Source organism: Diospyros lotus, chromosome 15 (genome assembly GCF_014633365.1).
Source record: "Diospyros lotus cultivar Yz01 chromosome 15, ASM1463336v1, whole genome shotgun sequence".
Lineage (NCBI taxonomy): Eukaryota > Viridiplantae > Streptophyta > Magnoliopsida > Ericales > Ebenaceae > Diospyros > Diospyros lotus.
Window position 1 is genome coordinate 18,767,830 of NC_068352.1, and position 72,089 is coordinate 18,839,918.

Sequence of the window (72,089 nt, forward strand, 5' to 3'; positions counted from 1 at the left end):
AGGCAGTTTTGTTAGTCCCCGTTATTCCTCGTCAACTCTAATGTTAGAGAGGGATTTACTCTAATATTTTTTACTGTGCTAGGTCATTCCTCGTATCTCATGTATGTCGGCACAGGAATCTATATGCATTTATTTATCATGTGTCCGCTGTATTAGCAGGGTACCCATAATGCATGCATGCGTATAGCTTAGCTTATGTTGTTTTAATTCTTGTTTATGCATGCCAAGGTAGTTCCTATTTTCATTCTTTCTCCTTCTGTAAGCGCTCCCATTCAGGTAGTCCGGGTGGTTGGGATATCCGAGCGGGGGTGCTTACACATAGGCTATATATCCATGAGCTCCCTAGCTCATCAACCTTACTACCTTCATGGCCAAAATCATTATTCTAACCTTGGGGTCACCTTGACCTCGAAATTTAACCCATTCTACTTCGAGTTTCTTTATGGTCATCATTTTTGGACAAAAAATCCATCCCCAAGATTATGTTAAAGTCATATGCTTCTAGCAAAATTAGATCAACCCGAAATCGAATGTTACTCAATCTAGTTTTGCATTCTTCTATTATTTTTGAGGACTTCATACTTTTTCCCATTGGTGTCACAATTATTATCGAGAGTTCCATAGGTTTGGTTTCTAGTTTCAAACTCCCAGCCAATGCATGTGACATAAACGAATGTGTTGACCCAGGTTTATCAATGTATGCATAGGGGTTTCTAATATAAAGAGTGTACCTTGAATGACCGCTAGATCTGACCCCACATCTTCCTTTGTTAGGTTGTAGACACATCCCTGACGAGTCCCATAAACCTCTCTCGCCTTTTCAGTTGGCCTGTCTGCTTGTCCAATCTTCATCTTCTTTGGGCAATCCTTCGCAAAGTGTCTCGACTGCTCGCACTAGAAGCACACACCCTTCACCGGGCCTTTCACCGGAGGCGTTTCTTTTCCCTTGGGATAGTTTCTCTATATGTGCCCTATCTCTTTACATGAGGAACAACTAGATGTCCCAGCCAAGCATTTTCTCCCTGGATGATTTTTCTTGCATTTGGGGCATCACTTGCTGCTCTGGGGATTTTTATTTCCAGACTTCTACTCTATGCTCCCTTTCATTTCTTTCGATCTTATCAATCTCACTCGCAGGAGATTTCTTTTTGTCGTTAGAGCTTTGTTCAGGGCTTCCTCATAAGAGTCAACAAACCAAGTACTTAAGGCCTGTTGCAATTCTACTCGTAATTCGAACAGGAATTTTTGTGTCTTTTGCCATTCGTCGGTGTTGTACATCAGTATGTATTTGATGAGCTGGGTAAATTTTATATCGTACTGGGTTACTTTTATCAACCCGGTCTGTTTCAAATTCATGAACTCCAAATTCTTTTCCTGCCTCCAACTTATAAGGAAATACTTAGCATCAAAGGCTTCCTTGAATGCCTCCCAGGTTATTACTATTATCAGAGCCTCACTAGATTCTGAACCTTGCTTTGAGCGGGGTCATTGCAGAGCTCACTCCGTCATCTGCCACCATCTCCCGGCTTCTTCTTCCAACATAAAGGTTGCACAGTTCACCTTATCTTAATCGTTATATTGCAAGTGTCGAAGCAACTTCTCTGTTTGTTCCAACCAGTACTCAACCACACTAGGGTCTTCACTAGATCTTCCTTTAAATGTAGGTGATTGCTGTCTCCGATACTGTTCCAGCACATTATCAGTGTGCTTAGTTGGTTCTCCTCTGGTCGCATAGGTCAGGAGATTCTTTATGACGCTCTCCATTAGGTCCAATCGTCCTTCGGGGACTATAGATTCCATTTCTTGGTCTCTACTCTGGATGCCACTACTATCAAAGTGGCTATAGTGGCGAATTCCACTATCTTCGACATCCTTATTTCTCTAATTAGGAGTGACGAGAGTCTGGTTCCTTTGTAGTCTTGTAGTCACCATCTGAAAGGAAGTAAAGGATAACATCTCATTCTATGATAAATTCTTTCCAAAATAAGGGACTTCATTTCATTACTAAGCCAAAGTACAACATATGACATTGCTTAGGGAAAACAAAACATCACACTGGCACACTATTAAGCGAAAAGAAAAAGTTTCCTAGACTTCTTCTAGGGACTGTTCAACATCCAAACCCAAGCATCATCGTCCATTGTCTCGTCCCCAAACTCCACTCCTGGTCCATTAGGATCATCGAGTATAGCTGCCCCATCTTCCTTATCATCTGAGCTAAAGAAGTCAGTGTTAATTACATTAGCCTTATCTACTTCGTTGACGTCCCAATCTTCATCTGAGTCTCCTCCTTCTATTAAGACTCCCTCGAACATATCAATAGCTTGATCACAAAATTGCTGACAGAAGAAATATAGGGTCACGTAATCTCCTTGATGGTGAATCCCTTCGGCTAGGGCTCTCATTTCTTCCTCCATGTGATTAATTAGGAAATCTACTTGAGCGTGCATCAGGCTAGGTCTCACAAAGCTGCTTGGTGGCACATTTCTCAAGATGCCTTCTAATATGTCTAAGCGGTCGAAGATGTCCCCCACTTTTGGTTCATTATCCATCCATCGATTGGTCTAGTGAGTCACCCAAAATTGTTCGAGATAATCTCCTTCCATTCTGACATTTCAACAATTGTTCAAATTTCTTAATCTAAGTTCTTCTAAACCTCAAGTTCATAGATTCCTAATGATCTCTCCTAAGTTTTCATATAAGTTCGCTCTGATACCAATTATAACGCCTTGCCTTTCTAGGGCGTTATATATTTCATATATGCTAGGATTTTTTTTTTCTTCATACACGAAACATGTTAAAATCCTCAACACATCCATATAAGAATAACACTTCCAAAATGGAACTACGGAAATGAAATACTTAAACATAAGCGGAAGCAAGATCAGAACCTTAAAAACCATAACATACATGGGTTCATACATATCCTTCGCCCATCATATCATTACGATAACTATTAAAACCATATAACATAATCGACTGAAATCACTAGTACTTAGCCCTGCATAGGGCCCACAAAAACTTCTATTACGATCATGCCTCAATCACTTCTTTACCCTTTCGGCCGCTCGTCTCACTTGGAACGTAGAATATTTTAGGGATAGATGTTCGACATTAGAAGATGTATCTTCTAAGAGAGGGTTAAAATGACAGTTACAAGAATGTATGATGCAAAAACATGAACAACCATATGCCCTAGTGTAACTTCCCTGGCCCTCTTGCTTGGTACGGAACCCTAGGCAGAATTCTGACCTGTTTTTAAGATAATCCTAACTTTGTTCCATCAATTGCCCTTGGGGAATTACGGCTACACTATCAAGGCGACATCTCATCCTGACACGAGTATCAATATGCCAATAATATCATACCAAGTGAAAATCACGACTATTGATGCAATAATATATGTACAGATATGACAAACTATGCATAAAATACATATAACTTGGGCACTTTCGTGACCATCATGCTTAACATAGGCAAAACATAACATGTATAAGTTTTTGGGAAAAAATCACTCACCTTAACTTTAAGGTTCAAGACACCTCGAAAAGTGTGTACTACCTCGATTTGCTTGTTAAGCCTTGAAAGCCGCAATCACTCAATTTTAAGCCACAAAACATCTTATTCATCATATTTATTCAAATAGATATTAAACCCTATTTTTTCTCAATTTATTTCTATTTTTCTCCATTTTATCTTCACTAATATTCCAAAATAAATACCTACTTAAACATTTTTTCAAATATTTTTTCACAATAATTCCTAAAATAAAATTAGAAAAATATTAAAAAAAATTACGGAATTACCTGATTGGCCACGCGCTAAGGCGAGTGGCTGTGCGTGAGGACTAGAGCGTGTAACCCACACGTCGGTTGTCTTTTATGGCGTTGGCGATCACCGGCGTTGAAACCAGCCACACAATCTTGAAGCTCCCTTTAATTCGATCCCAATGGCAATTTTGGATGCTCGAAAAGAGATCTGGAGGTGTCCCAACCGGCCGATTACAGGCTCGACCAAATCGCCCGCCTAGGTTTCTGATGAGCTTTCAATACTCACTCTACGGTACACGAAAGCTCTCCAAATTTTCCAGAAACCCTCTACCTCACTCAAGGATTAATAGCCCCCCATTCTTGTTACTCGATTTTCCCTCTAACATGCTCGATTTCAAGCTCTAACTTTGAAATTTTTTTTCCACTTCAAGCTCTTTTTATACCCCAAACCTGAGCCTCTAAATGACCCTCCCTATGGAATCCAAGGTCACTTACATCCTCTCTTACCAGGTAAGTCCAAACCCCCCACCCCCCCAAAAAAAAACAAAAAATAGCCCCCAAAACTCGATCACAGTGGCCAAACTTTCGGCCACTTTCGGCTGAGTTTCTGACCATTTCGCCTCCTTTTGTCAGCCATGGATCGGTCCAGGCCAAGCCCTGAGGTCCCTTAGCCCTTTTCCTCGAGTTTCCCATAGCTGAAAGCAGTGATGGAATGGGTGGCTGATAGCTTGGTCGGCTAGGCTGCCAATTTTTTAAATTTGCACTTTCACCCCCTCTTAACTTTTGAAATGCATTTTGGCTCTTTCCACAAGGCCCATGAGTTTTCCAAAATTTCTATTGAGACCCTCACGTTCTAAACTTCTCATTTGCCCCCCAAAGTTTTAGAAATAATGTTGTTTCAACCGCCTTGAGAATTTTCAAAAATTACACTTTGGCCCATAATTACGCTTTGATTGCGAAACCCCCTTGTTTCATCCCGAGACCACTTAAGGGTTGTTCCTTATGCAATATTTGACTTCTTTGAAGGTTCCATTGTCTTTTCGAAAGCCTCATACGATAATTTGGTTTTTCAGCCTGATCCGAAGCTGTACCGAAAACTATCTCTGGTCCGATTTCTTTTAATGTCATAAATCATATCTCAAGGTGTTCGTTGGGTTCATACCCATTTCCTTAGGTATATAAGCTCCTAAGTATTCCCTCAGGCTGATTCGGTCATTTTCTCGAGCTATTCTGATATCAATTTCTTTGAAACTTCGTATTTTTTTCCTTGTTCTTATTTTAAAAGTAACCCATAAATTTTGGGTATTACAGATTATCTCTCTCTATCTCCTTATCTTAGACTCCATACTCACGTGGTGTCACAAGCAATGGTTCCTAGGAAGTTATCTTAACACATCTAGAGGACACCCCTATGTGGAGAATCCAGCCAGCACTCCTCAACCGATCCTTTGAGGGGAGGTTAGGTAGGCTCACTAGAGCCCCATGGAAGGGGCGGTTCATTTGAGGTTGAAAATAAGCTCTTAGGTCTTTAATCTCAAAGAGGAAAGGTTTGGCAACTCTATTCTCACCTAAGCAACCTAATGACAAACCATTTGGACTCAAATTGCTCCACTTTCGACGAAGAATCCAAAAACAACCTCAAACCACCATGTACCTTAAATATCATAAAAAAACACATCCACATGCGAAATAAATAGCTAAATAGCCCAAAATTTAGGTCTATTCCTTTCTCCCAAGACAAAATGAAAAACCCTACCAGTTGGGCCTTTCCATTCGAATGGAGCTGAGCGAGAACCACATTATTCCAACTCAAAAACTCTATATCGAATGGGTAGAGGGGAAAATGTAACATGTTCTTCAAACTATCCTCATGCACAGCCAACCAGGCACTTTAAACCCTAGTCGTGCATGTCTCTTCCTGGTATGCATCCCTCGTTGTGTAAGAAGAAGAGATTTCATAATTGTTTTTTAACCTCTCTACGACCCCAGGGTGTAATGTTGTATGAAAACCCAAATATAGGGTGAGTTCCTCCCCATCTTCTTACCTAACAAAGAGATAAACCCGATCAGTTGCGTCTAGAAATTACCTTGAAGCTAGGTAGAATTTCAGGCTAAGAAAGGTCTTCTCCAGAGCAACTTTAAAATCTTCTAGGTAAAGAGTTAATTCCGCAGGGGAATGAGTTCAACTTTACAATTACCAAGTGAATGACATGACTTCAAAGTGAAAAGCCTCGCACACGTCATGTTTACCGGGTGAAATACTTCACACCTTGAAAATGTTGGGTTTTCTATGTAAAAGTTTCGTGCCAAACGTATTTTGGGTAAATGCCTCTCAATGAGAATTTTTTGGGTAAAGGCTTCATGTCACACATATTTCGAGTAAATGTCAAAATTTCTCTCAAAAAGCTCTCTCAAGCAGTAGGAATGAGACTTCACCAAGGGTGAAAACCCTTATTTATACTCACGGACTTGCAGGAGATGAATAGACTTGCAAAAGAAAAATTGGCATGAGTGAGGCAGATTGGTACATGTCAAAAGGCTAGCCAGTGCAATTAAAGCCAACCGATTCCTAACAGGTACCTCGAAAGACAAACTAACGTACACATGTATGAGAAGATAAAGTCGTGTGGTCTTCACATTTCCCCAAAATAAAACACTTTAGGAAAATTTATATTCTTTTGTTTCACTTTCAATCAAATAAGAGTGGGGAGCCATTGTTGTGGTGTGATCCTTGGGGAAAAATGGGCTGACCCGAAGAGATTCCCCGAAATAACAAATCCTCCAAAAGGGATGCTCACTTCTGTTATCAAAGGTTTTTTTTCAAGAAATAACTCTCAACATTTTTCAAGGAAACATCTCTTGGGTAAGGGATTTCCCCGCAAGGTTCATTCGAGTCTTAACTTGATGGATCCACCCAGAAAGGTAAGTTACCTAGTAAAGTCTTACTGGAGAAAGGCATACTGATGATACCTTGCGAAAATGAACCCCTCGGACATATCATATAAAAATCATTACCCTGCTCCAGCAGCACGCCATATAAGGCTCGAGAACCCCTTAGGTGATAAGACTTCTCAGGGGGATTCCTTCTAAGCCCTTCTGACTTAACACGGGACACCAATCATCACACTCAAATAACACATTTCCCCTTCTTATATTCACGGCGTAAACTCCTATAAATACCCTTTTCATCAACAAGAAAATGGGGCCTTACTTTTTGCATTCTCACCTTAGCTATTCTATATACATACTGCATTTATTGTGCATTATCAAAACTATCACCATTAATAGTTCTCTTGGAAAACTACTTTCTTCATATTTTGACTTAAGCATCGAAGGGCATACGTGGGTGAGCAATCCTTGCATGTCTTCTAACTTGCTCTTTAGATGCAACTTCACCTGGAGTATAGACAATTATTTAGCTTCACCCAGTGTTCAAACAACCACCTAGTTTACCCATAGTTCAGCCATTTGGTTCGCTTAGAGACTAGCCATTCAATTTACTTGGAGACCAGCTATTCAATTTACCTAGAGACTAGTCAAGCAACTCTCCAACTTCATCTAGAGTTCTTTTGTGCACCCAACTTCATCCAGACAACATAAATATCTTCATATTGTTTGCAGAAGTATACATTTGACAGTTGTTTATCCTACTCTGTCAAGACCAAAGCATTCTCGCTTTATAAATTTTAATTGTTATATTCTGGAAAAAACAAAAATATAAATAAATTATTTTGATTATTTGATTTAAAAATTACTTTTGAAACCATCCATTATGCACAACCCATCATCTACTTTCAATTAGGATGTGCAAAAGAATAACGTTATGGATAATCCTAGACTAAATTTGCGAGGAGAATGAGAAAAGGTTCATTCTACCCACCCATACATATCCATAAATATGTGTTAATAAAAAATATTATTTAAATATTAAATTGTGATATTTTTGTGTATTAATACAATGTAGTTTATGTTAAAATAAAATGATTTTTTAAACTTATTTTTGTGACCAATTCCGTTGAACAGGTAAAATCAAATAACAAGCTCAAAAATCAAAGCTGGAGTACTACAGTCCTTAGCAAAAATTTTATACTGAAACACAGACAGACAGACAGAGAGAGGGGGGGACAACAGTTGTAATTAATGTTGGGTCAGTATTCTTGGTTTTTTTTTTTGGAGAAAGAGAGAGAGGCTTTGAGATAACTGTTCAAAAATGAACTTCCTCGAAATTAATTTACTTCCATTCTTCCTTAGCTTGGACTGCAACTTGCCTAACTTAACACTTGCCCTTGCCTTTACATATAAGGATTGTCTTAAGGCATTTAGCAATAACATTTTTAGTCCATCCATGTGCAACCGGAACCAATATTTCATAATAAGAAAGATGTCATTAGTAAACATGCATTACAAGCAGGTAGGAAGGTAGGCCCCATTGCATTAAACCAAATCATTTTGCTAGATATTGGTACTATACCCAAGAATTTTCAAAGAGGTAACGAGAATGGTCCTCAATTGGATGTGAAAGTAAAGCAAGATCGCTATAGGGCAAGCAGCGTAGTTCAAAAATTTTGAACCTTACCCCGATCCCGGCGATTGGATCAATGTCAAAATCAAACAATCACATACATAATAAAGTAAATCTAACCTTTAGATTTTTAAGTCGTTTGCGGATTCAAGCCGTCCAAGTGTCCGGCCTCTAACTTGTGATACGCGACATGTGTCCATTGGCAATGAGAGCGGAATGGGAGTACTAGCTCCTTCTCCTAACAAGGCTTATGAATGGACGGGAAAAGAATCGATTTTCAACTCTTGAAAACCAACAAAAATAGGAATAATTTGGGCATCCCATAAAGGACTATTTATAGAGAAGCAACCTCCCAGGGTTTCCCAAACCCTAATGGACATAGATTGGGCTAACCCATTAATCTTAGTCCAACTAGAAATTAAAGTGGCCCAAATCTAATTCAAGTCCAAATATTTAATATTTAATATTTGGCCCAAATCTAATTTAGCCTAAATATAATATTTATTATTTAATATTTGACCCAAATCTAATTTAGCCTAAATATTTAATTTAATTTAATATTTGGCCCAAATACTTTATTTAGCCCAAGTATTAAATTAAGTCCAAATTATTAAATTAGAAACTTCTTTCTAATTTAATCAATTGTTATTTTAGAAAACTCTTTCTTTTATGATGACCCCTCATCACATCGACGTCATTACGTCTGTTTGTTCTTTTCCCGTGAGAACCTAGACGGCACAACTTCTTGTCGAAGTGTCCCACTTAACCATACGTCCACTTTCCTGGTTTAAGTTAGGGACCGTGCCTATTGCGTATGACTCATTAGGCTCCCGAATATGTCGGCAATGTGTCGGTACAAACACATAAGACAAGATTGACCTCTAGCAAGGCATCATGCCTACCCAATTATTCAGAAGGATTCATAATCCGCAAATAACCTTTCACGAGCATGGTTACCGTGTAATTCGATCCTCTCGTCAATGTATCCTATGTGATCTCAAGTTGGCAATGTGTTGCTTGATTATGATCACATACGTCTTTCTTCGGTTATCCGGATATCTTTACTTAATAGAAAGTGAATCAATAACTCCTTATTGATCTCTTTCACCATGGCTATGGATTTAAAGTGAATATCCACCGAAGGCGCCTTAGATACATCATCCTCTATCAAGGGATAGACGAGTCCCATATTGGTTATACACCCATCTCCATAAACCTCACAATATACCTAACGATCGCCCATGTGTAGCCTTTGTCTAGACCCATTGAAACGATGTCAAAGCATACCGGTCTTCTTATGAGATGACCGTGACAACCTCAGGTCCAAGGATTAGTTACACCCATCTCGTATGAGAATACCATCAACATATAACCAAAATGGATTCTCATGGCGAATCATGTCCAGTGACACGTTCTCCAACATTGGTCACCTATGTACTTGTTTAGGCATCCCCATGCGTATGGGTGTGAGACCCCCATTGCTATCACATAGCAAAAACACAGCACATACAAGTCTTACCGCAATTGTAAATGTCCATTCTTGACATTGCTACGACTTGGGACGTTTAATGATGTCTAGAAACTGTGATGCATCATCTCACATCTTTATAGATTATTCACAGTATACATCATATGGACTTCTATCTAGTTTCATTCGATTATTACAATAATAACAAGAAACTAATAGAATGACTTCTTGTAAATTTGAACAACTCCTTATTCAAATAATAAACATTATTACAATTGTTAGTGTACAACATGCCCAATCTGATTGGGTCTAGAGCACCTACACTAACAGGATACTTGTGCTTATGGTCCTCAATTGGATGCTTATGCTTATGTGGACTCCTTTAGTGACTGTAACAGAGCTTTCATGCCTGACTATGGTTCAACCCAGGGTTCTCATTATGGTAACCCTTCTAAACCTATTTTGTAGCCTTCTGACCAATTTGCTTCTTCATTTGCTCTTCCAGACCAGTCCTAGTTCATGGATTCAGGCGCCATGAATCACATTACCTCGAGTCTGTAGAAAAATCAAGGACAGGTTCTGAACAACCTGTCTGTTCACACTCCATATTATGGTGGCAATAAAGTCACTATAGGCAATGGTAAGAAATTACCTATATCTCATGTCGGCACAAGTTCTTTACAAACTTTACCTCACTCAAATTCTATTTTGTGTGATCCAAACATTCTTCATGTTCCAAGTATGAAGAAAAATCTGCTTAGTGTGTCTTAGCTTACTCATGAGCATAATGTGATAGCTGAATTTCACTTGAATGTTTGTTTTATTAAGGACAAATTTTTGGACGGGTGTTGCTCCAGAGACGCCTTAAGGATGGGCTATATTGGCTAGAACCAGCTTCTAAGTCTATTGTTGATAGTTAGTCGGTCTATCCTCTAGAGTGTCTTTCAATTCCTTCAGTGTCTTACCTTTCTTCTTATACTAGTGACAATAATTGTACTAGTTAACAGTGTAATAGACAATGCTCATTTGGTTATGAGGTGTCTAAGTCTGTAACTGTGGCTCAAACCACACCTAGAATAGTTGTGTGTAAACAGTGGCATGATCGCTTAGGTCATCCCTCTCTACATGTGTTACATTTGGTGTTGAATAAAACTAGTTTGCCATGTTCTATTACTAATTTATCTTTTTATGATGCTTGTAAAGTTGGAAAACTAAGTCAACTTCTGTTTTCTAGGCATGATATCACTGTTAAAGCACCCCTTGAACTGGTCTATTCTGATCTTTGGGGACCAGCCCCTATTTTGTCCACAGAGGGTTTTCGATATTATGTTATCTTTGTGGATGCCAATACTCGTTATACGTGGTTCTATCCCCTTAGACTAAAATCAGATGCTTTGGCAGCCTTCATGATATTCAATAAACTTGTTGAAGTTCAATATAAAACCAAGCAATGTGTAGTGCAAACCGATAATGAGGGGGAGTTTAAGTCTTTTGTTCCTTATCTTCAATCTCATGGGATTCAATCTAGGTTTACTTGTCCACACACTCATCAATATAATGGTAGGGTGGAAAAGGAAACATCGACATATTGCTGAAATGGGCCTTACTATGTTGTTTCATGCTCATCTACCCTTAAAATTATGGGTTGAGTCTTTTTAGACGGCTGTGTATCTTATCAAACGCTGTGTATCTTATAAATTTGCTTCCCTCTTCATCCATACAGTTTCAAGTTCCTTTTGAAAGGTTATATAACTACACACCTAACTACAACTTGTTACAGCCATTTGGCTGCACTTGCTTTCCTCTTTTACGACCCTATAACAAACATAAGTTTGATTTTCATTCTACTAAGTGTGTTTTTCTTGGTTACAGTCAAAACCAAGCTAGGTATAGGTGCCTTCATCCTTCAAGTAGAATTTATGTCTCTTATCATGTTGAGTTTAATCCCTCGGAATTCCTTTTTCTTCAGTTGTCTCATGCTTCCTCTTCTACATCCTCACGGTCAAGTTCACAGGGTTATTTCACTGCCTTTCTTCATTCTATTGTTTCTTCTTCTTCATCTTCTTCGTTCTGTCCTAAAGCAACTCAATCCCTATCCTCAGGATCCCTAGACCCTCAATCCGTGACATCTCATGGCATATCCTTATTAGACACGTCTCCTACCTCTGATGTGCCCTTGCCTCTTGTTCATCCTGTTCTTCTAAGCCCAAACCTATTAAGCCTATCCCAGCACCCTCTGTTCACCCTATGCTCACTAGACTTCAAGCCAAATCTCTTGCTATGTCTCCTTCACATTCCTCTATGAGTTCTCCTGAACCTAGTTTAATGAGTTAAGCTCTTTTAGATTCATGATGGGTTAAGGCTATGGAGGATGAGTATAGGGCTTTGGAGAAGAATCATACATGGGTGTTGGTACCCTTTTCCAGTGACATGAATCTATTTGGGAATAAGTGGATTTTTCGGATTAAGTATAATTCAGATGGGTCCATCCTTAAATATAAGACTCGGTTAGTGGCAAAGGGGTTTCTTCAAAACCCAAGTGTTGATTGTGATGAAACGTTCAGCCTTGTGGTCAAGGCTCCCATTATTCGTGTTTTGTTTTCATTGTCTGTATAGTTTGGTTGGGATATACAACAGGTATACGTGAATAATGCATTTCTCAATGGTGATTTGAGTGAGACAGTGTATATGGTCCAGCCTGAGTGTTTTGTGAGTTCTCAATTTCCTCAACATGTTTGTCAGCTCAGGAAATCACTTTATGGTCTAAAGTAGGCTCCTCAAGCCTGGTATACTGAGTTGAAAACAACACTTTAGTGTTGGGGCTTTGTTAGGTCAGTGTCTGATGCTTGTTGTTCATCAAATGAACTGCTGACTATGTGTTGTTTGTATTAGTATATGTTGATGACATCTTGATTACCGGCTCCAGTTCAGCCGCTTTACATGCTTGTATACTAGATCTTGATCGTGCCTTTACACTAAAGACTCTAGGAGCTGTGAATTATTTATTGGGTTTTGAAGCATATAGAGATCACACTGGTCTCTATCTTAATCAATCCAAATACATTCGTGATTTGTTGGGTAAGGCATCTATGCAGGACTGTAAGCCCTGTAGTTCTCCTATGGCTACTAGAACTTCTTTAATAGATGACAAAGAATTGTTTTATCAGCCTAGTTTGTACAGTACACTAATTGGCTTACTATAACCTACAATTGCCTTGATATTCCTTACACAGTGAATAAGTTAAGCTAGTTTATGACAACCCTTAAGATGCAACATTGGATGGCGTGTAAGAGGTTGTTGAGGTATATTAAAGGCACGGTTGGTCTAGGATTAGTGTTTACTTCCTCACCGAAAGATCTCTTTTTAGTGGTCTACACCGATGCAAACTATGCTGCTTGTCGGGTTACTCATAGATCCACCAGTGGTTACTGTGTTTATATTGGTTCAAATTTGATTGTGTGGGGCTCTAAGAAGTAATCGGTTGTGGCTAGGTCAGTTGGGGAAGCCGAGTACCACGCAGTTGCCTTAGGAGTGACTGAGCTTTTGTGGCTTAAGCAATTACTAGTGGAGTTGGATTATCCTTGTGTGACTACTCCTATTGTGTGATGTGACAATCTGGATGCCAAAAGCATGGCAGAAAATCCAGTGTATCATTCTCGTACGAAACACATTGGTGTTGATGTTCATTTTGTGCATGAAAATGAAGAAAATGGTGAGGTGAAAATCAGATATGTTCCTACTGATAAGCAAGTTGCTGATGTGTTTACTAAGGGGCTATCTAAAGATCGCTTTGAACTGCTATGCAAGAAGTTGGGCCTTACCTGGGTGCTTGGAAGTAATGACAGGTGCAAGAATGTAAAAGCAATCGGAGCCTACACTGAAGGGGTGTGTGGAAGTGTTAAATAATTGAGGCAGTTTTAAGTTACTTTCAGTTGTTAGTTATGTAGCTCTATGGGGTTAATTTTCATTAGTTATGTTGTATGTTTTTCATGTATGTCGAGCTATAAGTAGCTCATTTGTTTATTTCAAAGATGGGATTCATTTTTGTGATATGTCAATTACAAGATACATTTGTTTTCTCTCTCAATTTTTTTCTTGTTTTATTTATGTCGTATCTTAATTTTCACAAGGGGGGTTTGGCATTGATTTGTCCCTTGAATTGGGTTTGGGTTCAAATTTAAGAATGAATTTGAGAGTTTAGTTTGGAGATGGAATCATGGAGATGACACTCCCCGCCACATTACCCTTTCTACTTGAATTTTTCTATTTTTAATAGCTAAAAACAATTTAGTTTATTGGAGACAAAATAATAAATCAATGGGCATTGGTCTAGTAAATTACACTTATGAATTCAATTGATATACTTTATAATTTTTTTAAATTTATATCTTATCGGCTCTATAATACTAGATTAATTAAATAAATAAGGTGACTTAGCATTTGCAATGATGAAACATTATGTAATTTAGGGTAAAAAAATCATTATCTTTCATATTATTATATGTGCAAACAATATTATTTTGATGTTACAAAATTCCCTCAATAAAATATTTTTTAAATAATATATATATCTTATTTAAAAAATAAAAAATAACTATATTAACAAAACTTAAATTCATAATCTCTATATAATAATTAACTTTTTAAAGAACTTTATCACTACACTTAAAAAAAAAAAAAAACATATAGTGGTTGATCCTTCTGGGCTAGTCAGAAAAGAGTTGCAACTCTTTTATTTGAAAATGGCTGGAATACAACCACTGGTCAGCTACTCATAATGTTACAGCAGTAGGAGAATACTAAGTCAAATTCACAAATAACACCATACATGTTGGAAGATTATCCTGTTTCAGTTATCCATCCTGACGCATCCTTGTGCATCGGAGACGCCCTCTAGACATCAATTGGGAGCACTCTCCAGCATTGAAACAAAACCCCTTTTAGTCGTCTATCCGGTGCATGTTCAGCGCATCCTCAAAGCGGCAGCAAGAGACGGCCCTCATCTCCGTGCTCATGTCATTCTCCGGCGCAGGATAGTAGTCCCCCCTCAGCTGCACATCCCTCAGGCTTCGGATGTTGAGAAGCATTCTCATGAAGTGTTCGTGAGCAGTTCCATGGATGAAAAGTTTCCTCAGGGTGCTGCATTCTGCCAGCAGCCCGGCTGCCGGAAGCGACAGGCTCCTCTGGTTGACATCAGGGTCCTGAGCCGGCCAGTAATCAAGCTCGGTAAGACTCAAGTTCTTGATCCCAAAGAGGTAAAACCTCTCCCACAGGCTCAGATCCATCTGCCCCGAGGGCGCCGTTTGCGCGTAGCCTGTAATGTCCCCACAATCCAAATGCATCTTCCTCAGCCGAGGGTACCGCTGGAGGGAGCTCAATCCAAATGCCCTCTCCGATGGCGTCAGCCGGCCCCGGCAATCCCCCTCGACCTTTATCCAAATCTCCTCCAAATCAGGACAATTCTCGAGCCCCGCCATTGATAAGGGGCTCAAAAGCTCCCCAACTCCAATCCAGATAGAAAGGTATCTCAGCCTCGCCCATGTCCTTACAAAGGTCTCGCATTCTCTTCTATTTCCAATTTCGGCATCCTCTTCCATATAGGAAGAAATCGAATCATACCAATACTTGCATTTCTTTTTCGCGTTCCCATCAAAGGTGTCCGCGAATTGGCAGCCCGGGTGCTGGCTCATCACCCCGCCCTCCAGCGGTTTGTTAAGATCAAAATTGTATTCGATACCCTGCAGGGACTCGGATTGCTCCACTGTGTCCCAAACGCAATCCATAGAGAGCCTTTCAATCTGATCCTGGACCGGTTCCAATGCCTTCAACGACGAAACCGCGCCAAGGTTCCTGCAACCAGAGATCTTCACCTCGACCAGAGTCTGCCGGAGCAAACAAGCCAGCGTCCTCATTCCCCGGACAGTGATTCTACTGCAACCCTGAACCTCAAATTTGGCCAATTTGGAGCATCCTCTGGCGATGGCGATCAGGCCGAGGTCCGTCAAGTCGGCCGAGTTTTTAATCGACAGAGATTCCAGGCGTTGGCACAGGGCAATGCCGTCGAGCCTGGAGACGAGCGTCGACTCGTTGGCCCTGCAGAGTCCATGGAACTGTCCCAATTTCAGAGACTTCAGCTTCGGGCACTTGGAATTTAGCTCCTCTAAAGCCAGCCTGCTGTCTCGGACATTTTTATAAACATCTAGGGTGAGCTTCTCCAGCAAGGGCAAAGCGGCGAACATGTCGATCAACGCGCCGGGGCTGATCCTCGCGTCCTCGGCGGTGAAGCCCCAGTCGTTCGGATCCCCTCTAGGGTTCAACAAAGCGGAGGCATCTACGAGATGGAGCAGAGAAAGCTTCGAGCAATTGGCGGAGATCGAAAGCAGGGTCTCATCGCTGACAAAGCCAATGTACATGTGATCAAATACGCAAGCCACGAGGAACTCCTTCAAGCTCCGGCAAGCAGCGGTGATCGTTTTAATCTCGTCGGACTTGAACCCCTCAGAGAACGACGGGTTGAGGAGGTTGAGCCGAGTGAGGTTCGCGGCCAGATTGGGCGCCGACTCGAGCGCCAGCGTTATGTCGTCAGTCCAGCAGTAGAATGAGGATAGATCAAGAGAAGAAAGGGAGTGGAAATGGTTTACCAAAGGATCGAAATCGGCGGCAGACGGAAGCCCCGACGGCCGCTGGTGCCACCGGACGAGCTTGAGGTCGGTGAGGTACGGCCACTGGGGGGCCAAGAACTCGAGCGTGGCGGGGGTTCGGGCGTAGACGGTGAGCGCGGCGACGGCGGGGAAGGCAAGGCCGAGAAATTGGGCGAGGAGGTGGTCGTCGTCGGTGGAAGTGGCGAGGAGAGAGTGGCCCCACGGCGAGAGGAGAGAGAGGTCGAGGCGGGTGACGGACTGGAAGCAGTTGGGAGCCATGACGAGGTCCCGGACGTTGGCCCGGAGGGAGAGGGAGGCGCGGGTGGCTCGCTCCAGTACCAGCCACTTATGGCAGACCAGCGCCACCGCGTTGCGGCTGCGCGTGTCGGAGACCGCCGCGATTATGTTGGAGAGGATGACGTCCGGGAGGTCGTTCATGGTGGTGGCGGCGGCCATCCTTGCTGGTGGCCAGATTCGGGTCTATGGGAGAGAGAAAGAGAGAGAGATTTGGAGATGGGGATGATGATGATGATGGCGATGAAGAGGGGAGGGAGGGAGGGGAATGGGTGGAGTTTGTCGGGACATGTGAGGGCCACGTGATTCTGTGGGAGAAGACAAGTAGTAAGCGCCTCACGGCACGTGAAGCCCAAATAACAGCGTCCGTACGCAATTTCCTCGCTCCGAACTCCAAATATTGGCTAAAGTTACCACCGCAGCTAAAGTTCAACGTGTCAGGATTTTTTTTTTTGTTTTATTTATTTATTTTTTGAAATTTTAAATTTATTATTATGTTTGTAGAATCACTCAGATTGTACAAGAGAAGGCGCTACTTATGGACTTAATTTTGCTTTGCGGATTAGATTAGAGTCTTTTTTTTAACATTAATTGTGACTTAAATTAAACATTTTTTTAGTAAACACAAAGTCTTCAATGTAGCAAGGTAGGAGTTGTTTAATTAATTAATTAATTAAATTTAATCTTATAATAATAATATTTTAATAAAAAAAGATTAAATAATCCAACTAAGGCATCACCATTGCGATATTTGTAACTATGAATTGTGATGGTGTGTAAAAAATCTTTTATATTTGTCGATGTTCAGAATCGGTCGATCATGATCCGTCAGCCTGCACTAATAAGATAAACACGAATTTGAAGGGAAAAAACAAACAAGACAAATAACAAACGATACGCAAGAGAATTTTTATGTGATTCAACTAGAATGATACATATTTCACGACTATTCTTTGGTTAATCAGTAGAGAAACAATATCTTATTGATCATGTCTCTATAATGATGATATTGACCCCTTTTATAGAATGAAGTGTTTACAATTTGAATGAATTCTAAATGTAGAAGGATTATGTTTCGTGAATGGCGTCTCCTTATCGTCTTTGAATTATCAGGAATGAACGCCGTGATTTTAGGGATTTGATTTGTCTAAATAAGGTAGGTGAATATCACCTCCGATTATTCCACGATCTCTTTGTCATACGAGCTAAATGGTCTGCCAGAGAGCTGAAAGCGTTGCTGGGAGCTCGCTCGCTGGAAGCTTGTTTGGTTCTATGGTCTGAGGTTGGATTTAGGCAACATGCAACTTGGCTCTAACGACCTCGACCTTGGGCTCGTTGGGCTTTGAGAGGTTGGGTCGACTTGCTGGGTGAGTCCAGCCTATTTTATGCGATCTGAAAATATATATAACAATATTAATCCCATTATTTATAGATTGTGGATTGATTAAGCCGCCAATTAATACCTCATTATCCTATTCCTATCTTACAAAAACTCACATCACATGCTAGCAAGTTATTTTTTTTTTTAATAATAATTAACAAGCCATGCTATGTTATGTTATGTTATGTTATGTTATGCCTCATTTCATCATATGATTTGAGAAGTTGCAGAGAAGAGAAAGTGAAGAATAAGGAAAAAGAAAGAAGGAAAGGTTTGAGATGAAAAGAAAGGTTCTATCCCAAATTGTCTTTGTTATCCCAAGTTTATCCGAAGAATGAATTGAGAGCATAACCTTTCCCTTTTTTTCACACACTTACTCACTGCTCCAACCCAATCCAATCCAATTCATATATATATATATATATATATATATATCATTGGATCCTTTCTATAAATAATTCCCCATATATATACTCTTAATGTAATGCATGCTCCTGTAATTATCATCATCATCATCTTTTTAATTATGAAATCCACTGTTCCCACAGTTAGGCTCAATTCCCTTCTTTTTCTTTATTTATTCTAAAATCTCATCCCTTCTAAAGGAGAGGGGACATGGCTCTTTTGTAATTAAAGTCTTTTTCCTATTTTCTTGCCCTTTGCACTATATATATAATATATATAGAAATATAAATTATAAAAGCTATTTTTGAAATTTAATATTATAACCATTTCATTCTCCTTTATTCTCACTTAAATTCTCGAGAGAGTTTGCTTAACTTTTCTTCATTAAACATTCAAACAAGAGTAAGATAACTCTAAATATTATTTAAATTTTATTTATGGTACTTGTTTAATTTTATTATTATTAATAATTTTAGTTTTTGTTTAATTTCTAGGTAAACTAGACTAGACACCCTAGAGGTTTGACATCATTGCAAAAACCTCCTTTATAGTTTAAGAAATTACAAACCTACCTTGCTACTAAAAATCAAAATAAAATAAATATTTTACCACCCATATTCTCAATGATTCCCCCTTTCTCTCTTATCTCTCCCTCATTTAAGTGAAATTAAGGGGAAAAAAACCCCAATGTGTAGGACACTAATGTTGTTTCATCAATTGGCGAAGAAACGCTCGTAATGGTTGCCATTAATGAGAAGAGTAGCAACGTGTTGAGTTATATTTTAATAATGAAATATAAACAAAACTTTAATAATTCTCATGATAAATTATTAATCGAGTAAAGGTCAGTGATAATCGAGTAACATGTTACTTACTCAAGTAAACTACTCTATTAATTGAGTATATGCGTTTGGAAAAGTTAGTTTTAACCAATTTTCAAAACAATACTTGAATATTTAATACTATTGATTGAGTAAGACTATGTATGAACTTCATACTAATTGACTAAGGAAAGGTTAGTTGAGTAACAAATGTTCATACTTGACTAGCTTATCAAATTAATTGAGTAATTAAGACTTGAATACACTAAGTCTTAATCGATATGCTTAATGTATTTGAGTAAAGAGGTGAAAATACTTCAATCGAATAATCTAAGTGTTATTCGATTAACCATGATATTAGTCGAGTAATTATATTCCATAATTGAGTAAGAATTAAGGCTAGAATGATAAGTCTTTGGACTTATGTTGTTAATCGACCAAAAGAAAATAGTAATCAAATATTTCATCTTTTTAGTCGAGTAATCAATTTTTTACTCAAGTAATTAATCCAGTGAAAATTGTTAAATCTCTACATTTGAACATTAATTGACTAAGGGGTTAGGTTTAATCGAGTAACAATTACCTTAGTCAAGTAAATCCATATCTTAATTGAGCATAATATGCCTAATAGATAGTGAGTCTCTGTCTTTGATTTATTAATCGACTAAGAGATATGTTGTACTCGAGTAATGAGGTATTATAATTAAGTATCAAGAATGTTCAATCGAGTATCAAATATAAAGATAAAATGTTAATCAAGCAAAATATATCTATACGCGAGGAATATCATTGTATAATTGAGTACCAAATGTGCTTAACCAAGTATTTAATTAGAAGTCAAAATATTAATCGAGTATATGAGTTATTCTATATTCAAATAATCCTATTACGTAATCGAGTAACAAAGGAATTTAGTCGGGTAAGATATAACGAACAGAGAATAGGTCTTTGTATTTGAATTATTAATCAACTAAGTTTATCTTGTAGTCAAGTAACGCAGAGGGTTAATCAATTATCATTCAAGCATACTCAAGCATATGCAAATTTTACTCAAGTAAAGTCAAATGTACTTAACTAATTATGTGCTGAAATTTGAAAATATAGACATTTTAAAGCATTAAATGCACACAGTTTTGACCATTGTAGAGACATTTAATGCTATCTGAATATTCTCTCACACAAAATTGGATTCAAAATGTATTTGAATTGTTTTATACTATATACATATGACTTGCAAAATGATATTGTTGTACCACCTACAGGAAAATAAGATTCTTTGAAGCAAAATAATTCCTAAAACAAGACCTTGCGGCAGTATGCCTGAAGCGAATGATCACGACAGTGCGCTCCTATGTGGCAAGGTGGAGGCTCATGGCAAGGTGGAAGCTCTTGGAAAAACGGAGGCCCGCAGTGAGGCTGAAGCTCGCGGCCAACAATTCGCGGCATGAGCTCACGGCCAAAAGGCTTGTAGCAAAAGCTCCCGGCAGGAGCTCATGGCAAGGGCTTGTGACAAGAGCTCGCGGTAGGAGATTGTGGAAAGGGCTGGCAACCAAGAGGCTTGCGGCAAGAGCTCGCCGCAAGGGCTCGTGGCCAAAAGGCTTGCGACAAGAGCTCGTGGCAAGGGCTAATAGCCAAGGGCTTGCGGCAATAAGGCATATATATAGGCAAGAGGGCTTGCGGCAAGAGCTCGTGGGCAAGGGCCTTGCGGCCAGGAGGCTTGCAGCAACAAGCGACACATGTTGACACTTAATCCCCTCGTGAGCCAAGCCCTACAAATACCCAGCTACAAGACATTGAAAAGGCCTTTCTCTGATTTCGGTATAACTTTGACTACATCTTTACTATTTTGGTGAATAATTACTCGGATCCAGTATTGACTTAGGCATCGGAGGGTTGTTGCGAGGGAGGATTCTTGCGAGTCTTCTAACCCAATTTATGTGTATCAACGAAGTAATATTCTTATGGTGAGATCCTTCTGGCAAGATCCTTGCGGAAAAGGTGCTTGCGGCGTGATCTTTTTGGCGAGAAAGCTTGCGACAAGATCCTTGCGGTGAAGGTGTTTGCAGCGAGATCCTTGTGGCAAAAAGGCTTGCAGCGAAGAGGCTTGTGGCAGGATCCTTACGGTAAAGAGGCTTGGGGTGAGATCCTTGCGACAAGATCTTTGTGGTGAGGAAGCTTGCGGTGAGAAGGCTTGTGGCGAAGGTGCTTGTGGCAAGATCTTTGTGGCGAAGGTGCGTGTGGCGAGATCTTTGTGGTGAAAAAGCTTGCAGTGAGGAGGCTTATGGCAAATCCTTGTGGCGAAGGTGATTGCAGCGAGATCCTTGTGGTGAAGGTGCTTGCGACGAGATCCTTGTGTCAAAAAAGCTTATAGCGAGGAGGCTTGTGGCAAATCATTGTGGCGAAGGTGCTTGTAGCGAGACCCTCGTGGCAAACTCCCCTACGACAACATTTCTCGCGGTAACCCCATTTGGCAAGACACCGAGCTCTAGTAGGTCCCACTTCATAAAATTTAATTTTTGTATTTTGGCAACAATAATTTGGCGTCGTCTATGGGAAAACGAATAAAAAGCCAACTTGCGAATTGTTACTAATGGCCAACACGAGAAGTAATTGTCGGACTCGCTCTCAAGGTGGGGAGTCTCACCCACCCCTGCGAAATAGCCAATAGCCAACAAGTGCACGTTTGCCTCCACAAGGCTCTCATCAACAAAGGAGTACGCAACCAACTCCTCTGAATCCTCAACAACATGTGGACTAACTGTTGCCCCTAGGCTCCCCTCATCCATTTGAAATTAATTAGCATAGGAATCCTGAACAACCAGGCACTTCACAGCAGGCTCCTCCCACCATTCCTTAGGAAGCTTATGAAGCTCTACGACAACAGCATACGAAGGGAATACAGGCATTACGGGACATGGTAGCTATCCTCCAAAGTATGAATCCCCGCATAACGTTGCCTGCAACACTAACAGGGTTTGTGCTAGAAATCGCTCCACCATGGAAGACCTAGCCAAGAGGTTATGAACTTAGTTCTTATAAAGAAGCTACACCCGACACTCAGTCTCGATCCTCTCCACACCAAGGAAATCAATCAAAGTCTCTACCACCAAGACAAGCATGCAAACAGAGTTATCAAAGAGGCAGGCAAAGTCCCACTAGAGGTCCCACCCTAAGGAATACAGAAGCTGACAATCACACCGCAACAAATATACGTGACACTATGAAAAGCGTGGTAGAAGAGGTGTTGGAGCAGAAGAAGTTGGTCCTAGTTGTGAAGGAGCATTCAAGAAGGAAGTCCCCCTTTATCGAAAATATATTAGGAAAATCACTATTGAGGAAATTCAAAATGCCCCAGGTTCCCCTCTATAACAACAAGGATGATCCTGATGATCACATCCAGAACTACGAATCTCTAATGATGCTGCATGGGGGGGGATGACGAGATTATGTGCCGAGCATTTTCATTGACCTTGTCAAACCATGCCCAAACTTGGTTCAATAGTCTATCAGAAGCATCCATCTCCTCTTTTGGGTAGTTGCGAACAGATTTCATCAAAGCCTTCGTAATTAATAGTCAAAAGAGCAAGAACATGACGCATCTCCTCAGTATCCGACAAGAGGGCAAAGAGACCTTTCACCAATTTGTGCACAGATTTCGTAACGCCACACTAGAAATTCGTGACTTGCTAGTGGAAATGGCGGTATCAACAATGTTACAAGGAACACATCTAACTTCCCTGTAGGAGTCACTATCTCTAGACCCACTAAACTCCTTGGCAGATAGGTTTGTCAGGGCAAATAAATACATAATCCATGCGGAGGTCATGTAAACTATGAGGATAAAGAGCAAAAGAGAAAAGAGTGAGATACTGAAGAAGACCCTAAACAATGACAAGAGAAGGTCAAAAGGCCAGACGTGGTCATGCCCCAATTCAATCATTGCGCTCGACTCCTCCAACCAATATCAGCCATCCTAGCAACTATAGAGGGGACGGGGCTGATCAGGATCCCAAAAAGAGTTGATTGGCTAATGGGAAGGAAGCAGAACAAATACTGCCAATATCATCGAGCTCATAGCCATGCCATCGATTTATGTCGTGAGTTAAAAGATAAAATTGAGAAGCTCATTCGAGAAGGGGAGACAGGCTCAAAGGGAAAGAGACACGCAACCATGGGCAGCAAGAGAGAAGGAGAGACCATGTGCAGAATCCCTTGGATAATGAACCGACTCAACAGGCTATACACGTCATCTCGGGTGGCGAAACTTTAGCTAGAGACAACTCTTCTTCTCGGAAGGCTTATGCCTGCCTAGCCTACCAAGTCAACTATGTGGGGGAGATCAAGGAAAATGAAGACCCCATTACTTTTATACCTAATGACTAGGGGGATGTAATTCTCCCACATGATGATCCGATGGTAATTTTAGTTATCATCGCCAAGCATCCCATCGAAAGAGTCCTAGCAAACAATGAAAGTTCTGTTAACCTAATCTATTGGAATTGCTTTGAGCAGATGAGTATTGCCCACAACCAACTCAAACGAGTTTCCTCACCCTTATACAGTTTCACTGGAGAGACAGTTCCAGCGGTGGGATCGATTCAACTACCAATCACAATGGGGTCTGGACCTCAGAACATGACGCGGCAAGCCAACTTCATGGGAGTCAAGACCATCTCGTCGGCATACAATGCGATCCTGGGTCACCCCCTACTCAATGACATTAAGGCCATAGTCTCCTCATGCTATCTATTAATGAAGTTTCCTACCCCTTCGGGCATAGGGCAAGTTCGGGGAGACCAGCGGTAGGCACGTACTTGCTACGTGTCGTCCACAAAGGGAAAGAAAAGTGAAGAGACTTCGGCCATTGTTGAACCAACCGCACGGGGTTGATAGGTAAAATTTAAAAATTGTAATGTTTCTTTCATTTTTGAGTGAGCACTCATTAAATTTACACAGCTATGTAAGCCCCCTGCGACATTTTGGACCTAAGCATGTGTAACTGGGCCATGTCAAAAAAGGAAAAGCATATACTCTTTAATGCAATACATCGCTACTTTATGTGCATTCTCTAATATGTTTTCTAAGGCCCAGGAACAATCTCTTCATCAAAACGATTGGGTCGTTGTCCTGCCTAACGGCCCGGCAACGCAGTTTGCACAATCTCTTTCTCAAAAGGATTGGCCTGTTATCTCTTCTAATGACCTGGCAATGCAGTTTGCGCAATCTCTTCCTCAAAACGATTAGCCCGTTGTCCTGCCTAACAGCCCGACAATGCGGTTCGCACAATCCTTTCGTTAAAAACAATTGGCCTGTTGTCCTGCCTAACAGCTCGGCAACGCGGTTCGCACAATCTCTTCCTCAAAACAATTGGACCATTGTCCTGCCTAATGGCCCGAGAACACGATTCTCACAATCTCTTCGTCAAAATGATTGGCCTGTTGTTCTGTCTAATGGCCCGACAACACAGTTTGCACAATCTGTTCTTCAAAACGATTGGCCCGTTATCCCGCCTAACGGCTCGACAATGCGATTCTCACAATCTCTTCCTCAAAATGATTGGCCCGTTGTCAGGCCTAACTGCCCAGTAACGCGGTTCGCATAATCTCTTCGTCAAAATGTTTGGCCCATTGTCCTACCTAATGGCCCGGCAACGCGGTTCACACAATCTCTTACTCAAAATGATTAGCCCTTTGGCCTGCCTATCGGCCCGATAACACAATTTGCACAATCCCTTTGTCAACACAATTAGGCCTCTTTTCTGCCTATTAGCTTAGCAAAATGACAAGGACCTTTCCATCTTGAGAGATTAACAATGGTTTTGGAAATTCTCCTATTCTTCCATTTCACCGTAAGGTAAAAAGAAGAGTGGGGGGCAATTGTTGTACCACCTACAGGAAGATAGGATTCTTTGAAGCAAAATAACTCCTAAAACAAGACCTTGCAGCAATGTGCCTGAAGCGGATGATCATGGTAGTGTGCTCCTACGTGGCAAGATGGAGGCTCACAGCAAGGCGGAAGCTCCCGGCAAGGCGGAGGCCCGCAGCAAGGCTAGAGCTCGTGGCTAAGGGTTCGCGGCATGAGCTTGCGGCCAAGAGGCTTGTGGCAATAGCTTGCGGAAGGAGCTCATCGCAAGGGCTTGCGGTAGGAGCTCGCTGTAAAGGCTCGGGACCAAGAGGCTTGCGGCAAGAGCTCGCAACAAGGGCTTGCGGCATGAGCTTGCGGCAATGGCTCGCAACTAGGAGGCTTGTGGCAAAAGGGCATATAGGCAAGGGGGCTCGCGACCAAGGGCTTGTGGCAAGAGCTCGCGGCTAGGAGGCTTGCAGCAATAAGTGACATGTGTCGACACTTGATCCCCTCGTGAACCGTACCCTATAAATACCTAGCTACAGGACATTAAAAAGGCCTCTCTCCAATTTTGGTACAACTTTGACTACATCTTTACTATTTTGGTGAACAATTACCTAGGTCCAGTATTGACTTAGACATCGTAGGGTTGTTGCAGGTGAGGATTCCCATGAGGATTCCTGCGAGCCTTTTAACCCATTTTTTCAGTATCAACAGAGTAATATCCTTGCGGCAAGATCCTTGTGGCAAGATCCTTGCGGCGAAGAAGCTTGTGGAGAGGAAGCTTGTGGCGAGGAGGCTTGTGGCGGGATCCTTGCGGCGAAGAGGCCTGGGGCGAGACCTTATGGCGAAAAAGCTTGCAACAAGATCCTTGTGGTGAGGAAGCTTGCGGCAAGATCCTTATGGCGAGGAGGCTTGTGGTGTAGGTGCATGCAGCGAGATCCTTGTCGCGAAAAGGCTTGCAACGAGGAGGCTTGTGGCGAAGGTGCTTGCAGCGAGATCCTTGTGGCAAAGGTGCTCGCTGTGAGATCCTTGTGGCGAAAAGGCTTTCGACGAGGAGGCTTGTGGAAAATCCTTGTGGCGAAGGTGCTTGCAATGAGACCCTTGTGGCAAACTCCCCTACGATAACATTTCTCACGGTAACCCCATTTTACAAGACATCGAGCTCCAGTAGGTCCCACATCATAAAATTTAATTATTGTATTTTGGCAATAACAGATATCATTTTATATGTATATTTGTGTGAACTAATTTAATTGTTATCAATCAAATCAAAAGAGTTGTTGAGAATGCAAGTGTTTTCAAATTCAAAATCAAGACACAAAGCTTCTATAAAAGACTAAGCATTGCACGATATCAGGCTGCTAATTCAATGGCGACTTGAGTAAATGCTACTAACGATCATATTCTCTGTAGACCTACTTAAGTCACTGACTAGTTGATCTTCATGAATAAATCCTTCAAACTCGATTATTCAAGAGAGTTGAATGCTTCATTTGTATAATTATTTACAGTTCTCTTGTATTTTCTTGTGAGCTTCATTCTTATCTTTTAAGGGTTATTTTTTGTTGTGAGTTAATTTTAAATTTCTTTTCAACAAAGATATTGTAAGTACTATTGCCTTGTCTTTATAAAAGGCTGGCAAGGTTGTTGTTTTATCTATTAAAGTAGAGGTTCCAACTTAGCCTATAAAAGTTGAGGTTCCATAAAAATTGAGATTCCAGCTTAGCTTTTAAAAGTTGAGATTCCAGCTGAGTTTATAAAAGCTGTGTTAAGGTTATATAGCTAAACCTATAAAAGCTACACAATTAATGAATTGTTTTAAATCCTTGGTGAAAAGTTAAAGTAGTAGATGTAGACAGTTAACCAAGCCAATATAAATATTGTGTTCTCTGTTTGTTTTGTATTTCACTATGCTTTGATGTTTCACATGATGTGTATCTTTGATGTATATTTTAAGCATTGTCTTTAAAATCACACCAGCATAAATGTTTTCACTTTCAGGATGGTTTTGGAATCAAATAGTGTTTATCTTATTCAAGCAAAAGTTTTCAAATGTATGAAGGCATTCAAAACAGTTTCTGTGCATAAAATTCAAAATAAGTTCAAAGTTTTGAAACACTCAATTTACCTCGCCCTCCCCTCCCCTCCTCGGGTGTACACTCTCACGAGTCTTAATATATGGTATCAAAATAAGTGCTCTTATTTGTGGCTTAACCGCCAAGGGTGATCCTAAGTCATCCCAAAAATTTCAACATTAAAAAGGCATATCTCATAGGGGTTGTTTATTACTTTGATGGCCTCAAGTATGACCCATGGAACTAAAGAATTTCCATCGAAATGATCGTAAATTTTGGAGTATTGGAACAGATGGGGTTGTTTCAAAATCTTTTCAATATCTAAAATCATTATTATTTCTGCAGCATATTCCACATGAAAATGTTTTTGCTGATTTTTTTAAATATTCAAATGTTAAAGCTATATTGAACATCTTTACTTCAAAATACTTCTCTATTGTTTTTTTTTTTTTTAAAGAATGCTAATAAAAGGTTGCAGTATGAAGACAACTCCACCGAATGCATCTATTCAGATATTTGCTTAAAAGGAAATGAAGAAAATAAGGTAATCTCTATTTCTACATTTCATATTAATCATGAGTATAGTTCTTTAAATGAGGATGATAATAAAACTCATGATAAACTTTAATATGTTTTGAGGGAGCTAAATTTGAAGACATCTATTTAAAATCATAAACTTTTTGGAAATTAGCTGCATTCACTATTAAACACACTTTTGCAAAAAGGATTTCATGTTGCTTAATTTTTTTTTTGTGAAGTTCAAACGAGAGCAGAAGAAAAAAGGGCATTTCTTGAAATCACAGTGTTACAATTTATTCTATAAGGAATATCTTTGATTCTAAATTAGGCCACATTGTATATAACTGCTCTTTAAAAGGGAGATTTTCATGTGGACCTAAAATGGATTTTCAAGGTATTGTTTCCAAAATACAACAATTAAAATTTGTGATGTGGGGTCAACTCGAGCTTGTTGTTGGGTGAGGTTAGGTTGCAGTAAGAAAAGTTGCCTTCAAGGGAGTTTGCCGCTAGGATGCTCGCCACAAGAATTTTGCCACAAGGCTTTGCCACTAGCTCTTTCGCCACAAGATTTCGCCACTAGCTCTCGCCATAAGGTTTTGCCACAAAGCTTCGCCACTAGCTCTTTCGCCATAAGGTTTTTCCACTATCTCTTTCAGCACAAGGTTTTGCCACTAGCTCTCACTACTAGCTCTTTCGCCACAAGATTTTTCCACTAGCTCTCGCCAAAAGGCTTCATCACTAGCTCTCGCCACAAGGTTCTGCCTTTATAGCTAGGTCTCACTGCAAGGTTTTACCTTCGTCATGAGGTCTCACCGCAAGCTTTTAAATTCATTGTAAGCTTTTTCCTTCTCCGCTACATTCGCCGCAAGGATTTACCTCTACCACGAGGTCTCGCTGCAAGCTTTTAGCTTCACCGCCAAGTTTTCTGCAAGCTTTTGCCTTCGCCGCTAGGTTCGCCGCAAGGATTAGGCCTTGCTGATGCTCAAAAAATGTGTTAGAAGGCTCGCAGGAATCTTCCCCCTCGAAGACCCTCCGATACCAAAGTCAGTCTCAAATCCCAATGATTATTCACGAAAACAGTAAAGGTGCATTCAAAGTGTCTAGATTTTACCGAAGTTGGAAGTCCTTTTTAATGTCCTATAGCTGGGTATTTATATGGCACAATTCTCAAGGATGCTTGATGCTGACACGTGTCCCTTGTTGAATGAATCATGTTTGAAGTATGTGGCTACAATCAAGTCTTTGATGCAAGGTCTTGCCATAAGGTTTTACCTCCGCCACAAGGTCTCGCTGCAAGGTTTGCCTTCGCCACAAGGCCTCGCCGCAAGGTTTTACCTATGCCACAAGGTTTCGCCGCAAGGTTTTACCTCTGCCACAAGGTCTCACCGCGAGATTTTTTCTTCGCCACAACGTTTTACCTCCACCACAAGGTCTCACCACGTGGTTTTTCCTTCGCTGTAAGGTGTCACTCCGCTACAAGATCTCGCTGCAAGGTTTTGCCTTTGCCACAAGGTTTTTCCTTTGCCACAAGGTCTCGCCGTAAGGTTTTACTTCCGCCACAAGGTCTCGCTGCAAGGTTTTGCTTTCACCACAAGGTCTCACCGCAAGGTTTTACCTCTGCGACAAGGTCTCACCGTGAGGTTTTTCCTTTGCCACAAGGTCTCACCACAAGGTTTTACCTCATCGACAAGGTCTCACTGTGAGGTTTTGCCTTTGCCACAAGGTCTCGTCGTAAGGTTTTACCTCTGCTACAAGGTCTCACCTCAAGGTTTTACCTCCGCCACAAGGTCTCGCCGCAAGGTTTTTGCCTTCGTCACAAGGGGGCTCACAGCACACTTCCGCAAAGCTACTACCGCAAAGGGTGCTCACGGCACACTACCGCAAGTGGGCTTGTGGCATACTTCCACGAGCGTTTTTATTTTTTCTTTAAAAATTCTCATTTTTTCTCAAACTATTTCCCATGGCACAACAATTACCCCCCACTCTTCTGTTTTGTCCTTAGACAAAATTGAAGAGTAAAAATATCAACCAAGGAGTTGGGTCTAGCACCTAGACTCGATCAAGGGTTCCAAAATATCCAAAGATCTTACTTCGACCGGGGGTTGGAGTACCAAATTATCTCTGGGCAACCATGCCCTTGATACATAAGTTCCACTGCAAAATTCTTGCCCGGTGTCTGAGCTTGCCGGTAGGCTTAGGTGCTGGATCAGCCAAGGAGTCGGGTTTAGCTTGGGAGCATAGCATCTAACTCAGTCAAGGGATGCCGATGAGCCTGCGAGCACAGTCTTCGGAGCGTTTGGTGATCCCAGGATGGATCATTGTGTTCTCCATGTCTGTCTTTCGGGGTTAGTTTACCTCAGGGAATTTGGGTTTGGCTACTGGTCCGGCACGAGATTCCTACCAAACATCCAAGTTTTTCAGGAGACTTAGGCGCCAGATCGACCAAGGAGTTGGGTCTAGCTTAAAAGGCATAGCACCCAACTCAAGCGAGGGATCTGGGTGAGTCTGCGGGCATAGACATCGGATGTTCTAGTGATCCCGGGCCAACTTGTGGTCATAGGCACCAGATTGCAACTGGGTGACTCAACCCCAATAAACGAGATCATGGCAGAACTGTCATGGGGCTATTGTCTCTTCATGCCTTCCTTGGGCTAGTCTACCTCAGGGAATCTGGGTTTAGCTAGTGGTCCGGCGTGAGATTCCTACCAGACATCCAAGTTTGCTGGGAGAGCTAGGCGCCAAATCAACCAAGGAGTTGGGTCTAGCCAAAAAAGGCATAGCACCCAACTCAAACGAGGGATCCGGGTGAGTCTGCGGGCATAGGCAATGGATGTTCTGGTAATCCCGGGCCAATCCGTGGTCATTGGCACCAGATTACCACTAGGCGACTTGACCTTCAGGAGTGAGCTGTGCTTTAGCCACCATACTTGCATCACATTCTATGACACATACAAATAATCTGGGCCTAGAGAGATTTTACATGGTTCGGCTTATAGTTTTTCCTACTCCAAGGGAATACAGGGGGTATATTCTTTTATTTATCGGGGATTTTATTACAATGGAAAATTAAAGACAATTTCGACCTCTAGCCGGGTTGAGTAACGCTTCTGGTGACAGGCTTGACTCTACATCTCGTGCTTTGTCCCTTCCCCTGGGCTAAAGCTGGGAAGTACCTCTCGAGGTGCATGGTGTTTCAAGCTTTTCCTATCGCCTTGCCTTGTAATGTCGGTAGTGTGTACATGTTGGGGCCTAACATCTTCTGAATTTTGTAAGGTCCTTCGCACTTTGAGCTGGGTTTCCCTTCCTCTTCTATTACCTTCCCCTGCATCCAAAATTTTCATTTGGATGACAAATTGTTCTTCTCAGTCGAACAACTCAGTCAGAGAATTTGGCTCGGAGAAAGCTAGGGATCTTCTAAGCGGGGCATATGTAGTTTCGTTTAGTAGGGCTGACGCCACTAACCTGACTGGGAGATCCCTTACTTCCTGCGTCACGGCTCTGAATCACTCGATGTATTGCTTCAGGGATTCATTTGGCTTATGCTGTAAGCTCATTAGATATATTGCACTCTTCTTCTTCGGGAGATAAATGAAGAATGCATTTAGGAATTCTTTCTTCAATTGTTCGAATGATCGTTTATGTTCTACTGGTAATTCAGTGAACCACTGTTGAGCTTGTCCTGCTAGGGAGAGTGGGAAAGCTCTGCACCTCGTGACCTCATTCCATCTATGTAACATGATTACTGCGACAAAATGTTGTAAGTGCTTCTCGGGGTCCTCCCTTCGCGAGTATATCGAAAGGTGTGACAGTTCGAACCCTGGTTGCACTGGTTGCCTTCGAAGTTCCTCAGATAGAGGGAACCCTTTTGAGAGAGTTACCTTTGGTATCATCATTACCTGCTTTTGTTCTAGCACCTCTTTTATGAGGTGTTTAATGTCAGACACGTTGAGTGTTTCCTGTTCCGCTTCATTTTGGCAACAGGATAGGTTATAAGGGATTCTTGAGTGGGGGCTTTCTGCCATCTCTTTATACACGGGTGTTTTTCTTACCCTTTTGCCATATTTCCTTCTCGAGTCTATTATTTTCAGGACTTGGCTATTCGACCCTGGAGTTCCGATTCTTATCCCTTGCCCTAGGGCCCTTGGAGGGTTGTCTTGGGATCTCCGGTGTTCTCTCCTTGCATCGATTTGTCCAATGTGAGGAATGTGAATGTCCGGCATTAGTTCACGTAACAAAGCAGTGACTCCCCATAATCTTCTCATATTCTCCTCATTGTTCATCCTGCGTTCATCATTCTGTTGTTTCAGCTAATCAAAATTCTTCAGCAATAGTTCATAATCTGAGAGCAAGACTGTGGGTGGAGCTATTCTTGAAGTCCCCATGAGGTTTTCATTTGGAATTGAAAACTGTCTAAAGGAGTGTTGTTCCTGACTAGCGGGCGCTGCATGTGGGACTTGCTTCTCTTGCCTTATAGCATAGTTCTTGGAACGCACCACGTTGTTAGGGTGATCTACTAAAAATCCTGGTACTGTAGAGTTCACCTGATGAGGGCTTTTCATGGCTCCTGTCCTAGTACGAGCACTCCATCGGGCGGGGTTAGGTGGGTTGGCCCAACTGGCTGATCTTGTCCCTCTTGGCATCTTGTGTTAAGATTGGCTTTTTGTTGCGTTTCTCACAGACGGCACCAAATTGTTGTTGCCAAAATACAACAATTAAACTTTGTGATATGGGGTCCACTCGAGCTTGTTGTCTGGTGAGGTTAGGTTGCTGTAAGAAAAGTTACCTTCAAGGGAGTTTTCCACTAGGATGCTCGCCGCAAGGATTTTGCCATAAGATTCTACCACAAGGCTTTGCCACTAGCTCTTTCACCATAAGATTTCGCCACTAGCTCTCACCACAAGGTTTCACCATAAGGTTTCGCCACTAGCTCTTGCCATAAGGTTTTGCCACAAGGCTTCGCCACTAGCTCTTTCACCACAAGATTTTTCCACTAGCTCTTTTGCCACAAGGTTTTTCCACTAGCTCTTTCGCCACAAGGTTTTGTCACTAGCTTTCGCCACTAGCTCTCACCACAAGGTTTGCCACTAGCTTTCGCCACAAGGTTCTGCCTTCGCAGCTAGGTCCCGCCGCAAGGTTTTACCTCTACAACGAGGTCTCGCCGTAAGCTTTTGCCTTCGCCGCTAGATTCGCCGCAAGGATTTACCTCTTCCACGAGGTGTCGTCGCAAGCTTTTGCCTTCATCGCTAGGTTCGCCACAAGGATTTGGCCTTATTGATGCTAAAAAAATGTGTTAGAAGGCTTGCGAGAATCTTCCCCTGTGAAGACCCACCGATGCTAAAGCTAGTCTCGACTCCCAATGACTATTCACGAAAACAATAAATGTGCATTCAAAGTGTTTAGATTTTACCAAAGTTGAAAGTCCTTTTCAATGTCTTGTAGTTAGGTATTTATAGGGCATAATTCTCAAGGATGCTTGGTGCTGACACGTGTCGCTTGTTGAGTGAACCATGTTCGAGGTGTGTGGCTACAATCAAGTCTTTGATGCAAGGTCTTGCCACAAGGCTTGCCGCAAGGTCTTGCCTTTACCATAAGATCTCGCCGCAAGGTTTTACCTCCGCCACAAGATCTTACCCCAAGGTTTTGCCTTCACTACAAGGTCTTGTCGCAAAGTTTTACCTCCGTCACAAGGTCTCGCAGCAAGGTTTTGCCTCCGCCACAAGGTCTCACTGTGAGGTTTTACCTTCGTCACAAGGTCTCGCCGCAAGTTTTTGCCTTCGCTACAAGGTCTCGCCGTAAGATTTTACCTCCGCCACAAGGTCTCGCCGCGAGGTTTTACCTTCGCCACAAGGCCTCGCCGCAAGGTTTTACCTCCGCGACAAGGTCTCACAGTGTGGTTTTACCTTCTCCACAAGATCTCGTCGCAAGGTTTTACCTTTGCCACAAGGTCTCGTTGCATGGTTTCACTCAGCCACAAGATCTCACCGCAAGGTTTTGCCTTTGCCACAAGGTCTCGTCGCAAGGTTTTGCCTTCGCCACAAGATCTCACTGCAAAGTTTTACCTCCGTTGCAAGGTCTCGTCGCAAGGTTTTACCTCCACTACAAGGTCTCATCGCAAGGTTTTGCCTTTGCCACATGGTCTCGACGCGAGATTTTGCCTTTGCCACAAGGTCTCACCGCAAGGTTTTACCTCTGCCACAAGGTTTTTACCTCCACCACAAGGTCTCGCTGCAAGGTTTTGGCTTCGCCACAAGGGGGCTCGCGGGATACTTCCGCAAAGTTGCTGCCGCAAAGAGGGCTCGCAGTGCATTGCCACAAAGCCCTTGTCGCAAGTGGGCAAGTACACTGCCGCGAGCGTTTTTATTTTTTTTTTAAAAATTCTTATTTTTTCTCAAGCTATTTTCCATGGAACAACACAAGGGCATTGCTATTTATAATGATTATTCTACTAACCCTTAAGGAGCCAAAAATTGGGTACCAAATGTCCCTTCAAAGCTTCATAGATGCAGAGTTAAAAGGGACAAAACTCAAAGATCCGACTATCAAATCTCAAAAGGAAGGATTACCAAAGACAGTCAAAGGAGAAGAGTCTGGTGTAACCAAATTCAAGATGATAAAGAAAATGGACATCTCTAAATTCAAAGGAAATGGTAAAATACACGCCAAAGGTAGAGTATGACCGAGGTATACTCCTTTACATAATCTTTCAGCATTTCATATAATAGTAGTACTAACTGGCTGCATCACAATTGTGCTTAAAGAATATGCCATTAGCATAAGAGAAAATGAATTCTTTACATAATGTTTGAAATCCTTCCATCCAAATATAACCTAAAAGAAATTGAGCAACTATTTGAATTTAATCAGATGAGTTTAACCCACTAAATTATCTATTGGGTAAATTATATCATCACTCTTTAAAATAAAAAATAAAAAAAATAAAAAAGAATGAAATTTTAACAAAAATTAAAATATAATTATCAATTTTTTATTATGAAGTATAAAATTCAAGAACAAGCGGTACAATTTACCCATTATCACTCTCTAAATGAGAATAAATTGCAAACAAAGTAAGAAATAATCATGAATACATTTGTTATAGCTTGATCTAGTTAGGATTAAACGTCAACAAGACTGCAATTTTGGTTTTCTTAATGTTGAAATGAAACATAAGAGGTGCATGATTAATTAATATAGCGGTCAAGAAAGTCAATAATGTAGGGAATTAAGAGATTTATCCTCCAATCCAATTAAACCAATACTTTGGAAACTAAATAAGCAAGAAATAATTATCAACTCATCATAACTAATAGTTGATGGTTTAAGGTTAAATCTCAACAACATTGAATTTGGATTGCCTTAACTCAATGATTAATATATTGGCTAAGAAAAGTAAGCCATTTAATCGAGTGTTTTTTTTAAATCAACTCAATTTCAAATCAAGTGTTGTGTTAGTTTTAGTTTTAATTTAGTTTTTAATCATATTACACGTATTTACTGAAGTTCTTTTTAGGATTGGCAATTTACTAGTGATGAGAGTATTATTTGACAAAATCCAATAAATTTTGGACGTCACATGTAACACTTATAATTTTAATGCCTTGTGGATGTAAGCCTACACTCAACTAGAACTAGCTTACTCTCATTGGACAGCTAATTTAATCTAATAAAACATTAATATTTAATAACAATACTAACTCTAATATTTGTTTTGGATAATAAAAATTAATATTAAATGTCTATTCTATATATTATATGTGCAAATACCAAATTTGTTGTATTTAAGACTTTTTTTTTAATTTATTCAAGATGTCTTTTATAGATTTTTTTAATATAAAAATACAATATTTTAAGATTTGAACCTATGAATTAAAATAGAACAATCACAACTTTACCATTATATCAAGACTCATTATCAATTAAAATTTATTTAAAAGTAAAAACTAAATTGTAATTACCAAACAACACCCTTAAAAAAGTGACTCATTATTTGAAATCTGAAGCGCGACGCAGCCAAGACACCAACTCTTGGTAGATCTATGCAAGAGTTTTGTTTTTAAAGCGTTTTCAACACATAAAATAGCATAACGAAAGCATAAACATATACAACGAATACAAAATCAACCTTGAATGACTCAATATTCATCAACCATAGCTAAAAATAGAAAACCCATACTATAGGGAGTTTATTGGTATACATCTTGGATGAAATCCGGTGTCAGTTGTCCACAAGATGGTCATTCCCTTTTTTGTTTAGCAAGCTCCCACGTCCTTGCAAATGTTTGGGTGACCAACCCGCATCCACAAGGGTAAAGGACCTAGACGATCCATGCTTGAGCCACCACATAACCCTTCAATGGAGCCTTACTAGAACCCTCTCGATGGAGGTGACCCGAATCTATACACGATTCCTTCCTCCGTTGTAATGTGGTTGTCCAACAGCCTATCTTTGAGGGAGAATATGAAGACAAAAGCTGCATCAGCCAAGCTTGGAGCAAGAGGAAGCTTCAGCAGCAATAATGGGGGAAAAAGAAGATGGTAGATAGCAAGAGCAGAAGAAGAATAAAGAGATGAAGAAAAGGAAAATGAGTAGCTTATGTGTCTAACAACCTCCTCAACCATCCAAAATTCCTTCTTAAAATCCCTTTTCCCGTCTCCTTCTTCTGCACATCTTCTCTCTCTCCCAAGCGCCTTTATGATTAAGCATAAGAGCATTTAATGCTCTGATACGACCAAGCGACAGAGAATTAATGGAAGAAACGATCGACCACATGAGGCACCTGGTTTATCGTTTTAGGCGATCAACCTTCCTCATGCACCAGTCAACATAACATGACCATTCAATTGCATGAGAGCACCAGTCTACCAGTTTTAGCCACCCAACTCCTGCTTTGGCATATTACACTTTGGTCCTAGCTATTAACTCTTAATAGCAAGGTGGTCTCCTATATCTATAGATCCACAAAAATAACAATAAGATGCAACCAACATCACTAACGATTAGTGATAGGGAGCACACTAATAGCAATGGATCACTAATTTGCTGCATTACTTAGTATGAGTGTAACTTTCTAGGTTCATAGTCATGTAGTAATCAGGACACATCAACTCCTTGACGCCAATTGAACCCTTTGACCTACTAAAAGGATCTTTCCAAATCCCTAAAGCACCTTGAAAGATCCTGAATATCCTCTAGGAAAGACTCAGGATAATCCTAATTGGCAATGAAGTCCAACTTCACATGAATCTATTAAGCTTTTCGATTATCGTGCACTATAGTCATTCCATTGACTAACATCCCAACTGAGTGAGAGCCATGGATTATCTAGTAAGGTGTGATTGAGGTAGCATGTCGGATCCTGTAATATCTCGAAATTTTAAAATAGATAATAATGATTCAAACTCGTGTTTGAGGATATTATGAAATATTTGCGGAATTAAGAGAAAATAATAATTTATGTTGTTTGAGGAAATAGGAAAGTAAAGGTAATTAATTAAATTATTTGGAAGTGGTTAATCATTATTAATTATTATATTTGTGGGTTAAAAGGAAATATTAATTTATTGGGGTATTTGGAGATTTAAGAAAAAAATAATAATAAATTATGTTGTTTTATGGAAAGTGGGGGTGTGAGTGGCATTTTCGGAAGTTAGATGTAGGGGGTATGTGTAATTAAAGGATGCTGTGGGGGTTAAAACGTGATTTGTGGAAGTGGCTGCAAATCACCTTAAATATAATTGAAGGCACATATATGTTGAAGGCGAGCATGGGCGCGCGTGAGGGCGAACAGGCAGGGGACGCGTGATCGAATCCTTGGGCGTGAGTGCTCGAGGCTAGGGGATTTTGCCATTTTATTCGGCCAAGGGGGGTCGAAACGATGTCGTTTCGGCCCATGGTGGTGGCGGCTGCAGGTTGCGCCACGTGGTCGTGTTCTGGCCACCCTTTTTGCACCATTTTAAAGCCCATTTCGGCCATTTTCGAACCAACAAGCAGAGAGCAATTTAAAGGAGAAGAAGACGTGTGCACAGTGAAGAAAATGGAGAAATTGGGGAAAAACTTTGGATTAAATTCAGTTTAATTGCGATTTAATTAGCCAGGTAAGTAGAGAAGCTAGTATTAAACATTTTGTACGGTTAAAATTTCATTTTAGGCCTAATTTTATTAATTTTGGGAGTTTAATTTATTTTACAGCGTGTATTAATTTGGTGGTGTTTAAGCGTGGAAACGTTGTAATCAGCTTAAACAAGGCAAGCTCCCTCTAACCTCGCGATCTCTTTCCATTTTGTGAACCCACCGCCTTCCCTTAATTCATTTCAGTTTCGCGTATTAATTATACGAAATGAGGATTTTATTAGCGTGATTTAATATAAATTAAATACGAGTCTCATTGGGATTTTATTTGTGGTGTGCTTATGTGAAATTTTAGACAGCTAAATTATTTATATTACACGATTAGATTTAATTAATGTGAGCCATAGTTTTATTAATAGCTATTAAATGTTTTACTTCGCAGCTGGAGTGCAAGAAAGAAAAGAAACGGTCGTGTAAAGGCAAGCTCCTAACCGTCTCATCTTATTCTTTAATTCCTGTGAGAAACTGTGGTTTCTTATATTTTATCATTTCCCTTATTCTAATTCGGCGCCTAACATTATTTATTGAATTATTATTCATTTATTTTAATTTAAATTAAATCTGGGACTTCTAGAGTTTTATTTGTTATGTACTTACGGGGGTTTGTACCGCCTTCATTCCTTTCGGAATGATGCTGAACCCAGCTTGGGGACTAGGTTCCTAGATGTGCGGGTTTATTTATGATTTTCTTAGATTTATTTATGGTTCGGTTAGAGTTATTGAGCAGTGGGGCAAGGGTCGACTGTTTGGTGACGTTGGGGTAGACTATTGTACGGCCCTGATATGGACCGTCAAGAGGACAATCCTAGTCACTAACTGTTGACAGGTGCCGGACACTACTAGTTAGTTCTACCAGTATGTGATATATTGCACAGTTTGATATGTTGTATTACCGTTCATGGTTTGATATGCACATGGGTACGGGTTGCATGTGGGGATATTCATTTACTGAGTATGCTTTGACAAGGGCATTCTAGCGTGGTTAGGTTGCATCCAGCACGGGCATATGCATCGCGTGTGGTTTACTATGTGGGCGGAGCATGGCCTGATGCCTGGATGTATGGGCGCCAGTGTATCACGTTGATGCTCACTATATCATTGCATTTCTATATGCATTGCATGGTTACTGGTAGTTATTAGTTCTCGGATGGGAGGACCGTTCCGAGGGAGCCTATGGCTCGGGTGTCGAGAGTACTAACATGGACACATGGGTGATGGGAGCACCGACCTAGGACAACGCGTGCAAGTTTGTTGGAGATTTATGTTGCCTTTCAGGGCAGCGACAAGTTGGTATGGGACTTGGGTGCCGTGTATCTTGTGTGGGCCCGAAGGACCGGTATGTGCTTTCATTATGCTATACTATTGTGTTATAGCGTCTCATGACTTGTGTGTACTTGGGGGTTAGTGTTCTGGGGAGAGTTTATCGGATTTATATAGCCTCCAGCCTTTCTTTCCTTATGCTTGCTGAGTCTCTTGACTCACTTTGCTTTCCATCATTCCAGGTAGTGGCAGCATGGGCCATGGCAAGGGAGTCAGCTTTTAGCGGCAGAGTCGGTATGGTGTACAGACAATCTTGTTTATCCCCGTCAACTCTGATGTTTGAGTAGGATTTACTCTATTATTTTTACTGTGTCAGGTCATTTCTCGTGTCTCGTGTATGTTGGCACAGGAGTCTGTATTTATTTATGTATTTACTCTGTGACCACTAAGCTAGCAGAGTACCCGTAGTGCATACATGTGTATAGCGTAGCTTCCGCTGTTCTAATTTTTTTGTATGCATGCTAGGGTGGTTATTGTCTTGTGTCTCATTCCTTCTTCTTCCGTAGGTGCTCCCGTTCGGGTAGTCCGGGTGGTTGGGACATTCGGGCGGGGGTGCTTACAGATCCAATTTGACATTGGAATTCTTTCCAATCTCATACTCGTCTTAGCTAGGGGATTTCCAATCACCACCAACACAGATAAAGGATGACGTATGTCTCCATCCAATGGAGGTCAATGGATCCTATCAGTGAGCATTTATCTCCATACACCACTGCATAGAGACCACACGTGAGTATTCCCACCTCTTACACCGAATGGTTCCACTCAATGGTAAATCCCTGACACCAGTGCACAAAAAACCATGCCACATTTGGTCTAAAAATCAGCTACACAATTGAAAGTTAGTAACAGATCATTAATCCTTCAAATCATATGATCTATCACAAGTGTCACATTAAATGGATATTCTACCAACACCCACCCACATATCTATTATATGCATCCCATGTAATGTGGCATGCGACTCACCACCCAATTCCCATTAGCATCAATGCTAACAATGATAGTAGCCCATATGGCAGTCCACTAATGAATAAATCATATTCTCATTCTAATAAATCTAAGGATTGAGAATATTTTTAAGAAATCCTAAACTAGATATTCTTGTCACACAGTCTTAACACCTTAAGAATATGAACTCTACCATGAGATTTAGGGATTCAAAAAAGCGAGATGGAGAGATATGAATAAAGATCTAACCTTTTATTAAAATCAAGAATACATCAATAGTACCACTCACTTTATATCTCATGAAATATAAATCTAGCATTTATGACACTATCACTAACAAAATTTTCTATTTTTGTTTACTTATACATACACTAGAGGTGTATCACTTGTTATATAAAATATTTTAAATGAAAGTTCATTGGATAGTAATTAGCAATTATAATTTAGATTTTAGATTTTATATTTTTTAGATAAATTTAAATAAATATTTTATTTAGTGTGGTGATAAATTTGAGTATGTTATTCTTGGAATGTCACGAGTAAATATGTTATTAGTAGATTTTTTTAATTTTTTAAATAAAATATATAGTAATTTGGATTTCATAATACAGTTCTATGTGTATATATTTGTTATTTAATTTTATAAAACTAATTATATAATCCCCAACTTTTTTTTTTCTTCTATGTTAAACTCATAAAATAAGAAGGGTATTTTTGAATTTTAGAAAGTTTTACAAAACTTTAGAAAAGATAGTATCAAAAGTGACTGTTTGCTTTATTAATAGATTATAAATATATATCTATCTATCTTTTATATATTTCATTTGAAAAATAAAAATTAACTATATCAACAAGATTTGAATGGTGACTTCTAAATAATAATTAATTTTTAAAATAACTTTATCACCATGTCAAGGTTCATTTTATTTAAAATTTTATCTAAAATGGTTAAAATTTAAACAATTATAATTAAATGTCATCCAGTAAAATTTAAACATTTTATTTAAAAATTTTAATTTTTTTTTTTAATTTTTTTACACGTGTAACATGAATCGCCTCTCTAACATGTATCAGAGCCAAGAAATTCAATTTTGATGTGGGAAAATTCTCTCAGCTCTATTTAATTTTTAAAATTTTTCGCTAAAGGCTAACTTGATTTGATTTTTCCTCAATAATAAGTAGAGGCGGATCCAAGGACAAATATGGGAGAGAGCTGACCCCTTGATCCATAAGTCATTTCAGCCCCCTCCCCCCCCCCCCCCCACTAAATGGTCTAGAACCATAGGCAGATTTGGAGGAGGGCTGAGGTTGGTACGGGCTGCAGCCTGTGCTTTCCCCGCTTAGATCCATCCCTGATAATAGGTGTTTATGATTGAAATATATATGTGCAAATTGTCCAATAAAATCAAACACAAAGGCTAGCACTTACCAAAGTTGGTTTTATACTAAATTAAAATTAATCTATGCTATGCATGTATAAAAAAATAAAAAAATTTAAATAAAAATTTATTAAGTGATATTTGATAGTTACAATTTAATTTTTAATTTGTTAAGTAAAATTTTAAATAAAATGAGTTTTGGTGTGTGAATTCTTAAATCTGTGAATTGGAAAAGTCTCTAAGACAGGATGCGACTATTCATACAGGGCGCAGGTGAGTGGACATGTTCATTCGGGTAAGTGGACATGTCTATTTAGATGTAAAAGGTGCAAGTGAAGAGATATGTACCTTTGTTAGAGGGTGCAATTTGGACTGCCAAGTCGCAACCAAATATTAAAGGATGTGATCGGAAGATTCAAATTAAACTGGGTCAAACAATATGACCTTTCACAATTGGTGTTGTTGCCAAAATACAACAATTAGAATTTTTAGGAGTGAGATGCACATGGATGTCGTCGGCCTCGGGACTCAATCGAAGATTTGGATGCAAAACTAAGGGGGGCTTCTGAAAGGTTCCTTCCGAAGGCTGGCTCACAATAGGCTTTCGAATGGTGGCTTGGGATAGGCTTCTGAAGGCTGGCTCGCAATAGGCTTTCGAAGGGTGGCTCGGGATAGGCTTCCGAAGGCTGGCTCACAATAGGCTTCCGAAGGGTGGCTCGGGATAGGTTTCCGAAGGGTGGCTTGCAATAGGTTCCATTCAAGTGGACGATGCCCTTGAGGGGTCTTCCGAAGGGTTTTTGGTCCTTCCGAAGGGTTTTTAGTTCTTCCAAAAGAGGCTTCCGAAGGTAACTTCCCCAGCAACTTTCGAAGACTCCCTTTCGAATGAGGCTTCTGAAGGAACATGAGTGATGCTTCTGAAGGATTTGGACTGGACAAACAAGGATTAGAAGGCTCGCGGGATTTTCCTCCCGTGAAGACCCTCCGATGCTTAAGTCAGTAACGGAAGGAAAATAATCGTGAGGAATGGAAAAGAAGACTAAATTTCGAAAGGAAAGTGGGAGAGAAATACCGATGTTTGGATCCCTTTCTGAGGGTTGATCCTGGCCTTTTATAGACATCGAGCAGGGAGCACACGTGGCCCTTCCGAAGGAACCTTCCCCAGCCGCTTCCAAACCCTTCCGAAGGTCCTTCCTCATCAGCTTCCAATGGGCCCTTCCCCAACAGCTTCCGAAGGTCCTTCCCCAGTAGCTTCCGAAAGGTTCCTTACCTGCAATGCTTAGACTTCTCCCTTTTGATTATTGGGGCACAACAATTGTCCCCCACTCTTTGTTTTGTACTTTTTAGATACAAAATGAAGAGTATTTTCTAAGTGTAGGGCACTATCAATCGAAAACGGTTCTTCCCATAGAACACCCCCAAAGGCCCCATCCAAAGGACCTTTATTTCCTCATGAATTTTTCCTTCGCCAGGAATTTTTTCTTAAGAACCTTGCTTCCCCAAGAATTTTCCTTCCCCGTGAATTTTCCTTAAGAACCTTGCTTCCCCAGGAATTTTCCTTAAGCTCCTTGCTTCCCCAAGAATGTTTCCTTAAGAACCTTACTTCCCTAGGAATTTTCCTTCCCCATAAATTTTTCCTTAAGAACCTCGCTTCCCTAGGAATTTTCCTTCCCCAAGAATTTTTCCTCAAGAACCTTGCTTCCCGAGGAATTTTTCCTTAAGGACCTTGCTTCCCGAGGAATTTTTCCTTAAGGACCTTGCTTCCCCAGGCTCTTTCTTGGATATAAATTTTGACAATGTTATGTCCGTGGAGCTCTTACGCTCTTAAGCTCGAGGAGGGTGAAGTAAGTGTCGGCACGTCTAGCATCACTCAGATGATCGATAAGGGCATAGAGATGGACCTTAGCGCTGATGCTTCTCAGAATCTACTCCCTGGTGTGGGTTCAGGTCACGTGGATCGTCCCTTAGCCAAAGATTAGTGCAGAATTTATAATTTACATTATTTTTTAACTGGCTGTAAGGAACGATCATTTTGCTAGTTTCATCTCAAAGCATTCTTCTTAGAATTTTTGACGCATTTCTTTGGCTATTGTGTTTCATTTTGTCATCTTTGGATGAATGTAGTTTCTTGGCGGTCATTTCAATGTGCCTCATGTAATTTCCTTAGTTGAATCACTACGTAATTCTATTATGTTTCTATCATTTGCTTGTTGGTTATGCGACTTGCATTCATACCTTTTTAGGCTTTGATTTATTAGCCACAATAGTTCAATTTTTGTCTGTTCCTGCCTACACCTTCTCTTCAAGGCTCTTTGACCCCAGGAAACTCGGGATAGGCCTCGCGCCCCTGACATGATTGCTAGACTCATGCAACATTCATCAAGCTCTCGACTTTTGTCAAGATTGGGGGTTGTCAGGCCTTTGCGAATGTTTTTGGGAGGGGCCTTCATTTGCCATAGGGAAGCTAGATTAGGCTAAAGATCCAACACGGGATTCATCCCGAGCGTCCGAGTTTGCTAGGAGACCTAGGCACCAGATCGACCGAGGAGTTGGGTCTAGCTTAGGAGCGTAGCATCGGACTCAATCGAGTGATCTAGGTGACTCTATGGGCATAGGTGTCGGAGCATCCAATGATCTCGAGTTGATCTATCATCATGGGTGATTCTATCCATTTTTTTAAGGGGGGACACTTTTGAATGGTGCCTATTGTTTTCCATTAGTTTCGTTTGCTATGGGAAAGCTGGATTGGGCTAAGGATCCAACTTGGGATTCGTCTTGGGTGTCTGAGTTTTGCTAGGAGACCTAGGCGCCAGATTCACCGAGGAGTCGGGTCTAGCTTAGGAGCATAGCACCGGACTCAATCAAGTGATCTAGGTGAGTTTGCGGGCATAGGTGTTGGAGCATTCGATGATCCCGAGTTGGTTTATCGTCATAGGTGCTAAATTGAGTACTGGCAGTCGGGTCTTCGAGGGTTGCATCTTGTCTCTTACTTTCTTCGTCCATCGCTTTGAGGTCTGATCTATCCAAGGGGATCTGGCTTTGACCAACGATCCCATCCGAGATTCCTTCTGGGTGTTCGAGCTTGCTAGGAGACCTAGGAGCCAGATCAACCGAGGAGTCGGGTCTAGCTCAAGGGCATAGCACCGGACTCAATCGAGGGATCTAGGTGAGTCTGCGGGCACAGGCGTCAGAGCATCCGATGATCTCGAGTTAGCCTTAGGTCATAAGCACCAGATTGCAACTGGGCGACCTAAGCCTCGCGCTGCAAAGGCGTCTTTCGACTTACCATATAGCGGCTCACCTTCTGCCCCTCATGAGAGTCAATCTGCCTTCGGTGAATCTAGGTTTAATAGCCAATCCGGTTCTGGATTTCCTCCGGGCGTCCGAGTTTGCCGGGAGACTTAGGCGCCAGATCAACCAAGGAGTCAGGTCTAGCTTAGGGACATACCACCAGACTCAATCGAGGGATCTAGGTGAGTCTGTGGGCATAGACATCGGAGCATCCGATGATTCCGACCCGACTTGTGGTCATATGCGCCTGATTTCCACTGACCCACCCTGATCTCATCAGGGTTATCGTCGAACTGTTGAACCTGCATTACATTTTATCATACATACAAATGCTCAAGGCATATGTTACGTGGTTCAGTTTATAGTTTTGCCTACTCCACGGGAATACAAGGGTATATTCTTTTATGTATTGGGGGATATTATTATTGTAATACCCAGGAATGGTTTGAGGATATAAACGGTATTTAATGAAGGGCATAAATGGAATTTGAAGAAAAATGAGACTATAGGGTACCCTAACGCAGCTTTGGAGGACCGAATTAGTTAGAGGGAGTACCCTGGGACTTAGAGGTCTAAAGAAAATGGTACATCAGTAACAAGCGTCCAGATAAAAGAATTATGGCATTGAAAGAAATGAGATCGGGAACAGTTTTTGGTACAGCAAAAATACAGCTACCGATTAGGTCGTAATACCGAATTGTTATAGACGATGTCCAAAAAATCAATGGAGTGTGTCTAGGACTAATATTTGATATATAGAACAACCCTTAAGTGATTTCAAGTTGAATCGAGTGGATTTGAGGTCAAAACGATCAATCGAGCCTAAGTATAATTTTCTAAAATTGCCTGAGGGAGGTCAAAATAGTGATTTTTCAGAAGTTTCAAGGGAGAAATGAGAAGTACGAATCTTGAGGGTCTTAGTGATGGTGCTAGAAAGATCAGGGGCTTGAGGATAAGGGCCAAAATGCAAAAGGAAATTTTTAAGGGACTAAAATGTAATTTTTGAAAATCTGCCAAAGCATGGCAGATCTGGCTGCGGATTCGGCTAGAAAATTAGGAGATTTGGGCAGCAAATCTCATCAGGGCATGGCCTAGGGCAGTTTAGGAAGCGTGTGGGGAAAGGTATGGCCGAAAATTAGCCACGTGGACGTCGTTTTTAGCCTATAAATAGCCAAGGGTTTCGGCCGAAAATGAAACAACAAATTTCTCGGTTTTAAGGGCGAATCAAGGGAAGCCAATAAGGGGCTTTTGATCTTTGAGGCAAGAGGAGCATTTCTGGTAAGTTTCGTGAATTTTTGAGGTGTTTTGAAGGGGTTTCGGAGGCTCGTTGGAAAAAGGAAGCGGACTGCTGCGCCGCGCCTGAAACTGCCCGATCGGGGGCCTTACCGGTGGCCTTTCAGCCTGAAATCGATGGCAACACGATCGACTGGAAGTGGGCTTCTAGCTGGTGTGATCGGGGGCAAATTCTGGTGCCAGCCGGCGACCAGCTCGTTAAAAAAGAAAGGGTGCGTGCAGTGCACGCGCGACTGCCACGCGTAGCACCACTCGCCCCCGTGTGAGGGCGCGTGAAGGCTCAAGTATTTTTGAAATTTTTTTATTATTTTGATACAAATAAATTAGAAATTATGGTGGAAGAAAATTTTGAAAAACGTTGGAGAAAATGGTCATTTTGTAATTTTCAAGGGAAATAAGGCTTATGAAAATAGGAGAAAAATCTGGAAAATTTCCAGAAAAAATTCCATAGGCTTATAAATATTGTTTATGAATTTTTGTGGAGAAAAATTTAGAAAAATGCTTGAAGAGGTATTTACTTGAAATTATCAAGAGAAAAATAGGAAGAAATTAGAGAAAAATTGGGAAAATAGATATTAACTTTCCTTTGAATACATATGATGTCTAGGGTATCGTTGAGGCTCGAATTTGAAATATGGAGCGCCTGACACGAGAATCGAGGTCGGGCACGCATTTCGAGGAATCTTGAACCTAGCCCCAAGGTGAGTGGTTCTACCCGAAAAGACTTACAGTAGCATGAGAATGGTTTACTGTGAATGTTCATCCCTATGGCTTGGTTTATTGTGATGGTTTGTCCAAACGGTTATTTACACATGCATTGAATTTCGTACGGTAAATTGCATACATCGAAATGTTGATTTTAAGTTATGCATGTTATGATTTTCGGCATTGGCATGTTGTGTGTTGTCCATAAGGGACGTGGGTTGTTAACCTGTGATGTAGCCCTGAGTGATAGCACTCGGGATGTGTACCAAGGATTAATGCTAGGTGACCCACTTGGGATGTGGCTGAGACGAACTTCACCCTACGGTACTCAAGTGGCGGGGCTGAGAGTGGACACCACCCCGGTTGTTGGCTTAAGTGGCGGGGCTGAGAGTGGACACCACCCCACGTTCCTTTGAGCAATAGCATTAATACCGAGGTGTCGTTGATTCTGAAGATAGTGCTGATGTGATACTCTTGGGGCTAGGGTTGCGTTGGGTTTGGAATGCTTTTGAGTAGGAGCGTAATGCCTAACAATGACAATGGGGTGATTCTCGGGTTCATATATCGAGCTTGTCCCTCTTAAGCAAGATTGTGTTACCAATGGGTCGATGTGGTCGTGTCGCCTTTAAAGAGATTGCACTTTCCCCGGTTAGGGCTAAGTGCTTCGTGGGATTCTCTTAGGCTGGTGTATGTCAAAATTTGTCAGTTTTATATATGATTTTACATATATTCATGAAAATGTTTTGAAATTCTCACTTAGATGATTCAGCATCTAATTTGGACTATGTCCCTAGAATATTCAAACGTTCCAGGTGAATGCAGTGGCGCCAAGGGAAACAATGTTATCGAGATGTAGCTGCTATGTTTAGTTTTCGTAGGTTTTTGTCTATGATTACGATGTTCAGAGGTTATGTAATATTTTGATATTTTCATGTGAAACATCGATTTGGTTATTGTAAAAGGAATTGTCGATTATATATCATTGAGGTTTCGATCTTGCTTCCACTGATGTGATTGATAATACCTGTCTTAGTCTATTAATTATTAAACTTTGATATGCTAAGAAGGTACGATCAGGATTGTCGGGAAATGATTATGATGAAGGTATGTGTATCGAGAGACTTATGTTGTGTGTTTGATGTTGAAAAAAATATATATTCCCGAAATCTCGAGGTAATGCACGTTCTGGGAAGACGGGGCGTTACAATTACAATGGAAAATTAAAGAGAATCCCGGCTCTCGGCCGAATCGAGCAACGCTTCTAGCGACATAATCAGCTCTACATCTCGTGCTTCGTCCCCTCCGTTGGAGTTAATGGCTGGTAAGAATGGGAAGTGCCTCTTGAGGTGCACGGTGTTTCAAGTTTTTCCCATCGCCTTGCCTTGTAACGTCTGCGGTACACATGTGTGGGGTTCCAACATCTTCCGAATTCTATAGGTTCCCTCACAATTCGGGTTGGGTTTCGCCTCCTCTTCTATTACCTTTCCATGCATTCAAAATTTCTATTTGGACAATAAACTATTTTGCTTGGGCAAATAATTCAGTAATAGAATCTGGCATTGAGAAGGCTAGGGATCTTCTAAGCGGGGCGTATGTAGTTCCGCTAAGCAGGGCTGATGCCGCCACTTGGATTGGGAGATCCCTTACTTCCTGTGTCGCAGCTCTAAATCGCTTGATATATTGCTTTAGGGGTTCATTAGGCTTCTGTTCCAAGCTCATCAGGTGTATAACGCTTTTCTTCTTCGAGAGGTAGACAAAGAACGCATTCAGGAATTCTTTCTTCAACTGTTCAAATGATCGCATATGCTCTGTTGGTAATTCAATGAACCACTACTGAGCCTGTCCTGTCAGGGAGAGAGGGAAGGCTCTGCACCTAGTGACCTCATTACACCCATGCAACACGGCCGTTGCGACGAAGTGTTGTAGGTGCTTCTCTGGGTCCTCCTTTCCTGAGTATACTGAAAGCTGTGGCAGCTAGAACTTTGGTTGCACTGGTTGCCTTTGGAGTTCCTCAAATAGAGGAAACCCCTTCGAGGGCGTTTTCTTTGGCACCATCATTACCTTCTTCTGCTCTAGCACCTTTTTTATGAGGCGTTCGATGTCAGACGCCTTGAGTGTTTCTTGTTTTGCTTCATTTTTGCGAGGAGGTGGGTCGTAAGGAGCTTGTAAGTAGGTGCTTCCTATTGTCTCTTTATACATGGGACCTTTCCCTATCCTCCTATCATGTTCCTTTCCCAAGTCTGTCATCTCTGGGACTCGGTTATTCGACTATGGAGTTATAACTCTTACCCCCTGCCATGTGGTCCTTAGAGGGGTTTCTATGGATCTCCGGTGTTCTCCTCCCGTATCGGATTTTCCCATGTGGGGAATTAGTTCACGCAACAAAGCAGTGATTCCCTGTAGTCTTCTCATATTCTTCTCATTGTTTATCTTGAGTTCATCATTTTGTTGTTTCAGTTCCTCAAAATTCTTTTGTAGTTGTTCATAATCTGATAATAGGACCGTGGGTGGGGTTATCCCGGAGGGCTCTGGAGGTACTAAAGTCTCCACAAGATTTCTATTTGGAATTGAAGACTGTCCAAATGAGTGTTGTTCCTGACTAGCGGATGCTGCATGCGAGACTTGCTTCCCTCGTTCTGTTGCATGCCTCCTCAATCCAGCTACGTGTACTTTTTCTTGCTCTGAAAGTTCCATCCCCCCAGTCCAGCGGTCTGGTTGCCCTCGAGCGTAAGAAAGTTTTCTAAACGCACTTCATTTGTCAGGGTGATCTTTTGAAAAATTCTGGCACCATAGGTTGCACCTGTTTTGGGCCTCTTGTGGCTCCCGTCCTAGTACGAGCGCTCCTTCGGGTGGAGTTATGCGGACTCGCTGAACTAGTTGACCTAGTCCCATTGGCATCTTGCGTTAAGATTGGCTTTTTGTTGCATTTCCCACAGACGACACCAAATTGTTGTTGCTAAAATACAATAATTAGAATTTTTAGAAGTGGGATGCACATGGATGCCATCAGCCTTGGGACTCGATTGAAGATTTGGCTGCAAAACTAAGGGGGGCTTCCGAAGGGTTCCATCCAAAGGCTGGCTCATAATAGGCTTTCGAAGGGTGGCTCGGGATAGGCTTTCGAAAGCTGGCTCATAATAGGCTTCCGAAGGGTGGTGGCTCGGGATAGGCTTCCGAAGGCTAGCTCACAATAGGCTTCCGAAGGGTGGCTCGGTATAGGCTTCCGAATGGTGGCTTGCAATAGGTTCCAATCAAGTGGACGATGCCCTTGAGGGGTCTTCTGAAGGGTTTTGGTCCTTCCAAAGGATTTTTGGTCCTTCCAAATGAGGCTTCCGAAGGTAACTTCCCCAGCAGCTTCCAAAGACTCACTTCCGAATGAGGCTTCTGAAGGAACATGAGTGATGCTTCCAAAGGATTTGGAGTGGACAAACAAGGATTAGAAGGCTTGTGGGATTTTCCTCCCGCGAAGACCCTCTGATGCTCAAGTCAGTAACGGAAGGAAAATAATCACCAGGAATGAAAAAGAAGACTAAATTTCAGAAGGAAAGTGGGAGAGAAATACTGATGTTTGGATCCCTTTCTGAGGGTCAAACCTGGCCTTTTATAGAGATTGAGCAGGGAGCACACGTGGCCCTTCCAAAGGGACCTTTCCGAAGGAGGCTTCTGAAGGGTTCCTTTCGAAGGAACCTTTCCCAGTCGCTTGCAAACCCTTCCGAAGGTCCTTCCTCAGCAGCTTCCGAAGGGCCTTTCCCCAGCAGCTTCCGAAGGTCCTTCCCCTTCAACTTCCAAAGGGTTCCTTCCCAGTAATGCTTAGACTTCTCCCTTCCGATTATTGGGGCACAACAATTAGACATTTGGAAACTATGAATAAGACCCCCCCTCCCCCCATATTCCATTTTCTATATAAAAAAAATCAAATCAAGTTATTGATTTCATACATTCCTTCTCCAACATACTTTCATAATTCTCTATTACTTTCAAGTACAAGAGATTCTAATCTTTTTCCATCAAGTCAAGAAAAATAGTACTATCAAGTTTGGTTTTGCCCTTTAAGGTTAGTATTATGCTATACTAATACTTGTAAGAAGTATTGTATCTTGGGAGATAAACATCCATTGATCCTTTAGCACCATTGAGGGGGTAAAATATGTCTTAATAAGATTTGTTTCGGTATACCTCACTTCAATTTGGTTCTATGTTCTTTTTAAAAATCTCCTTTCATTATACAATTGTGCTTTTGTTTTATTGTTAATGTGAATATTATCCTAGTCAAATTCAGATTTTTTACAACAATCTTAAGACAAAAATTTTATTATGTACTTGTTATTTATTATTTTTCAGCATTATAGCTAGTTTAAATGTGTCATTTAGTGGGGGGGAATGTATCAGTTTTTGGTTTCAATCCATTCATTATGCCTCTGGCTTCCCAGCATGAGAAACCTGAGAAATTCAATGGCACATATTTCAAGCATTGGCAATAGAAAATGTTATTTTATCCTACTATGCTAAATCTTGCCACATTTCTCAAGGAAGAATGTCCTGCACATTCTAAGGAGAATGTTGGTGACAAGGAAGTTCAGTTATCAATTGATGTAAGGAAGCATGTTGATTTCCTATGCCGAAATTACATCTTGAATTTGTTAGATAATTCATTATGCAACGTATACAGTTTAATCGAGACGGCTAACGAATTGTGGGAATCTCTTGACAAAAAGTACAAAACAGAAGATGTCAAGACAAAGAAATTTTTTGTTAGCAAATTTATGGATTACAAGATGGTTGACAACAAGACTGTTATTAGCCAGGTGCAAGAGATGTAGATCATCCTACATGATATTGCAACTGAGGGCAAGATATTAATTGAGTATTTCCAAATTGCTACTATAATTGAGAAGCTGCCTCCACAATGGAAAGATTTCAAAAACTATCTCATGCATAAGCACAAGGAGATGAAATTAGAGGATCTTATTATGTGTCTTTGCATAGAAGAAGACAACAAGGTTGCAAAGAATAAAACTTTTTCCAACCAAATGGAGGCCGAAGCTAAGATGATAGAGGACTCCAAGTCAAAGAGGAATAACAAGAGGAAGCATTCTAGATCGTCCAAGGATAAAGACGAGAATTCTAAGTGATTTAAGGAGAACTATTATGTTTGTGGCAAGACTGGCCATTGAGCTTTGGAGTGCTACAACAACAAAGGTATAGGGAAAAATATGTATAAGCCTCCCCAAGCCAACATGACAGAAGTATACCACATTACAACCAATGTTTCTAACATGAACTTGTATGCAGTTGTGTTCGAAGTTAATTTGGTATCTAATGCCAAGGACTGGTGGTTGGACACATGAGCTACCAGGTATATTTGAGCAGATAGAGGTTTGTTTGTTGACTATCAAAAGATAAACCATGACGAATATCTCTACATGGGAAATTCAACAGCTTTTAAAATTAAGGCATTTGGAAAAGTGATACTAAAGTTCACATTTGGGAAGAAGCTGACGCTTAATAATGTTGTGTATGTTTCAGACGTTAGAAAGAATTTAATTCTAGTTCTATACTTAGTAAGAAGGGATTTAAAATGACCTTTGAGTCTAATAATTTTGTACTTACGAAGGGAGGTCTGTATGTTGGTAGAGGTTATCTTGTGGATGGATTGTTCAAAGCCAATGTGGCTATTGTGAATAACAAATCCAAATTCTTGTACCCAAAGATTATCATGAATAATAATAATTCTTCTGCTTACTTGCTTAAGTCCTTATTTTTATGGCATAACAGATTAGGTCATGTTAATTATGCTTCCTTAAGAAAGTTGTCAAGTTTAGGACTTATACCTAAATTGGAATTAATAGATAAACACAAATGTCAAATTTGTGTTGAAGCCAAGTTTGCTAAGAAACCCTTCAGTTCGAGTGAAAGGAATAGTGAACCATTAGGCCTAATACATAGCGATATATGTGATCTAAAATTTGTTTAAAGTCGAGGTGGTAAAAAATATTTTACCACGTTTATGGACGATCACACTTGATATTGTTATGTGTTTTTATTAAGTAGTAAAGATGAGGCTTTGAACGCTTTGGTCACTTATAAGAATGAAGTTGAAAATCAACTTGGTAGGACAATTAAGGTATTGAGATTCGATAGAGATGGAGAATATGGTTCATCATCATTTGATGAATTATGTGCTAAGTTTAGGATTATTCACCAAACTATAGCTCTATACTTTCCTAAGCAAAATGGAGTTACTAAAAGGAAGAACATAACCCTTACACATATGGTTAATGCTATGCTTGTTAATTCTAGATTATCTCATAACTTGTGGAGGGAAGCAGTGCTTACAGCTAACTTTATTTTAAATAGAGTTCTCCATAAGAAGACTGGATCAGTACCTTATGACATGTAGAAAGGTATAAAGCTTTCATACAAATACTTGAAAGTGTGGGGGTGTCTAGCTAAAGTAGCTATACCACCTCCCAAAAAGATCAAGTTAGGTCCTAAAACTGTTGATTGCATTTTCATTGGATATGCAATGAATAGTAATGCATACAGATTTATCATACATAAATTTGATATAAGTGACATTCATGTAAACACCATTATTGAATCTAAAGATGCATAATTCTTTGAAGATGTGTTCCCTTCTAAAGTAGATCATGATAATACTTAAACGAAAACACATGAAACTGCATTTGAGAAGGATAAAGAATTTGAACCTAGAAGGAGAAAAAGAGCCAAAGTAACTAAATCTTTTGATCCAAATCTTATGACATATATGGTTGAGAATAAGTCTCAGACCTTTACGAAGGCTATCTCAACCCCTAAAGTTGCATTTTGGAAGGAAGTTGTTAATAGCAAAATATAATCCATTTTAAATAATAATATATGCCAATTACTCGATCTTCCTTATGGAATTAAACCAATTAGTTATAAATGGATTTTCAAAAAGAAGTTAAAGCCCGATGATTCGATTGATAAATACAAGGTTATACTTGTTACCAAAGAATATCATCAAAGAGAAGGTATTGGCTATTTTAACACTTATTCACAGGTAACAATGATTACTTCTATTAGGGCTTTAATTGTTGTTGCAGCCTTGTATAATTTGCATATACATCAAATGGATGTAAAAACTATATTTTTAAATGGTGATTTAAATGATGAAATATACATAGAGAAACCTAAAGGCTTTAAAATAAAAGGAAAAGAACACAAAGTGTGTAAACTTGTTAAATCTCTTTATGGTTTGAAGCAAGCTCCTAAACAATGGCATGAGAAGTTTGATAATGTCATGATAAGAAATGGATTCACCATAAATGAGTGTGATAAATGTGTATACTCCAAGAAATTTGGAGAAGCACGTGCACCAGTTTGTCTTTATGTAGATGATATACTCATACTAGAAACCAATATGGATGTCATCAACAAGACAAAGAAAATGCTCACCAACAATTTTGATATGAAAGATATGGGTGAAACATATGTGATATTGGGAATGAAGATCTCTAGAACACCTAATGAGATAACATTATCTCAAGCACATTATGTTGATAAAGTGATTGAGAGGTTCAAGTCCCATGGTATTAAAGAGGAAAATAATCCATTTCTCCCACATGTTATTCTTCATAAGAATACCAAAAATGGAAAGCTACAATTAGAATATTCCCTGATAATTGAGAGTCTAATGTACATAATGAATTGTACAAGGTCGGACATAGCTTACGCAATGAGTAAGTTAAGTAGATATACAAGTAATCCAAGTAATGAACATTGGAGTGCTTTTTCTTAAAGTACTGGGTTACTTGAAGATAACCAAAGAGTATGCAATACATTATGGAAAATATCCTCCAGTCATTGAAGGTTATAGTGATGCGTATTGGATTTCAGACACTGATGAATCCAAGTCAACTAGTGGTTATGTATTTACTCTTTGTGGTGGTGTTATATCTTGGAAATCTTCTAAGCAAAACGTGTATAGCTCGTTCCACTATGGAATCAGAGTTTATAGCTTTAGATAAAGTTGGAGAAGAATCAAAATGGTTAAGACATTTAGTAGAAGATATTCCAATATGGCCAAAACCAGTGCCTGCAATATGCATTCATTGTGATAGCCAAGCAACTATAACTAGGGTACATAATTTTGTGTATAATGGTAAATCACAACATATGTGTTGTAGACATAATACAATTCGATAGTAGCTCTCCAATGGAACAATATCAGTTGATTTTGTGAGATCAAAAGATAACCTAGCGGATCTATTTACTAAGGGGTTATCAAAAGAGAGAATAAACTGCGCATTGAGGGAAATGAAGTTAAAGCCTAAAGATTAATGAGTCATCTTAATGGAAACCTAACCTAGCAATTGGAGATCCCACGGACTAGGTTCAATAGGATAACTAGTTATGAATGGCTTCATGAGAAGCACTTAGGAGTATAAATCCTCCTCTTTACTATGATGTAAATAAGTGCTTGCCTACAAGGGTGTTAAGGATAAGCTTTTCTTTTAATGATGCCTATAGCTTGTAAAAATACAAGTGGAGTATTGTTGGATACTCTTCATAGAACATCACCTATGTGAGTGTGAATTAGGTCAGTTCTAGAAGAATTTTCTCAGGCGGATTCTCTAAAACACTTGCAAAACCCAAGAGAGTTTAGGGCCGAAATAATGAATACAATAAAGAAACCAAGACTTGATATGAAGGGTAGTATGTGAGGTATATTGTTTGTGTAATACTCCAAGAGCCCAGAGAAGAGTAGTATATATCGAGGATAAGTAAGGAATGAAATAATACCAGCTGGATACCTTTTGGGCTGAATGTAGACAAAGAACTCCCGGGTTATGCGTGCTTGAGCTGGGGAAGCTCAAGGATGGGTGACCCCCTGAGAAGTTAGCGTAGGCCCATCAAGGTAAGTTGTTCTGGTCCTTCTTATCGCTCAATGCAGGAGGTTACAGTCTGGGCTTACAATAATAGCTGACAGTTCAAGACTTTAAGTTCACTGATTAGCCAAGTGAGTCCAATAGGGCTCTCACTAGAGAAGGTTTAAAGCGAAAGCTACCTATCTCAATGTACTATCTTTCATACAGTACTCTTGTAACACCCCTTCTCCTAGATCTGTCCGAGAAGAGATGCTACGGGAAATGAAATAAAACTAGCTGATAAACTGAAAACTGATACCATAAATGAATATCTCAATCAACTGAAATAAAAATTATGAGTTAATACAAACTGAGAAGCATAAACTCTGACCAAGGAATAATCCCTCAACTAAAATGCAAAATAGATCTAAATTAACAAAACACTATAAAACTCAACAAACTCCCAAACATCTTTTATCTTGAGCGGCTCCACGTACACACACTATAGACCACTGCTGCTAGGCCCCACTTCTGGTACTCTCCCGCTAGGACCTGGATGGGTGAAGAGTACAAGGTGAGCTACAAAGCTCAGCAAGTAATAAGCTGGAAAAAATACTGAAGCTGAATCGAAGAATATTGATACTGATAAATAATTCACTGAACATGTACTGAATAATCACTATCTGATTGCATTCATAAAAATGTAATGCACATAAACTGTAAACTAAATGCAGGTATGCAACTTTGGCTCATAGGCCCACATAATCTGATAATACATACATGTCTGATCTAAAGCCTGCAAATATAAAAACTGTAAGCACATACTGTGGGCAATATGCCCTTAGCCACCTGGTTGCCACTAGGCGAGCAACTCATAAACTAAGCTGAAACTGAAACTGATGGGATTCCCGCGGACTAAGCCGCCTGGCGTGCATAATGCAATGCAATGCTTACGTAAATGCTAGCACACGATATGTAGTGCTCCATATAAAGTCATGCTCAATGCTCATACCAAAATGTATGCACATAATCTTAAAATAATGTTGATCATGCTATAATAAAATAATGCTGAACATGATATGATCTTCATCTATATATTAGAATACAAAGATTCTATGAATTATGATTTATGGTATGGACATGATTAACTTGATAGATTCTGGCATTTAAATTTAATATTTGGAGGTATTGAATACATTAATTTAATTAAAACTTGGATTGAAACATCACTGGAAGCTAAATTGGATTTCTGGAAAAGCCATATGGATATCAGGAAGGATATCCGGATGTGATGAAAGACATCCAGATATGAAGAAGGCTCATCCGGATACACTGGCATTCAAAGTAGAAGTTATTCGGATATGCTGGGATGTATTCAGATAAAGACTAGGACATCCGAATATGATTTTGGCCATCTGGATATCTCACTGAGGCATTCAGTTGCCACAAAAGACTATTTGAATACGAATTTCAACTTTTGAGGGAGGCATCCGAATATTATCTTGACCTATCCGGATGTATAAACAAACCATCCAGATATCATACTCAAAGAACTTTAGATACATCCGGATACGATACAAGGTATCCGGATATTACTCACAGAAAATCTTAGACTCATCCGAATACAACACGAAGCATCCGAATATCACTCATAAGAACTAGGCACATCCGGATACGACTCAAGGCATCCGAATACTACTCACAATCACTACTGAACACATCCGGATATGAAAACGAAGCATCCGGATATCACTAGCCATTCGAATTTGAACAAGAGCTATCTGGATACCACTCACAAAGAACAACTGAGACATCCGGATATCTCAACAACCCATCCGGATGTCAGTCACATAAATCTTTTTGATACATCCGAATAGCCTCTGGCCTATCCGGATATCACTCACATACTTGGAAAACTCATTCAGAAATGAAGGCTCACATCCGGATATCTGCAACTCTTAAACCCTGAACGAACGCTCACAGAGACTCTGATCTTGAACGAATCTTAACAGACTATATCATTCAGAATTAAAACTTTGGGCAATAAGTCCCAACTGATATAAAACAACTTTAGAGATGATTCAACGATGATATTTAATTGAATAACTGTATTAAACATGCATGAATTGCCTGGAAAACTCACTGTAACGTATATAGTTATATATATATACGTATCTGCTGGTTGATATAAACTAAAAACTGAACAATGATACTGGATAATCTGGAGATAACTCAAAAGAACCTGTAATGAAAGGAATTACTAGAAGAATACTTACCTGATAGAACTCTCTGATCGAACCCTGGAGTGATCCTGCAGACTCTAGTAAGCCTCTGCTATCTCTTGGTCTTTCTATTCTTCACACGGCATGAAGAAAATCTAAGCTAATGGGCTCTATATATAGACATAAAGTCCTAGTTCTCTTTCCTTTTATAACTTGGAATCTCTCTTCCAATTGAACTTGGAGACTCTCAAAACCTTCTCCTATTGGGACTAGGAGACTCTTAATCCAAATCCATCTCATACATGGATTCTCATTCTCCTTTAAATACATAATCCCACTTAATTAATAATAATACAAAAATTATTATTAAAACTCTCAAATAATAATAAAACTCCAAAATTACCTTCATGCCCTTGCATTTAATCCACAAAATAAATGACATTTAAATGCTATTTAAATACTATTATCTCAATTAAAAATCTAAATTGCCACCTTGAAAAATTCCTTTAACTCTAACATTAAAAAGAAATAAATGCTATTATTTTCCTTCAAAATCTCTAAATTGTCATATTAAATAATTAATTGGCAAAATCTCTCAATCAAATACTTCAACAATTAGTTAAATCATTCTTGAATAAATACTGGGCCCTCTAATGGGTCGTTACAATTCTTCTTCGTCTTCCTAGTTCTGTGTTGACTTCTTCCATTCATGTGGGGGATTGTTGGAATTAATGGGTCTTAAATTCTTAAATGTGTGAATTAAAAAAGTCTCCAAGACTGGACAAGATTGTTCATACGAGGCTTGGGTGAGTGGACATGTCTGTTCAAGTGAGTGGACATGTTTATTTGGATGTGAAAAGTGCAAGGGAAGAGATATGTACCTTTGCTAGAGGGTGCAATCTAGATCGCCAAGTCGGGCTCAACTATGAAAGGATGCAATCTAAAGATCTAAAGTAAACTAGGTTAGACAACATGACCTTTCACGATTGGACACTTAGAAACTATAAATAGGACCCCCATATTCCATTTTCTATAAGAAAATTAATTCAAGTAATTAATTTCATACATTCCTTCTCCAACATACTTTCATAATTCTCTATTACTTCTAAGTGCAAGAGATTCTAATCTCTTTCCATCAAGTTAAGAGGAAGAGTACTATCAAGTTTGGTTTCGCTCGTTAAGGTTAGTATTGTGTTGTACTAGTACTTGGAAGAAGTGTTGTATCTTGGGAGATAAACTTCCATTGATCCTTTAGCACCATTTAGGGGGTGAAATCTGTCTTAAGGAGATTTTCCTCAGCATACCTCACTTCAATCTGGTTCTATGATCTTTTTCAAATTCTTATTTCATTATACAATTGTGTTTCAGTTTTATTGTTAATATGCACATTATCTGAGTCAAGTTTAGATTTTTTACAACATAAACATTCTAAAGTTCAATGAGTAAGTAGTTACATTTTTAAAGTTCAGTGAGTATATGTTAAATTTATCCCCTCAAGATGTAACAAAGAACTTGGTCTTTTGAAGAACTGAGTCCAGGCTTTGAAGCAAAAGTGGGGGCATTTCACCTCAGTTGAAATGACAATCCGACTAAGCTTTAGAAAATGTAAGATTTCCTTCGGGTTGAATTGCTAAAGGTTTGGAAGATAGGGTTCAACCATTTTTAGGGGGAGTTGTTGTGGACCTACCCAAAAAGCATAATTTCGGCAATTTACCCTTTACCGAAAAAGCAATTAAGGCCATTAATTTCTAGATAGGTGATTCAACTGCCATGCCTTCCAAGGAACAAATTAGAGCCCTTGAACTCACTAAGGTGATGGAAACTCCTACAGAGGACTCCTATGATGGCCCTGTTGATGGACAAGCTTTTAAGCAAGACTAAAGCTCCTTTTCTTTTACATCTCCGTTGAAAATCATTTGAGGTTCAGATGGCAGGATGCTTGGCATTCTTCTTTAGATATTCATTTAAAATTATATAAGACCAAGATGCTCAGTAGATATTCTTTAGATCTCCATTTAAAATTATATAAGATCAAGATGCTTGGTAAATATTTTTTAGATTCCAGTTAAGATTTACAATTAAACCATCAAAAAGGCTTGAGTGCTTGGTAGAACACCAAACCTTTGTTAATTAATTACAACCTTTAAGTAGATGAGTATCCAAATAAACTAAATTCCATGTATATCAAAAAGACTGAGCCTCATTTTTATTAATTGAACTTCTTTATATTCTATTCATTCCAAGTCAACATAATTGGATTTTTGTCTATGCTCTTTGAGTTATAGGACCTAGATGTAGAACCTCAATGACTCAGTAAGGACCCTTCTAGTTTGGTGCTTGCTTCATTATCGCTTTAGGGTGGTTTACACTTACCTTCCTTAGAACCAAATCTTTTAGATGAAAATACCTAGCCCAAACACAGGAATTCTAGTACTAAGCAATCCTTTGTGATACATCACTATATAAAAATAAAATGACAAAAAGAAAAAAAAAGCTGGGCCAGTTCAAGAAATTGGATTAGCCCAAAAGTCGATAATAGGAGCCCTTCTCTACCCAAATAATTTTTCCTATACGGGGGAGATCCCACACAACGCACAAACAGGATAATTTTTATATTTACAAAACCCTTAAAAGGTCCCACAAAAAAGATAAATATTATCTATTAAAAATCCTAATTCTAATGAGATATTAGAATGTTGGGATAAACATCATCTACTAGAAATTCTAAACCAAATAGGTTTAGGATTACTCCATAATACTCTATAAATAAGCACACTCTTTCAAAAGAGATACGTCTCTGATATTGGTGGAGACTCTATTCTACAATTTTCAGCATCTTCAGTGTCTAACCTAAGCATCAGAGTGTTTTCGCAGAGACCTCCTTGCACCTTTTAACCATGTTCTTCCTTGCAAACTTAGGTAATGACAACCTCAGGTGACACTCTTAAGCAGTGACAGTCTTAGGCAGTGACAGTCTTAGGCAATGACAGTATTAGGTGACACTCTCAAGCAACCATTGTCTGAGGCGACGATAGTTTCAGTGACACTCTCGAGCGACAACTGTCTTAGGCTACGACAGTCTTGGGCGATTTGACGATGGCATTTTCTACTTTATAAATTTATTGTTGTATTTTGACAACAACACTTTGGTTATATACAACTTGCCTCATTTTTTCCAAATCCCTTTGCACTTCCAATAGATTTAGCTATTTTTGGAGGCGTTCCTCATTTATGTTTGCTAAAAAATGTTTAACCAGAAAACATGGGACCCTAATTTCAACTAGGAAGGCCACTCTCAATCCATAACATAGGTCAAAGAGAGTTTTTCTTGTGGAAGTCCAAGGAGTTATCCTATAAGCTAATAGAATGCTCAAAAGTTCTTTTAGCTTGCTCCCCCTTAGTCCCTTTAACGGAGCATGTAATCCTTAGAGTATGCTTTGGTGAGCCAATTTAATTTGTTTATTGGTTTATGGGTTCCCAACTGAGGTAAAGTGTTGAGTGATCCCTAACATTTTGTACCAATTTTTGATTAAGCGATTGACAAATTAAGTGTCATTGTCCACAATTAATACTCAAGGAATACAACACCAATGTGTAATGATTGTTGCTATTGTCTCGGCCTTCAACCATTTGGTGAAATATTCAAATACAACAATGATATATCTACATTGCTAAGCTACTTGGGGAAGGGGACCAAGTATATCGATTCCCCATTGTGCATATGGTTATGATGGAGCAAGTTGTGTCAATCCATAATTGGGACATGGGTTAAGTTTGTTGTTTTCAGCAGAGCTCAAAAATGTGCACAAGATGCTCAACATTTTAGGTTATGGTAGGCCAATAGTACCTCTACCACAAGGCTTTGTAAGAAATTAACTGAGCACTTATATGGGTACCATAGATGCCCTTGAACATTTCTCTCAATATATAGTCCCCTTTGTTTGGTCGTACACATTTGAGAAAGAGGTGAGTAAAAGAATTCTTATACAACTCAATCCTAAGCATTACATATTTTATAGCTTGCACTTCAAAGCTTGGGCTTCTAACTCACTTTTGAGTAGGGTTTCATGTGTCAAGTAAGACATAATGGGGATTGACATAATTGGATCCATCTAGTGGCTTAACTTTCGATTATAATACTTCAAAGGCCTTCTCGATACTCTTTTGAGACAATGAGTCCGGAAGGATAGTTCAAGAAGTAGACTAATAAATTGAGGCTATTTTGAATAGAGCATTAGTGAGCACATTCTTTAAGTAAGGCACAAGTTTGATTTCTATTGATTGGAAAGAATTCCATACACCTTCAACCAAAACAAGATATTGAGCCATATTGTCTTCTCTAGATTTGTCTTCCCCGATCACTTACTATGATATCGGTTTAAAATCTATCTAAACTTGGAGGTGATGTACGTCGAATTGCCAAACTAAGTCTAAGTCTTGCCAAGAAAGCCTCATACTCGACTTTATTGTTAGTTGCTTTGAATTCAAAATGAAGTGCATAATGCCAAGAGCAACCCTTTTCATTTTGAATGAGTAACCCATCCTTAGTAGCCCTAGTTCTTACTAAATGAAAGGACTCGTCAACAAGTAAGACCCATTTTTTGTCATCCCTGACGTGCTTCTTGTCTATCTTGACACCCTCTGCAAAAAAACTAGTTAAGGCTTGAGCTTTTATAGACAACCTTAATTGGTACTTAATATCGAACTCAGTCACCTCAAATTCCCATTTCAATAACCATCCTAAGAAATTTAGGGAACCTAGGACTATTTAGAGAGGCTAGTCAGTAAGCACTATTATCTGACGGGCTAGAAAGTAAGGCTTTAATATTTGAGTAGACACAAGTAAGATGTAAGCGAGCTTTTCTAATGGTGAATCTAGTCTCGGCCCCAATTAGGACTTTAGTTGCATTGTACATGGGTCCTTGTTGTTGTTCCTTCCGACGAGCTAGGATAAAGCTGATTTCCTTTTCAAACATTACCAAGTAAATGTAAAAGGGCTCCCCTAGGTGAGGTTTGGTGAGCATACGCAGTGATGTTAGGTACTCTTTTAATTTCACAAAAGCCTCTTGACATTCATTTGTCCATCGAAAATATCGAACCTTCCTCAAGGTTTGGCTTGAATACTCTTGACAAATACATCATCCACATAAGCCTTCATGTTTCATCCAAATTGAACTCGAAAGAGTTTATTATCTAGTCTTTATAAGTTGCCCTAGCATTCCTAAGCCCGAATGGCATAACCTTGCAACAATAAGTAGCTTTGTCGGTAATGAATGAAGTTTTCTTCTAGTCCTCATGATGAAGAAGGATTGGGTGGTAGCCTTGAAAGGCATCCGAGAAATTCACCTACTAGCATCCTATAGTCCCGTCTATTAAAGCATCTATCAGATACATGTGGTAACAATCTTTAGGACACACTTTATTTAAATAAGTAAAGTCAATACCTAGTCTCCATTACCCTCTCTTTTAGAGAGGAGCACTACATTAGGTAGTCATTTTAAGTAATTAACCTCCCCAATCGTGCTTTTAATAGCTTACCAACTTTAGCTTCTATGGCCTTAGCTCGTTCAAGTGTAAAAACCCTATTTTTCTACTTCACTAACCTATGAGTTGGATTAGTACCAAGTCTATCTTGACTTAACTAGGAAAAAATATCGGTGAATTCGCTAAATAAATCCACCAGCTTATTTTTGAGCAGTTTGATTAACAATATTAATTCACACTCTCTTCTTTAGGCATTCTATTCTCAATGAGATTTCTTCCAACCAATCCACAAGTTTGGCTAACTTTAGCTCCTCAAGACTTTCTAGTAAATAACTAGATGAGGAGGCACTTCAACTTCAGCATGCTTTCTTTGAAAGGAAGTGCTATAACACTCCCCTACCCTTACAAATGCTCACAACCATAGGCAATTTCACCATCATGCAATACGTAAAGGGAATAGCCAGTAACATACTTATTGTTGACCTTCCAAGAATCATATTGTAGTTTGATGGGGCATTTGCCACTAGGACCTTTATTTAGATGGTAGATTCCCAAGGGGTTGTCATTATAGTGATTAGAATCTCCATTGATCCATCAGTATCCATAATTTCTCTATTGAACTCAATCAAAGGTGTTTTGCTGAGCTTAAGGTCTTCCACCTGAAAGCCCATTTGAAAGTAAACATCCTAGTAAAGGACTTTCAAGGAGCTTCCAATGTTAATAAGGATGCCCCAAATCTAACAACCTTAACCTTAGTGGAAATTACCAAAGGGTCATCATAGCTTAAGTTTGGGGGTAAATCATCATTGGTAAACATGATAGCCTTTTCTTTCCTCGAACACTTCAAATGAGGCTGAGCTACTAAGTTATCTTATCGCTTACTAACAACCAAGGTATATATGACACAAAGGTGTTCAAGGTTGTAAATGTGATATTCTCCCTCCCTTCTAAGGGGAGTGTGAGATTAGCCCCTATGCCTTTAGCTCTCATCTATCCCTTACGCTTGGGATGGGCTTCACTTTTCATTGTGCTAGGATGATATGCAAGTATGACCATCTCCTCAAACAACATATTCTTCCAAAAATCCTCTGTTAATAAGATCATGTATAACATCCTTGAGGTGCAAACACTTCTCTGTGTCTTTGTTGTGATCGTGATGGAACTTACAATACTTATCCTTAATCCATTTGCTAAATGGAGCCTTTATTTTATTAGGTCAACAGAGGAAATATTTATTTTGCATGTTTATTAAAATTGCTAACTAACAGTTGCTTAGTGGAGTAAACCAAAGAGGATTCCTCTACCTTAGTGAGGGACCTAATCGATCATGTACTCAAGCATAATGGTCTTCTAGTCTATATTCCTCGACAGTCTTCTTCTTATCCCTTTTTTTGTTTTTTGGCTACTCAACTTTCTTAATCCTATAGACATCATCAACATTGATATAGTTTTGGGCTCAAGTGAGTATCTTTGAGAATGAGTGTGGGAACTTCTTAGCTAACGAGAAGGAGAAAAGGCACAACTCCAACCCATTTTGAAATGCTAACATCATGACCCATTGGCCGAGATCATGAATTCCCATGGCCTCTCAATTAAACTGAGCCAAGCACTCCTTGAGGGATTCTTTAGAGGCTTGTTAACATTAACAATAGTGATAAAGCTTCGGAGGTGTCTTCAGCACAATATGAAGTGCACCAAGGAGCTTACTATCAACAAATCAATTAGGTAAACCTAAGTATTGGACCCAAGCATTAGCCTCAAGAGTAGTCGAGAAGGCTCAACACTACATACCTTCTGAGGTCGCCTATACCATCATATGCAAGGAATAAAGGTCCATACGATCCTTATGTCAGTGGTGTCATTATAAAGTTTAATGGTTGGGATCTAAAACTTCTTGGGTGACACCTTTATCATAATTTGATGACTTAGCGATTAATTTGAACTCCAAACTAAAGGCATGACTTGATCCCTCTTTAAAGCTCAAATTTCTTCTCCCAGGAATTGAATGTGCCCCTCCTACTCAAATCAACTGGTCTTTTGCTCGTTGTGAATTGAGGGGACTAAGACTTTGGATTTTTTCTGTTTCATGTGATTAGAAATGCAATTATTCCAATCTAGATGTATAAACGGACTTGACCTCTCATGTCAATCTTAACGTTGTTCTTGTTCTTAGTCTTGGTGTTGAGTATGATGAGAGGGAAAGCCTTGTTATTCCTACCTTTGTTGTTGCTTCTTATTGTTGATTGTAAGAAATAATATACACCCAAGAGGGGGGTGAATTGGGTATTTTAAAAAAAAAAATCATTTTAAAGTCCTTATATACAAAGAAAACTTTTTGACCTTTTAGAGCACTTGAAAGATAGTTATAAAAGATTTTATTAAAAACTTAAACTCTTAGTACTTTAAAAAATAATGGTGCAAATATAACTTGAATGACAATGAGCTTTGCAAAATCAAATTATATAGTTGTAACTGCTGATGGAAAACCTATGTATGGCTATGTAGGTTAATTTTAAAATTATTGTACATATTAGATGTGCGTAGCGGAATATATTCATACATGCCACACATGCAATCTAGGTATTTAAGCAACAAGCATATTCATCATATGAATATAAATAAACACATACCTACAGTCCGATGTTGATAAGTACATGAACAATTTCTATACTAAGATCGATCCACCTAACGTTGTGGTGGTCCTAGTCAGTCCACACCTAGTATGATGTATAATATTGTTTTGGTTTCCCCTTCTCGAGCTAAACACAAAGGTTGTCTTATCACCCATACTTGCGTCTCAAATTCCCGCATTTAACTATTACACGTATTAATTTTTTAAACAGCAAAATTATAGAGGAAACAAAAGATGACGGAGAAGCAACATGAAGTAGTAAAACCTGCTTTTTCAATTTTAATCTCTGCCCAAACCCAATTCTATCGCCTCACCCATGCCCCCCTCTAATCAGCCAACACGTCGCACCCAATTAGAGCAGCAGCTGGGTGACCTAGGCAAGAGTCCACTCTTTTGGCCTCCTGGTCAACATTTGACCAATGATCTCCTAAGATGCATCAAGCATAAAAAGTGGTTACTAAACGCAATACTATATGGTGTGTGACTTTTTAGGTTCACTACCCTCTAGCAATCAGATAGCATCGAAACCCCTTTCAATACTAGCCAATCTCTTAACCCATCACCGAAATCTCTCCATATCCCTATGACGATCTGAGAGTTCCTAAATAGCACATAATTGCAGTTTAGGACAATATAGGTGGTAGTGAAGTCTCACTTTAAGTGAACCTATTATGGCTGATGATTACTGTGAGCTATATAATCCTTCCATCACCTAATGTCCTGATTGAGTGAGAGCCATGGAGAGATAAACTAACAAACTCAGTAACTATGTGTCTGGCCTCATTAATGTGACTATATGACACTTCAGGAAACTCCTATCCTGATATTCAATCTGCCTACCCAGAGACTATCCTATTGCGCTAACAATAGATCATATAGAACGTTCACCCCATCAATTACTGACGAGGGTAACGAATTTTATTCCCAACACCTGTCTCCATGTATCAGTAGTATGAAACCACATAGATGAACCTCTCTACCTCCCAATTGGATGGTTTGACTCATTAGAAAATCCTGCACACTAATATACAAAACAACTGTGATGGTTCAAGTCCAAGGATCAACACACCATTGCAACCTGACGACAAGACCATTATCTACCAAGCTATGTGGTATGTCATCGGCGTCAAATTCAACTAGTTGTTCCCCAACAATCACCCATAGGTCTACTAGCGACATCTCATGTCATGTGGTATGTGACACACCACCTTCCCATCAGTATCTTATACTGAACGAAGCAGTAACCCCTATGCTAGTCCATACTTGACTAATCAGAGTCCCCATCCAAAGAATCTAAGAACTAAGAATAATTTAAGACATCCTCTTATCAGAGAATCCTATCACATAGTCTCAACACCTTGAGAATAAAATTCTCAAATAGAATAACTAGGGACTCATTCATGTGTTAAACTAGAGAGCTCATGAATGAAAAAACTCACATTTTATAAATATATGCAAAGATACAATGAATGTGACTAATTACATACCCACTAGATGTCGTCCAAATCTAGCATTAGGGCACACAACACTAACAACTGCAAACTTTGAATTCTAAAAATAAACACTTAACTTGCTAAAATGAAAAGAAGAAATAAATAATGCAGCACACATCTTTTGTAGTGGTTTGACACAACTAGCCTACTCCACTCCCTTAGCTTCTCACCAAGGATTTCAACAATCCACTATAGCTTTTTGCAGGATCAACTATAACCTCTATTTTTTAATGGCTCAGCAGTAACTGAATACAAACAACATGTATAAGGAGTAGCTAGAACCTCTTACATTTTGCTTTTTATAGGCTCAAGCACTAACCAAAAAAAAAAGGAAGTAAAGATTACAATTTAAACACTTTGAGAAGCTTTTACAAGATCGAATTCAAATAATGAAAGTAGCTTCTCACAAAGAAAAGAGAGATAAAAAGAATATGAAGATGAGAACACACACTATCTCTCTCTCTCTCTTTTGGTAGTAGAAGATGTATGCTTTTAGGCTTTTTTTCTCAAGGTAAGAGTAGGGAGAATTCAAAACTAGCAACATTTTCTTTAATCTCTTCTCCCTTTAATACTTGTTGTAAGATGTGATATCTAACAAAAAAATAGCTTTCTCTCTCCTCAAAATAATCATTAGAATATTCAAAAATCAAGATAAAAGAATGAGAGAAAATTTAGATCAATTTTAGAGACTTAACGGTCAAAACTATGCATTAAATGCACTTGCAATGGCTTGTATAACGACTAGTCTTTTAAGATTCATCACACTCTTTACTCGAGTACAAACTGAGATTTACTTGACTAAGTTTAATCTTAGCTCGACTATATAGGTTTTATAATTGACTAAGTTTTGTCTGTACTCGAGTACAAACAATTTGTAATCAATTAATTTTGGAGTTTACTTGATTACAAAACTTTTGTAATTAATTACAAATCTACTGCAAAGACATGAATTAAATACTCGATTATAAGATAATAATACTCAATTATAAAGGAAAATACTCGATTACTTTTGATCTAGTTTAAATTTGCAATATATACTTGATTGTAAAAGAATATTTAGTTAAGTACAAACTCTTACATACTCGAATACAAATTACTTCCAATCGATTATATACTATGCAAATTTTACTTACCCAAATACAATAAGATTATACTCAATTAATATGATGAGTGTAAAGACTCATTTGCCTAGATCAACACTTTACTAGAGTAACATGGAATTTGTACTCGATTAATACTTTGATACACTTGATTGATTTTTTATTTTAAGATTGACTTGATTAAAACTCTATCAACAATCATCTTCTTTAATATATTGTTTTGAATATCATTATCAAAACAATTTTCTTATCAACATCAACATCTAATATACGACTTAACATAACACATTAAGCCAAAACATTTAAAACACAAGTGTTGTTTGTGAAAGTTGCTTAAAACTAACTTTTCAATACATTCACTTAGTTACATAAAAAACTTTAATGGGCCAAGATATTGAGATGATCTCATATAATGGAATTGTGTTAGATTCTCAAAGAATAATAAGTTGAGTACAATGAATGTTACTCAACTACAAATATTCCTTTCTAGATCAAGGAATAATTATTCTTCTTAACACAACATATTTTATTATAAATACCCGAATAAACATTCATTCACACTATAAAATATATACACATGAAACACACATAAGTCAAGTAATTAACTTGCTACTTGAGTGAGATAGAACATATAGAAGATTGCAAATATGTTGAGCACAATATATGTTACTCAACAACAAAACACAACATATAACAAAAAGATTCACTTGCTTGAGCATCATGATATCTCATTTCTATTTTTCTAAAGAAGAACACAGATAAGTTGAACAAAACATATATATGATATCGATTCTATAAGCTCTAAAGCATCATACACATATACTACTAATGCATATTTTGAGTAATTCTTGGAAGATAGATATTTCAAAATTTTATTACTCAAATCCAATGAAACTATATTAGACTAGACACATAAAACATCATTTGAATGTATTTCTTATCAAGCAACAAACATTCAAACGACAAGTTCTTCAAGTGTTCTTTCCTAAAATTATCAAAACATTGAGAACCTTAAGAGTTAGATATTAAATATCAAATAGGCAATCTAAGCTATATGGATCAAAACTCAAAAAACATTTTATGAGTATATGATCATTACTTAAGATCTTAATGCATTTCAAAAGACATCAAGAATACATATATGAAGTAGATTGCTCTTAAGCTTGGAGTAATGATGCCACATGCTTTGATTTCTTAAGAAACCATGAGCTCCATATGATACTCATGGTTTATGGATATTTAGAATATCCATTAAAATCCTAGAACAAACTATTAAGGTTCTCAACCTCAGCACATCATATATGAGAGCATATGTAGACGTATAAATATATAAACCTATCAATACAAAACACATTAATAGATAAGGCATAAAAACAATCTTAAAAACATATTAACATATTAACATATTACTTAACATCACCTTGGGAAATATGAGGATTTAACATATCCTAAAGTATAAAATAATTTCCATATATACAAAACATATTAATAAACCTGTGAGAATATAACATTCAACATAACATTAAAGTTTTGGCATAAAGCAGTTATCATCAAAACATTCATAACAGAAAAATCAACATTGATGAAAACACCGAGCAACTAAGCTAAAGCTTGGACTTGTAACTCCAAATTTGCAAGTCGTTTGCCTATCATTTACTAGAAGGTGAAGGAGCATACGAGATGGATGCATCCCTGTGCAAACCGTCTTATCAGCTTATTACAAAGGGTGATCAATGTGGAGGTATAATGATTTATAGAAAAAAAAAACATAAAGGTATAATGGAGATGGGACATAACAAGTAGTATGGAAAGACAAAAAATTAGGCCCTATAGTGAGTGCCAAGTGATGTTACTAGGAAGTTAGGACCTAATGTTCTTCATGCTAAACTCTTGTAAGCTTAAGACTTTTGTCCCCTAGGATAGACTTTGACGATCAAGTTAGTGTTTAGTTATAAGAGGGCGGCCAAATCAAGCAAAGTATTGAGAAGGGTAAGGAGTTAATGTTTACCTCCTTCTAGAGAATTTAGAGATTATATAGTCTAGGTAGGGATGGCTTGAGCATAATTTTCGCTAGGACTTTACTTAGGATGTGTCCTTAGGGGATAGCCCAAACATGGTGTCAAGGCCCATGTTGCTAAACCATTTCAAGGGCTATGCACCCTATGAAAGAAAACACGAACATTTGGTAGTTCATACAAGGGTTTTAGTTGATTTTAAAAACTTTTTCAAGAACAACAATAAATGGCAGCAGAAAAACCAACAAGATCACCTTATAAGACCTGGTATCTAACAACCATATGCAATAAAACTAAACCATCCATAGGGCGTTAGAAATTTATACCTTACTAGATAATTCTGTTAGTGATAAGGATGAAGAAAATGCAGTTATGCCAACTCATGCTCACACTGTAAGCTCTAAAATAGTTTCACAAACGCCTATGAATCTGCTTCCCCAGATGACCAATCGACCCCCGCTATCACGAGGGACCAAGTTAGTCCATGCTCCAAGTTATGTTGGAATTTTACAAGAGGTTATATGCTAGTCAAGCTTCTTTGTAGGTGATGGATGCTATAATGGGTTTAGAAGAATGGTACCAATAGTCTCACTGTTAATACAAGTTGCTAGAATAGTAACAAGTAAGAAAGGAGCAAAAAGAATAAGAGAATGAAGGGTTTCTGGAATAATAGAAGAAGAGAGGAAGTAGTCGAGAAAAAAACATATAGCAAAATGTGCCAACCTTATGTTTCTCTTATTCTCTTCATATTTATACCAAAACCCTAAACCCTCTCGTTAGCTCAAAATCGAAAAAACCTGACTATGAGAGAAAGGGAAAAAAGGAGAGGGATGAGAGGCATGCCATTTGCATGTTGTCCTTCCCCTTTGTCACCCTCTAACATGTTGTCTCCTTTCCGTAACAAACGGTCGACTGCTTTCGAGGACACAATCGACCAATTTACATTGATTTAGTAAGGAACGGTAGATCAATTCAGGTTGATTCGTCAAGGATCGATGGACTTCCTTTATTCTCTCATCTGATCTTTCATTTAATTGCATCTAGGCCTACAATTAACTCTTAATAGCCCTTTTATTAACTCTTAATGAAATCGAGACCCCCATTAACTCTTAACGACATGCCTGTTTATTAAGTTCAAGGGTGTGTAGATAAGATTTTGATGATAACAAAAATAGTTATATGATATAAATATATTTTATTAGCCTCTTGCAATGTAAAATATATGTTTTGATGATAACGAAATTATTTGTTTGTTAGAGATATATTTTATTAACTCCTTATGCTGAAAAATTGTGTGCTAAAATGGCTAAGTATCTTAGGTTGACTAAAGTTTATCTTAAGTCGACCAAAGCAAGGTTGAATGTCTAAATCTTGTCGTATGCCATTTTGGTCGAACAGAATTTATGTTCAGTTGATCGAAGTTAGCCAGTATGCTGACCTCTTCTCTTAACTTGACTGAGCCTTTGACCGAAGTTATGTATT

General features: G+C 39.3%; 1 protein-coding gene across 1 annotated transcript; it reads right to left on the minus strand.

Annotated features, from left to right (window-relative positions):
• Positions 1–14,468: 14,468 nt before the first annotated feature.
• Positions 14,469–16,968, minus strand: LOC127791773 (F-box/LRR-repeat MAX2 homolog A-like). The gene has a single exon (XM_052321806.1). It carries the CDS (start codon positions 16,856–16,858, stop codon positions 14,702–14,704), a length of 2,157 nt encoding a protein of 718 aa, XP_052177766.1. The 5' UTR covers positions 16,859–16,968; the 3' UTR covers positions 14,469–14,701.
• Positions 16,969–72,089: the final 55,121 nt, after the last annotated feature.

What these genes read in the sequence shown, in the direction of transcription:
- LOC127791773 (XM_052321806.1), bottom strand. Translation starts at nt 16,858, where the DNA reads ATGGCCGCCGCCACCACCATGAACGACCTCCCGGACGTCATCCTCTCC.